The sequence below is a fragment of the Chenopodium album genome, chromosome 16, assembly GCF_948465745.1.
Source record: "Chenopodium album chromosome 16, dcCheAlbu1.1, whole genome shotgun sequence".
NCBI classification, from domain to species: domain Eukaryota; kingdom Viridiplantae; phylum Streptophyta; class Magnoliopsida; order Caryophyllales; family Amaranthaceae; genus Chenopodium; species Chenopodium album.
In genome coordinates this window covers 30130559-30202647 of record NC_137849.1, presented here as the reverse complement: position 1 = coordinate 30202647, position 72089 = coordinate 30130559, and the positions used below count along the sequence as shown (strand labels likewise).

Below are 72089 nucleotides of genomic sequence, written 5' to 3'. Positions count from 1 at the left end.
GCCATTAACCTTTTAGACTTTGGAGAATATATACCTATAGCAGTATACCACTATACAGGAACCTCTCTCTACCTCCCTAAGTTCACATTTTGTAGCCAAAGCCTCCAAATCCCTACATAGCGTTAAAAACAATCAAATCTTTTTACGAAAATTGTCTGTTATACCAGCCAACCAACGATAGAATGTGGCTAACAACTTCTTCTTTGACCTTAGAAAATTTTTGTTCCATTTGTTCCGGGGAAAAAGTAGGGTCCAAAGCTCCTCAATAAAGAGAATTAAGCATTGTTGGAAAACAAATAAGCACACAATGGAAACTAGTAATTAAATGCCGATAGCAAGTTACCTATTTAAATTGCTTCAATAAGAAGTTCTCTTCCATAATCTGTTGCAGGAATCATGTATCATGTATCTTCTGACAAATTTCATCTAGATCTACCCTATTCTTTGAGGCACGCTCTTTCATCTTACTTTATTTGCTCTTCTATCCTGGAAACTTCTGCCAAGAGTACACGACATGCACAAGTACATAGATTTTTAGATGAGATCAACTATTAGTAAACCACCAATTTATTTGTAAGGAATTTCAAGGAAAAAGAAATAGACAGGAGGCACGCAACTCACATATTCAATAAAATTTGCTGACAACATGTTCGGGGTTAGTCAATTATCTCATGCATGTTCTAAAGCAGAAATACTACATGTGACATGTTGAAACTATTGTTGTACTTCAACTGGTGTATCCATTAGATTCCAAAGCTCCGTCAACATGTTAACAAGATCTTGAAGCTGCACAAGGTTAATTATATTAAGTACACAAACTTAACCTATAAGAAATTCACTTAGAAGAAGGTTATATAAAAGACTAAATTTTACACCTTCTGACTCCTCCAGCTTATGCTATCACAAACTCTTGTAATTTCCTTGAAGGCTCAATCTAAGGGAAATAAATTTATTGTTATTTAGTTATCTATGAATTAAAATGGGACTTGAAACCACTCAAAAGATGCTCACACGATAATGCAGCGACCTTAGAACTGGTTCCACCAAAGAAACCTATCACTAATAAGCTGAGAAGCCAATAAATTTATGATGGATGTAGAAATGTAGGAATGATCTCCATTATCTTCTTACCAAGATGAATGTCATAACCAATAAATTAAAATCAGCAAGTACTAACATACAAAGATAAGCTTTATAATTTAAGGAGTTATTTTTTAGGGTAATTAGTGTACCTGCAGTTACTGTTGACTAAATAAATGAAGATATCCTGATTCTGGGCAAGCAACAAGCTCAATCAACTCGACAAGCCTGTCAGGAACCTCAAACAACTCCACTAATGAAACAGACACCTGCAAACATAGTTACAAGTGGAGTTCAGGATCTACTGATTTCAAACAATAGGCACATTTAGCCATTCAAATGCAAATGACAGAAAATTTGAGTGGCTACCAGTACCATAACACACTTACCTGCATGCAGCGTAGAATTAATTCTGGAAGACAACACCTACGACAGACAATGTGTTGACTTTAAAGACCTCCATGGAATGTTCATAGAACAAACTTCCAAAAAAATCCAAACCTTCATAAAGTTGTTAACAAGGACAGAAGGTAAACACAAATGTAAAGTGCAGATGAAGAAGGTTCATGAGTACATACCTTCGAGCTAAACCCTCAGAGTTCCCACCATCACCAATAGTTACATGGACAGCACCACAATGGTCAGATTTACCTCCATACACTCGATTCTGTCAAAATATTGGAAAATACTTAACATACAATTTCTTATATAGACCAACAAGATAAAATAATTTATAAACATTTGTACCGATCGTTCATAAGCATGCATGTGCCCCGCAAGCACCATGTCTACACCAACAGCATAGAGTAATGGTTCCATATATGACATCATCTCATCTCCTTCACCTTGGTGAGCTGTGTTGCTATTGTACCAAGGGACATGGAATAAAGCAATTAGCCAAGGTGTTCTCATGTTGTCTACCTTACCAAGATCATCCTACAAATAAAACATGGGATAAGTGATATCAAACTATAGAAAAGGAAAAAAAAAGTATACCAAATTGGGTTCCCCGGGTAACAATCATTACATTCAATGACTCAATTAACAAAACAAAAAGGCTATAATAGGGTTACCCAACTAATAATCATTACATTCAATGACTCAATTAACAAAACAAAAGGCGACACAAGATGTTTCCCCATGTAAATTACGGAATATATCCAACTTAACAATAGTGAAAGGCCTTGCCTAATACTTCTCTATACAAATGGAAAACACAGTAGACTACAGTTAATGCATCCTCTAGCAAGTAGCAACTATTATTCAGGAAATTAGTGCCTAAGCAAGAACATATTCTATTAGAGAAATACCTTGTACAGTAAAATTGAGAAGTATCTAATTAAGCACAGATCTTTGACACTGAATTTGCTATTAGTAAAGTAATAAGGTCCAGATCACTAAGTGTCACATGTTTTTAAAATCTCTACTTGTAAAATGAAAGACGGGTGAAGCATACCCAATAATGGCACTAAACATATCCTTAAGCATACCCAATAATGGCACTAAAAACCAACATTCTACCTTTGGTTTAGAGAGTGTTCGAAATCTATGGGTGCAAGAATGAATGCAAGTATTATAATTATAAAATACAGTAGGAATTAGGCAGTATATATCAAATAATTAAAATGCAAATGCATTCAGCCAAGAAATTCAACAAAATTAACCAGAACAGAATCAAAATTGGCAGAATAGGCATATAATAATGAGAAATTGACAAAACCCAAAACATTCGTTAAATCGGTTACCTGGGTTATAGCGAAGCAGATGAAAATTAGGCAAAATTAAAAGGAGAAATTAAGCTAAACTAAACAATTAATGAAAAAACCTTTACCTTAGGTTGAGAAAATTTAGAAAATCCAAACAAACAAGCCATATAAATCGCCATAAAACAAACAAACGACCCATTTTTTTTTTAAAAAAAAAAGGAAAATTTGAGGAACAACAAATTTGGAAATTGAAAGCACGAATTATGAATTGAAAAACGTTTAAGTATCTAATTAAGTGCAGAAAATCACCCGATGCGCCGTCAATGAATTCTTCGAAGTATCGGTATGGCGATGCTTGTTCTCTTCAATTCAAAACCGTAAAAGGCCAAAGATTTTCCGATTTCAACCAGAGATTAAAGAAAATTCATGAGAAATTCGAACATTATACTATACATTAGATGAAATTCGAACCAGAGATTAAGGAAAAGCAAGAAAGTTTACCTCTATTAATCGATGAAATTGACAAGTTGAAGAAGAAAATTCCCACAATTTCCTGAACGAATTTAAACTGAGTGATGAATTAATCGGAGATTATTTTAGATTTTGGAATGAAATTGAGTGGAGAACAGATAGATAAATGAGGTGTAGCAAGTTAGCAACTCTATGATCTAACCTAGGCGGTTTAACTCTAGGGACACGTGCGGGTCATGTGACTTTGTCGACGCTTTTTAGTGTCCATAGATTACTTCGACTTGGAAAAGCGTCGACAATAAGCAGAATATAGATCCGTACATTGACGCTAGTACCACAATGTCGAGGTAAAAGCGTCCATGAAATACGAAAATTGTAGTAGTGAACCATGACTGGATATTCAGGGATGAAGGTACAAATCCAACCTAAAAGAGATTGAACCTGCCCTAAATAGGCCTCTACTTTATTCTTCTCATATTTAGTGCGCTTTCTGACTAACATACAATTAATATATTAACCCTAAACCTGTTTAATCTATGTTGGTTGATTATTAATGCACAAATCAAACTATTATTGGCGATCACTTGAATTAAAACATATTAGCCTAAAAAAAATTATTAATTATCTTATTAAGCGTGATTTCAAGTACAAATTTCCTTTAAACCTGCAAGAGAGGGCGTGATCAAGTAATAACACAATATATATCAAGCAACATATAATTAGTGGCACAACAAATCATCATCATAATAATCTCAATAAAGCATAATAATATTAGCAAGACCCTAGGCATGATACTAACAAGATTAATAACAAACCCTAGCATGTCACTAAACATTAAAGATTAAAGCTTTATCCCTAACATGATACAAGAAATAGGAAGCAACCCAATCATGATACTAGAAAGCAATCAACAACATCCTAACATGATACTAGGAATTAAAATAATCTAAGCATGCTTTCTAAAGAAATAGAGCAATGAAACTACTTACTTTGTTGCCTCGTATATCTTTCTATCAAAACAATACACGCGTTAGTAACTTCAAGGAAAATATTAAACCAAACAATTCATTTAAATAATTGGAATAGGGATTTGGGACCAAACCCTCAGAAATTATCAACCTTTCACGTCTAGGGCGAAGGCAACTTCGAGCTTGGCTAGGTGTGTCTAAAACTCGTGAATGTGGTATTGTGTTTGTAAAAAGACTAGGCTAGAAAGAGGGAGAAAGAACAAGTTATTGCTTAAGACAGAGAAGAGAATTAGATTGTTGATGATTGTGAATGAATAAAAACGGGGAAATACGACCCTATTTATAAGGAAAAAGGTCCCAAAACGATCAGAAAAAGATCGAATTTGATTCGAAGTAAAACTACTCCCATCGTGGTGCGATAGGGTCTATTGCGACGTGATGGTGCCATCGCGGCGCGACAGCTCTGTCGCAACGCGACGGCTTTGTCGTTTCGCGATGGTTCACGTGCTAACTCAAAGCCGTACCGTGTCCTTAATCTAATTAAATTAGACTAATTAACGTCCGTACTTATCTTTTAAAATCAGATTTAATCTTTTAAAACACTTGTTTTATTCCAAATAAAATTCTTTACATTTCTAAAAGATATAATTACTAATCCTAATTCCACTAGAATTTAAGATAAACTTCTAGATTATTCTAGAAAATTAAAACCAATCCTATCGACTTTAGGAATATTAATTAATGGGCCCTCCACTTGATCATTGGGCGGCATATAATCATTTCAGGCCCAATTAATTTGAATAATTGAAATAAGGATTTGGGACCAAACCCTCATAAATTATCAACCTTTCACGTCTAGGGAGAAGACAACTTTGAGCTTGGTTATGAGTGTCTAAGACTCGTGAATGCGGTATTGTATTTGAAAAGGCAAGGCTTAGAAAAAGGGAGAAAATATGCTTCAGCTTAAAGAGGGAAAGAATTAGATGATTCTAATGATTGAAAACGGGGAAATAACGCCCCTATTTATAGAGAAAACATTCGGAACGTTTGGAAAATAGTCAAAATTTGACTCGAAGTAAAATAGCCTCTATCGCAATGCGATAAAGGTTTCGCGATGAGATAGAGCTATCGCGATTCGATAGGCCTATCGCGCCGTGATAGACTCCTCGCATCGCGATGGTGCGGCTACGATAAAACAGCTGTACGGAGTCCTTCCCCTAATATGATTGGACGATTAGACTCCGTGTTTATCATTAATTTAAGACCAGTTTATCATTAAAATATTTGTTTTATTCCAAATTAAATTCATTATTTTTTCTAAATAAAATAAAAGTATAATTATCAATCCTAATTCCATGAGAACTTAAAATAACCTTCTAGATTATTCTATAAAATTAAAGTAATTCCCAACTTTAGGAATAACAATTAATGGGCCCTCCACTTGATCATTGGGCCGTATAAAATCATTTTGGGCCCAATTTAGTATTTTGGCCATAACTTCCTCATTATTCATCGGAATTGGGCTTATAATATATCGTTGGAAAGCTCTTTTCGAGCCCCATCCGATTACACTATTATTGGACCCCTATCATGGACCAAACGAAATAGGATACGAAAAGAAATATTTTTGAAAACAGAAAGAAGTATTTTTATTAAAATAAGTGCATCACGAGACTCTTTCACATTTCACCTCACTCGATAATCAATGATGTGAAAGATATTCATCACTGGGTTTTGTTTTAGGGGAGACACAATCAGGTGTCTACAGAAGCCCCCATTTTGACTAAGTTTGGAGAAACATAAGTTTCGAAAACAAAAGTCAAAGTAGCGATAGGGACAGAGAATGATTCAGAACGTTCTGCGATCCTAAATCATTCTTGTAATGCCGATACCTGCAAACTAGCGTTAGTTAAACAGATAAGAGAGTTAGAAACACGTATCTTGCACTATCGAGTACACGTCTCTGGAGTAACCGATTTTACTGCTCCATTTGTGACGACCTTCCTCAAGCCAGGGGATATCGCCGAAGACCGCTCCACTTATAGCTGTCTTCAATTTTTTGTTGTGACAGTCCTCCGCAAGCTAAGGAACACCATCGAAGATTGCTCCGCTTGTAGCGATCTTCTATTGTTTCGTGACCATTTTCTGCAAGCTAGCGAACATAGTCGAAGATAACTTCGCTTGTAGCCATCTCCCGTTTTTTGTGATAATCCTCCACATCCTAGGGAACATTGTTGAAGGTGACTCTACTTGTAGTCATCTTTAGTTTTGTTGATGCTTCGTTTTGTTTGAATGTGTGCTATGTTGATGCTTTGGGGGTGATGACAATCCTCTTTTTCTTTAGGAACAGTTTTCAACACAACTCTTGAATGATGAGCGACAATCCGATTTAGGGAAAGCTGTCAATGGCGCGTAACAACTCATGTTGTCACGATGAAACGACAATCCGTATCTCAGAAAATTTGCCAAAATCCAATTTGGGAAAAGTTGTCAATGCTTCGTAACAATCTGTCATAAGAACTTTGCTACGATCGACAATCCACGCCTTGGAACATAACTCTTGAAAGCAATCCATCTCGGAATTTTGCCAATGCTATGCGACAATCCTTTTAGGAGAATATTGCCACAATTGGCAATCCGCGTCTTAGACCATTTACAAAAAAAAATCGATCAACAATCCACTTCGGGAAAATTTGCCACTACTGAAATGAATGACAATCCACGTTTGAGGAACCTTCGCTGAAATGTTAAGATGAATAGAGACCTACGACAATCCTTTGGGAAATTTTGCAATAGGGAACTTAGTGCATGACAATCCAATCTCGGAAATATTGTCAAGGATTTGATGACAATCCGAACTTTGGAAAAATTTGCCAAACGGAGAAGGAGCATGACAATCCATGCTTGGAAACATTGCCAGTTTGAGATGACAATCCAATCTCGGAAAAATTGTCGAAGATTTAATGAATGTATGGTAATCCGAACTTGGAAAAAACTTGCCAAGTAGAGAAGGAGCACGACAATCCGCGCTTGGAACCATTGTCAAAGGTGACAATCCAATCTTGGTAAAATTGTTGTTGAAGAAGATGCTCGACAATCCACTCTTGGAAACATTGTCGGTTTGAGATGACAATCCAATCTTGGAAAAATTATCGTTTGGAGAAGATGTTCTTAAGCCTTGCAAAAGAGATCAAATTTTTCCAAAGGACCTTGACATTTGATTTGCTTAAGGTTAACTCAAGGTTTGGTGTTACTTGACTCATTGTGTAGGACTTAACATTTTTTCTTGACTCGATGTGTAACTCGACGTACTAAAATTGACTCGATGTGATAACCCGATATTACTCAAAGTCTACATGACTCGTGTGTGCATTGTATTGTGATTGTGCTCGTGCGACTAGAAAATGCAAAAGAACAAAAATTTCTCGTCATTTTTGTGGAGGGTACCGACCTTCTCCCGAAAAAGAAAGATGCGAAAAAGAATCGAAGCGAGTGTTTGAGTGTTTGCAGTGCATGTTGAATGAGCTTAGTCAAATGTATGCGCTAATGTTGTATCTCATGGTGCAAGGATTGCAACATCCTAAGCTATCTCAATTGTTGACTCGATGATGAAAGTATTTAGGTAACTTAGGCACGGAGGCTAATCACTTCATACTTTGTAATGCAATGATGATTATGATGATGAGTGATTTTAATATGACAAGGATGCTTCAGCGTTGTGTTAAGATTTCATGACGAAGGGTTCCTAAAGGAAGGAATATTTTGTCATGTATCTGTGATGTGTGTGAAAGTGACACTAAAGTTAGGCCGCAAAGGCTTAGTGTATGGAAAAATATTTTGAAAAGAGTCAAATGATGGTGACTCTTAAGCTGGGTAAGCTAATGATGTAGGGATTAAGCCCCCAAGTCTAGCTCTAAGTGGATAGGGATGAGCATTGGAGATCCCTTGATATGATTATGCGTGAATATGTATGAGAATGAATGAATGCATGATTATTACGACCACACCCCAATGTGAGGTTGCCTACATATCCGTTAAGAATCAGGCCAAACATAGCTCTAGCCGAACCTCGCACAAATGTGTGTATACCTCAAAGAGGTCATTTAAGGGTTGTAACGTCGTTAGGCTAAAGGTCAAAAAAGAAGGGATAAAGGCTCAAGACCCTAGATAAGCACCCAAGGTGTGCAACCTTGCTTTTGAATCTTTGTATTTGTATGCTTGAGGTTTCCTCACTTTTTAACTCTCTTTTGTTTATATTTTTGCTATCTCTTTTTTGCTTTTGCATTTTTTTATTTTGATGTGTGGGCAATCCCGATTATGCGGTCTATCACTCACTTGGAATTTATATTTCTCAGGCACGGTACCGAGCACTCGATAAGAGACGCAATCTGAGACGTGTTCATATCAATGACATTGGAACCCTTGCCCTTTAGCACACTTTATTGATATTTTAGTCTTTTGAAAATTTTGTAAAATCACTCAAGCTTTTATTTGTAAATTGCATAAGTTTCACACCATCCCATCCCAAGGTTGGGTAGATGTAGGTTAAAAAAATAAAGGTTTATCATTAGACGAGGCTCAAAGTGGTTTCTCAAGAAAGGATTGCATATTTGAAAGGTGATGGTGATATGATGTGGCTACAAGGGGTGCCTCAAATCATTAGTATACCTTGTGCTTAGTCCAGCGTGGATTCTTTTTTATTTTTTTATTTTTTATTTTTTATTTTTTTTATGCGATGTGAAGATCATATGCAAGGAAATAAATACTCGTTTTATTAAAGGAAAAAGAAAAACCTATGGAATAAATCTAAGACAAACAAAGGGTGCCTATGCTAGACTTAATGGGAAAGGGGAATCAAAAAAATAAGAAATCATGAAATCTTGTCATTAAAATCTGCCTTGTGTCTTCTACTTATCATCACTCAGTCTTCTTGCCAGCTAGAGGCAACAGAATCTTGTTTGCATCTATGAGATCTTAAATGAGATTTTGGAATCTGCAACATTCGTCCGTGGTATGACCATTTCCTAGATGATATTTGCAATAAGAGTTGGGATTCCATCTTGAAGATCGCTTTTCTGGCGTTGGATCTTCAGTAGGGCCGATAGGTTTGATTAATCCTCGATCATAGAGAAAATCGAAAGCAACATCATAGGTCATTCCAATGGGTGTGAATTTTCTCTTAGGTTGCTTTTTAGGTCTTTGATTATCCATGGCTAAGACCTCATTAAGATCAAAGGTACTAACATTATTACTAGAGTAGGTGTTTTTGGAAGAAGAAAGATTGTCGTTCTTCTTTCCTTTCCAGCCACTGTTGTTACTATTGTTAGTAGCTTTTTGTTTTGCAAGGTCATCTTTGATGTCAATACCTATGTCATAGACAGCCATGAAAGTATTCAAGTTGTGTTGGTATTTCAAATGTTTTGAATACTTCTCTTGGAGGTTCTTGATGAACATCCTTACAGACTCCTTTTCAGTAGGGACCTTGACCATCTTAGCGGAAGTTTCCCTCCACTTCTTGAAGAAAGAAGTAAATTCTTCGTTTTCTTTTTGTCTCAACATCTCGAGTTCACTATGGTCAATCTCAACTTGAATGTTGCACTTGTATCTATCAATGAAAGCGTTTGTGATAGAGTCCCAAGAAGAGATCTTCTCCTTGTCAAAGGAGAAGAACCATTGTTGACAAACGGTTTCTAGAGATAGCAAAAATAGTGAAGGGAAAACTTTCCTATTGTAGACACCTAATTGTGTCTCCCCAAAAACCAAACCCAGTGATGAATACTTTTCACGTCACTTGATTATCAAACGAAGTGAAAGTGTCGAAAGTCTTGTGATGTGGTCGTTTTAATAAAAATATTTCCTTCTATTTTCGAAAATCTACCCTATTCATGAAAATAGCCAGTCCAATTTAGCTTGGTCCATAACAAAGGTCCAATAATGGTGTAGTTGGATCGGGCTCGCAAAGAGCTTTCCAATGATATGTTGTAAGCCCAATTCCGATGAATAATGAGGAAGTTATGGCCAAAATACTAAATTGGGTCTGAAATAGTTTTATGGCCCAATGATCTAGTGGAGGGCTCATTAATTATTATTCCTAAAATTATTAGGATTAATTCTAATTTTCTAGAATAATCTAGAAGGTTATTTTGAGTTTTAATAGAGTTAGGATTAATAATTATTATCTTTTGAGAATAATGAATTTGATTTGAAATAAAACAAGTGTTTTATTATGATAAATCTGATTTAAAGTTGATAAACATGGAGTTTAATTATTTAATTATATTAAAGAAAGAATTCCGTACAAAAGCGTGTTTTATCTTTTAACTAGCGCCAAACGACAAACCTGTCGCCAAACGACAGACCCTATCGCCATGCGTGATGCTTGTCGTTTCGCGCTGGATCCTGTCGCTGGCAACAGTAGCCAGTTTTATTCATATTCAAATTCTAGCTCTTTTCTATCGTTTCCAAACTATTTTCTTTATAAATAGGGTCGTATTTCTCTATTTTTAACCATCAACAATCAACAAGCTTGATCATCAACAATCATCTAATTTTATTCTCCTCTCTCTCTTAAGCTAGAAGCTTATTCTTTCTCCCTCTTTCTAAGCCTTCCCCTTTTCAAATAAAAATACCGCATTCACGAGTTCTAGACACACCTAGCCAAGTTCGAAGTTTCCTTCGCCCTTGACGTGAAAGGTTGATAATTTATGAGGGTTTGGTCCCAAATCATATTTCAATTCTTTGATTAGATTTATTGTTTAATATTTTCCTTGAAGTTACAAACGTGTGTATTATTTTGATAGAAAGAGATACAAGGCAACCAAGTAAGTTGTTTTAATTGATCTATTTCTATAGAAAGCATGTTTATATTATTTTAATTCCTAGTATCATGTTAGGATGCTTTTATTGGTTTCTAGTATCACGCTTAGGTTGCTTTCTATCACTACTAGAAAAAAATTAATTTGCTGCTATTAATTTGCTGCATTTTATGCATTTCGCTGCAAATTAAAGTGGGTTTTACACATAGGTACTATGAATATTATTAATTAGCAGGAGATTTTCTATTAACACGCTGCAAATCAATTATCCAACATTTACCCCAGCCCCTCTATTCCTTAGCCGTCCAATTCATTCATTACCCTCTTTCTCCCTCTTCCACCTTCATCTTCTCTCACTTACCTCACCGGCTGATTGCTCACCAATCTCACCAGAGATTCTACTTTGTCACTCACTCTCATCGACACTTCTAGTTTCTCACTCACTCACCCCAATACCCACTCATCACCTACTCACCCTTATCAGCGTTCGGGTCTAGGTTCAACCAAAAGTCTCACCGTTCCACCGATCTGACGGCTAACCTATGTGCTCACCACCACTTTCACTTGCCGACTTTCACTCTCAAAGCAAAGGTAATTAATTGTATATTTTATCTCCTTAATTGAGAACGAAATAAGGAGTCGTAATTTTTTGAGGAATTCCCTTTCGAAATGCGATTTGGGTATTACTGCTTGTGATAATTGAGGAGGTGAATGTTGATTTGAGTTTGTGAAGAATTTGATTTCAGCATGTTTGAAATTCTAATGGGTTAACTTATCTTGATGAATACGACTGCTTTAGTGTGCTCAAGTTTCGAAAAGATAATCGATTTTTCCAATTTTTAAATAGATTTTTGAATTTTATGCCATTCATATGTACTCGTATTATGTTTCAATTTAATATTTAGCAATTTTCCTTGTTTGTCAATTCTTTGCCATGCACCCATTTAATTGTGTCCTGCTTTGGCATTTTTGGAGACTGATTGTTCACTTGTAGAAATAATAATATGATACTTTGTTGTGCTGTTTATCTCATTTTTTTCTAGAAACTAAATCAGAAGGTCATAGAGCACTTATTACCTTTGTTATTATGGTTCCTAGTTCAAGTAAGATGAACTGACGAAGCAAACTGTTACTGGAATTTTGTTGTACCTGGATTAATGAAGATATGCGATATTATAGTTGTCACCCCATTTTTTTCATGGTATAAAATTATAACATTATTTTATGCTTCTTTGTAGTGAACAGATTTTCTTTAATTTGAAAGTTATTTGGGTGTGTGTTATTTAATTAGGAAATTTTTGTTGTAGTGATTAAATAGGTTTATTTTGGTGGTGAATTAGTATTTGTTTTGCCAAGATTTTTATGCTTTTATTTTAATTTGGGTTTGGTTTGTTGCAGATAAGCTAAAATGGGTTTGTGTTAGTGGGAGGAGAGATGGAGGACAAAGAATGTGTTTGAGAGAGTGAAATAAGGAGGATTTGAGAGCATTAGACTTGTGGGATGGGAGGGTAAAGGAAAGCTCATTGATGTAATAACATAATGTGCTACTCAAACTTGTTGCATATGATAACTTTAAGGTTTTGTTTTAATTTAACCAAATTTAATTTAGAATTTTGCTAATTATATGCAGGATAAAAGATATAAATTTTGAAGTGATGGTGTCAAACGATGATCTCATAGAAGTTTTTCTTTAGTAGCAGGTGGAATCCTTCACTCAAGGGCAATTGAACATCTATAAAAGGTAGTTGCTACAGTCTTCTATCTCAAAGGTGCTGCTGATGTTGCTTGTGTCGTTGTTGTTTAGGGTAATTTTACCCCGCCATGTGGACCAACCAGAGGGCGACACGTGTCAGCCCTAGGATGGTCCAAAGTGGACCTATCCCTGCTTGACACGTGTCATCCCAGACATTTGGGGGAAATGACGGCCTTCAGGCCCAAATCCCAAGAAAGCCGCAATGCGGCGCAGCCCACCACTGATTAGGGTTATGTGACCTAATCAGGGGCACAATTCCCAAGGACCCTATAAATAGGGAGATTCCCCTCTTTTGGAGGGCACGTTTTTTCATTTTATTACAAACTGTCCCTTTGATAGAGACAACTGAGCTAGAAATCCTAGCAGATCCCCACCTAAATTTCCGCACCTTTTTCTCTCCTTTTAAGTTACTAACTTGATCGTCGGAGGTGGAGCACCTACCAACTGGTGTCTCCGTTTATCTTGCAGGTACAGGCCGCACCGGACCAGTCTTCGAGCTGTAACTCTCCCGAGGGACAAAAACACCCAAGACATTTGGCGCCGTCTGTGGGGAGAGTACCTCAAAGATAGTTGGAGAGTCTGTACCCATTCCTGATCTTACCAACTTACAGGCGGTTATACAGCCGGAAAATCAAGAAAACCCTCAACCGGCACCTCAGCCGGGAGGTTATGGAGTTCCTCAGTTGTTCCCTCGGCCTCAACCTGAGGTTGTCACTGAGGACGAAGCTGATGATGAAGATGATGACGACGTGGAGACCTATACCACAAAGGATGGGTCCTTCATGTCGAAGTACAAGTGTTCCAAAGATAGATTGGAGCGCAATATCGACCAGGCGGGCCCAAGCAGGCGCCTCTCTGGAAGGCCAGAAGGGGAAACCCAGAAGGCTAAAGGTCAAGCCCCAGTCACCCGAGATGAGCTCATGAAATTCATGACCTCTTTCAAAGGTGAAATCAAGGCCATGATCAACAAAAACAAGGCAGGCTCTAGCAAGAGTCCGCCAGCTAAGAAGTCTCCCACTCCTGGGAAGAAAAAGCCCGTCAAGGACAGGCGTCCAACTCCCCATCCCAAAGACAAAGAAAGGGAGAAGGAGAGGATGACCTCCAGACTTGACTGGTCGAAAATTCTACTGCCTACTAGACCTCAGAGGCAGCCTCGGCAAGAACAGCCGGGGACCAGCAAGAAAACAGCCTCCGACGCTTGACACATCATCGAGCGAAGGAGAAACCAGCAGCTGCCTGAGTCAGCCTCTACTTCGAGCTTTCCAGACAACTTCAAATAAACTTCTGTAAGGAACTCACAGTCCTTACTTGAGAGTCGGACAGGCGACAAGACCGTCAATACCGAACCTCAGCTGATGATTGGGTCTGTCCCATATGCGCCTTAGGCGCAGTATGGGCAATATGGCCTACAGTTCATGCAGCCCCCTCCTTTTGGAGGTCAGGCGGCATACCCCCCGTCCAGCCTCTAGACTGGCAGCTCCGGTTGCTCAAACTTGGTGAACAACCCTCTGCGTTTGCCAAGAATATAACTGAGGCGGCTCAGCCGTCCAAGGTTAAGAATGTGTTGGTGGGCACCTATGATGGTACCACCAACCCAGAAGACCACCTGATGGCATACACCAACCTCATGTGCTTACAGGGTTGGGTCGATGCTACCTGGTGTCGATGTTTCCCGGCTACACTGAAGGGCATTGCCCAACAGTTGTTTGGCAACTTTCCAGCCGGCTCAATTGATTGCTTCAAGAAGCTAGCCTTCTTGTTTTCCACCAACTTCTCAATGAACATCCCTGCTAAGAAAACGAGCCTTGATTTGAGCACCGTTAAGCAGGGTGAGAGAGAAGGGCTACGCTCATATGTCAGGCGGTTCAACCTGGTCAAGATACATATCCAGGGACTGTTTGACGAGGTTGCTTTTACAGACTTTTTCAAGGGTCTGAAGGACGGGTCGACTTTTAAGTTCGACCTTGTCAGAAAAGGGGCATTTACGCTACAGGCGGCTCTGAGGGAGGCGGAGAGCTACATCCAAGCTACCGACCTCTGCACGCCTGGTAGTCAGTCAGACTCCAAGAAGTCTGACAAACAAAAAGAAAGCCGGTCTGCTCAGCCGGGTAACAAAAAAGAAGAAAGCAAAAAGAGAAAAGAAGTTTGGGCGGTTAGTGATTCTGACCAGCCGTCCCAGAAGAAAAAGAGAGAGTTTAAACCGTACGTCCCCAAGTACGAGTTTAAAAAAGATTGCAACTCCATCCTCGTGGAGGTAAAGGACCGAATGTCTATTGAGAAGCCGAATCCAATGAAGAGTTCCGTCAAGTCACGGAACAAAAATAAATTCTGCCAGTTCCATGAGGAGGTTGGCCATGACACCAACGACTGCTTCAATCTACAGCGGACGTTGGACCGTCTGGCTGACAAAGGGCTTCTGAAGTCCTACATTTCTAAGTCCCCAGCGGGGGCAAAGAAGAAAAACAAGGGTCAGTCCCCCAAGACTACCCATCAGCCTACTAGTAGCTAGGATACCGACAAGGATCCGGTCTACACTATAGCAGGCGGATTTTCATGTGGTGGCCCTACCATCCGGGGCACCAAGAGCCATCTTCGAAAAATGGACAAGGATGATGATGATGAGCAGGCGTCTGCCAGTTCCACCTTCCCAGATGTCCTCGTAACTGAGAAGGACAGGGGCAGCGTCCGCCGTCCGCATGACGACCCGGTCGTCATTGAATGTAAGGTTGCCAACCAGCTGGTTGGAAGGATCCTTATTGACACCGGCAGCTCGTCGGACATTATCAGCCTCCGGTGCCTGCAGAAGCTGAAATACAATGTCAGCATCATGCATCCAGTCACCCACCCCTTGGTTGGTTTTGGGGGTGGGATGGTCTACCCAGCCGGCAGAATTGACTTGCCCATCCGGCTGGGAGAAAAAGGCCAGGGACGACATATTGTCGTCAGATTCTTGGTCGTGGAGGAGTTGACCGCCTACAATATCATCCTTGGTAGGCCAACCCTCAACGAAGCCAAGGCGGTGATCATCCCGTCTCTCATGCTCATCAAGTATGAGCAGGATGATGGCTCTGTTGGTTCCCTAAACGGGGATCAAAAGACGGCTCGGGAGTGCTACCTCTCAGTCGTTAAAGACACTGTGGCCTCAGACGGCCAAGAGAAGGAACCAATAGACCTTGACGATGTCAAGGATGCCAACCCCGCCCCAGCAGCCATTGGTAAGAAAAGAAAAGCGCCTCTGCTGGTGGAGGTGAAGAAAGAGAAAAAATAGCAATCATTGACCGGGGAACGGTCAGACGAGCTCCGTCCCCAACCGGCTGGTGAAAATATTGATCTCGTTCTGGACGACAGCCGTCCAGAGCGTACTGTGAAGGTTGGGACGGCTGCTTATGCTACTCTGGGTGCAAGCTTGCACCTTCTGCTGAAAGAATTCAAAGACATCTTTGCCTTTGAAGTGGAAGAGATGCCAGGCGTCAGCCCGGATCTCGTTGTCCACAAACTCGCCGTGGATCCCAAAAAGAAGCCCATCCGGCAAAAGAAAAGAAACCATGGTGAGGAAAGAAGTCAGGCGGCAGCTGCCAAAGTCAAAAAGCTTTTAGACGCCAGGTTCATTCAGCCCTGTAATTTCCCCGACTGGGTGGCCAATGTGGTCCTTGTTAAGAAACCGTATGGGACCTGGCGCATGTGTGTTGATTATACAGACCTCAACAAGGCGTGTCCAAAGGACAGTTACCCGCTTCCAAAGATCAACAGTCTGGTCGACTCTACAGCCGGTCACGCCTTGATGAGCTTTATGGATGCCTACTCCGGTTTCCATCAGATACCCCTCTGGAAGAAAGATCAAAAGAAGACGGCCTTCGTCACTGATTTGGGGTTATTCTGTTATACTGTATTGCCGTTTGGCTTGAAGAATGCGCCTGCCACCTTCCAACGGATGATTAATACGGTCTTCATTAATCAAATTGGGAGGAATGTGGAGTCGTACATCGATGACATGATAGTCAAATCCAAGCAACAGACGGATCATCTTGCTGATCTCCGAGAAACGTTCACCACCCTCAGGCGTCATAAGGTCATGTTAAACCCCAAGAAATGCGTCTTTGGTGTTGAGTCTGGGAAGTTTCTCGGATTCCTGATTGATCAAAGGGGGATAGAGGCTAACCCCGAAAAGATACAGGCGGTAATTGACATGAAGTCACCCCGTTCTGTCAAGGAAGTTCAAAGACTAACTGGTTGTCTGGCGGCCTTGGGGAGGTTCCTCAGCCGGTCAGGTGACAAATGCCTTTACTTCTTCCAAGCAATCAGGAAGAAGACCAGGTTTGAATGGGGAGACGATGCTGAGGCGGCATTCTAGAAGCTAAAAGAGCACCTGCACTCTCTGCCTAGGCTGGTCAGTCCTCAGCCTAGGGAGACGTTGTACATGTATTTGGCCGTCTCAGATCATGCTCTTAGTGCCGTTCTCCTTGCTGAGCGAGACGGCGTTCAGCTCCCGGTTTACTTCATTAGCCATGTCCTTAAAAATGCTGAACTCCGGTACCCCGTGGTTGAAAAAATTGGCCTTTCTTTGTACATGGCATTCAAAAAATTGAAGCCTTACTTTCTGGCTCATCCAGTGGTGATTTACACCGACCAGCCACTCAAGCGGCCAATGTCTACCTTGGAGTCATACGGCAGAATGTTGAAATGGGCTATTGAAATGCAAAGTCTCGAAATCACTTACGAACCAAGAAAGGCAGTGAAAGGTCAGGCGTTTGCCGACTTCATTTTGGAAATGACCCATCCGGTGGCTCCGGATAATCTTGATCAGGTTTGGAAAGTGTATGTAGACGGGAGCTCTACAAAGAACGGCTGTGGTGCAGGCGTAATTTACGAGTCTCCTGAGGGGGCAGATATGAGTATGCACTACGGTTCAAATTTCAGGCCTCAAACAATGAGGCGGAATATGAAGCCCTGCTAGCCGGAATCCGCATGTGTAAGGCGGCAGGGGCAACAAAAATTAACGCCTACTCTGATTCACAGTTGGTCGTTAGCCAATATGAGGGAAAATTTTAGGCAACTCATTCGGCTATGATCAAATATCTTCAGGCGGTCAAAGAGGAGGCTGGGTCACTTGAGGAGTTTCATTTGAATCAAGTACCCAGGTCTGATAACAACCAAGCGGATGCACTGTCAAAACTTGCATCTTCCGCCTGCCATGATACGCCTCGGTCAGTCTTTTGGGAAGTACTTGAAAAAAGAAGCATCTATGAAAATCCCATTGGAGTCCTAGACCGAAGCTCTACCTGGATGGATGGCATCCGGGCATATCTCTCAGACGGTACACTTCCTAATTCGCCACAAGAGGCAGCCGTTCTGAAAAAGCGAGCCGCAAGCTTCGAGTTAAGAAATGGAGAGCTCTTCAAGGCGGGGTTTCTTAAGCCTCTTCTGAAGTGTATAACCCCAGAAAAGGGGAAGGAAGTTCTTGAAGACTTGCACTTAGGATTCTGCGCCTCCCATATAGGTAGCAGATCCCTAGCCGTCAGAGCCAGACGACATTACTTTTGGCCCACTCTAGAGGCAGACGCCAAGGAATTGGTGAGGAAATGTGACAAGTGCCAGAAATTTGGCAAACTTATTCACCGTCCGGCTACTGATCTGACGGCCATCCACAGCCCAATCCCGTTTGCAAAATGGGGCATGGACATTTTAGGTCCTTACAAGCCTGCACCAGGCGGAAAGCAATACATCTTGGTGGCTGTGGATTACTTTACCAAGTGGGTAGAGGCTGAGGCGGTAAAGAACATCAAGACATCAAACGTCATTTCTTTCATCTGGAAGAATGTTATCACCCGGTATGGGGTTCCTATGTCCATGGTGTTTGATAATGGTCCTCAGTTTGAGACGCCTCATCTAAAAACTTGGTTGGGAGATCAAGGGATCTCAAGTTGTTTTGCATCAGTCGGCCGCCCCCAAGCAAACGGCCAAGTTGAAGCCTTCAACAAACTGATCTCAGACGGCATTAAGAAGAAAATTGAAAGAGCCGGTGGCTTATGGGCTGAGGAATAAATCCATGTCCTATGGGCCATCCGGACGATGACAAAGGGGGCAACCGGTGAAACCCCATTTCTCATGGTTTACGGTGCTGAAGCCGTCTTGCCCATTGAACACTATGAGCCGACTCTCAGAGTCATGCTTTATGATGAAGAGGCAAATTGGGAGGCAATGCGCCTGGCATTGGACTCACTCCCAGAACGCAGGGGCAATGCCGCCTTGCGTCATGAGATTTACCGTCTGAGAATGACAAGAGCCTACAACAAGAGAGTACACAGACGTCCTTTGAAAGTGGACGACCTAGTGTTACGGAAAATAGAGGCAACCGGTAGGGCCAATGAGCTTGGAAAGCTAACTCCTAATTGGGAAGGCCCCTACCGGATTTATGAAGAAGTAAGAGACGACACCTACCGCCTGGAAACTTCAGACGGCAGGCGCCTGCCTAGAACTTGGAATGTAGACAATTTGAAAAAGTACTACTTCTGAGATTTGTAATTTTTGAAAACAAGAGGTAAATTTTTAAAAAAATTCTTTTTGTTTTCACTTTTGTTTTGTGTCTTATGCCCCGTCTGAATCTCAGACGGGCCACTTGTTTATTTCTCTGAGTTTGACACTTGGAAATTGAATTAACGTCTGATTAACGAGAGGCCAATGGCCAGATTATTAAGCTAAGCACAAAACCGCTTAGTGGCTATACAGCCGGTCTCAAACAAGACCAGAGGCCAATGGCCGGATGGCTGCTTTACCATAAATTCGCCTGTCCCAACATGGACAAAGGCGTCCGGCGACACCCCTCCGGGTGCAATCGTCGCAGAGAGAAGCCAACCTGCTTACTCTACGTACCAATGCAGGCGTCCACAATTGGACGACTGAATCAACCATCCATAGCCGTCTGACCTGAGCAGTCTAAGGAACGACCAAGTTTCGGAACCCGGATGTCCAAAGACATCAATCGGCGACCGACTGCAGTTCTAACTTAGTGTTTTATTGTTTTAAATTGCACACATCCTCGTTTGGGGCAAAAGAGTTGTGCAATGGCTATATGATCTCTACTTAGACAGACAACACCGTCTAGCTAGAGACTGAAACGCCTGTTAATGTACGGCTGTGTACTTGGTTTGGGGCAATCACTACTGTGATTGATTGACTTACAAACGTATCATGCTCTCTGCAGCATCAGACGTTCCCAAGTCAATCAACCAACTCCATTTGAAACCAACCACACAGCCGTCCAGGGGCAAGGACAGCCGCATACTTTTGACAAGTTAGGCAAAATTCGCCGCATGCTTTTGATAAGTTAGGCAAAAATTGAAAAAATTGAAAGTGCAAAAATTGAAGTGCAAACACAAGCGCAAAATGATCAAAACCGACTCAGTCGGTACATTCATTAAAATTCCACCTAACCAAACGGCTGTGGTGGGGCAAATGTTATCCGGACCCCGTTCGGGAAAAGAGAAATTGTTGTTAAACACGGCTCCTCAGTCGGTAAAGATACAAATATACTCGGCACACAGGCCGGAAGAGCAACTAATGGCATACTGCCGCAGAAAAAATAAAAAGAGTTGGCGCACAGCCGCTGAACCTACTGCCCCTCAGGCGGTCCCTCCGAGCCCTTCTCCCCTTCTTCATTCCCGGGAGCTTCAGGCTCAGGCTCGGGATGCTCAGTTTCGGCCCAAGCGAGGAAGGACTCAGGCTCTGGCTCACCCTTCTCTATCAAGTAGATCACCTCGTCAGCATACTTGTGAGCCAGAGCCCAGACGCCATAATCCTTGTCGGGATACAAGGCAGCCCAGGCGATCCTCATCATAGCCTCGTTGTCGGCGGCCATCTCAACAACCAGACGGTTTTGATCCGCCTGCAGAGTTGCTCGGAAGTTATCCTGAGCTTTGGCCGCCTCTTTCTCCAACTTGGCAACCTTGCTCTTCAGGTCAGCATTCTCTAAAGAGGCACCGTGAAGCTTTTCAAGGTCTTCCTGGGCCTTCTTGAGGTCCTCCCTGAGCTTGGGGAGGTCCACCTCCGCCTGTTTCTAAGTCGCCTCGGCATCCTCAGCCCTCTTCTTGGCCGCCTGCAGATCCGCCTCCAGCTCTTAAATCTTAGCCGCCTGTGTCATTTGGGTTGCTTTAGTTTCAAGATCGTCAATTATACACGAGTACAAAGCAACATTATCGGCGTCTGTGGTGGCCTGCTTGGCCCGTCTTACCTCGTCCCGTTTGCGGGTGTAAGGACGCTTGAGCCCGTCTACCCGTAGAAGAGCCTGCAAAAGCAAACAAGGTTAGTAGTGCAGGCGGCGAAAAAACTTGGAGAAAGTTATTGAAAATTGTTCAAGTGTCTTACCTCAGCCAGGAGGGTCAGAATACGTTCAAGATTGAACGTCTCAATCCCCGGGATAGCATCCTTATCCCGTTTGCTGACAACCTCCAGCATGGCCTTGGCATGCTTCTGGACGTCTGGCCAGCGAGGAGATTGATCTGCACCATAATCAGCGTCAGAGTGAGATACTAAAGCAGCGCCTATCTGGTTTCGACCGTCTGAGGATGACGTCTGCTGGGAGTGTGATTTCACTCGCAACGGTCATCCCAGCTCAGGCGGGGATTCAAAAGGGTTCTTACCTGCAGAGCCGGCCAGACGAGAGCCGCTGGCAGGCATGGTGAACCCCCCGGTTGCAGATAGGGGGTTGGCCAAGTCAAGGCCAACAGAGCCGCTCACTCTCTCATTTCTTCCCCCTATCCGCATCTGTCTCCCGCCTGGGGCGTTGGGAGTTGCGGTGGAGGCAGCCTTTTTAGAGGATTTGCTAGGGTTAGAGACGGTGGTCTCCTCCCTATCCCGTTTGAGCTTCTTCTCAAACGTCTTATCCACCTCTCCTCCCTGAGAAAATAAGCAAGTTAATGTTAGCATTTGAAGAAAGTAAACTTTGAAAGTAAACTCGCAAAAAGAGTCAGACGTTTACTTTGGCCTTGAGTTCTCGCGCCTGGGCCTCCACCAAGTCTCGGCGGATCTGTGCAGAGGACCGTCTGGGGGTCTTCTCGTCTGGCAACATGTTCAGAGCTTCTTCTGCAAAAACAAAAAGGGGAATTGATTAGTACATCATCAAAAACGATTCCGACACAAAAGTACTACAGACGGAAATGTATTCAGGCGCATACGTCTGGTGAACATGTGCCCTAGCCCGCAGGCGGCTAGGAAGCATTCATCCCTAAGCCAGGCGCTCTTAGGGATCCAATTCTTGGGGACTTTTATTGTCTCCCCGATTGACAATGTAGCGTCTGCGAGGCCGAAGAAGTCAGCCTCGATTATTTTATCAAAGTCCTCATCCGGGATCCGGGGAAGACAGCATTTCCGACCCAGAAGGTCAGGCTTCTTATTGTATTGGCGGAGCTCAAAGTTCTCCCGCCTGGTGGGAGCCGTCATCAGGTAGAACCTGTGCTTCCAGCCATCAAATTTGGAGACCTTATCTAAGGTCATCATGTACTGAGGAAACGTGGTCAAAGTATACCACGCTCTATACCCGCCTGGACTGTGGCTAAGATAGTGCATCTTAGCAAAAGCTTCCCAGCCGGGGTGAATCCCTTGGAATTCACAGGCGGCAACATACCCCAGAATGTTTGCCCAAGAATTGGGGGTAAGTTGCCAGACTCCGAGGCCATATCCTCTCAAAATTGCCTTCACCGCCTCGTGAAGGGGGAAGCGCAGACCCGCCTTGAACGCCGCCTCGTAACAGCCGAAGTAGTCGTTGGCGTTGCATTCAGTATCTTCCCAAGAGATGGTGCCGTCTGGAGGAGGCACCCTTATTTTCCACCCGTCTCCGATTGGGTGTGCCTTTAGAAAATTCTTAAGGCCTCTTTCCATGAGGTCCCTGTCTTTCATGGAGACGTGGATTTTGAAGGGATCGTCTTTCTTGTTCCACTTCTTTCTCTCTTCTTCCTCGCTATCCTCAAGCGGAGGAAGATCATCGCTGCTTTCTGAAGAGGAGACGGCAAGGCCGCTCCCCGTCTCCTCCCCAGATTGGGAGACAGAAGCTGAGGCGGCCTCTTCACCGCCTTGGTCGCACTCGTCCAAAAACGAGTCTGGAGGAGTTAGGGGGCCACGCGGAGGGGATCTCTCCGAAGCCGTCTGGTGTTCAGAGCCAGACGTCCCTCCCTCAGGCGTTTGGCCGCCTGAGCCTTCATTTCTATAATCAGGGTCTTGTGCCGTCTGCATTGTCCGAGCCATTGTGTCCTGCACAGACGCGCAAATGGTCGGAATCCAAGCATGAGGGTGGTCCCAACACCCTGAGACGGCATTACCAGTCCTAGACTCAGCCGTCCCTGGTGAACGGCTGGATTCTACCCTAGGTTGTGACGTGTGTGTTGGTGATGAATCCATTTATTGCAAGAAATATGTACAAGCGGTAAAATGAAAAAGAGCTGAGAGAGTCAGGGACGGTACCTTTAGATTTGAGATCTGAAGGTAGACGGGTCCGCCTGTGTTGAGGAGGCTGAGTTTTCTTAAACTTGCGCTTGACTCAGACGGATGACTTCTGCTCTCTCTTTCAAGATTCGCTCTAAGTTTTCTCTGAAAATCTTTGTGAAACGTACAAAAATATGAGGGTAAACGGCTATATAAAGAGGGTAAATGAAGGGGTATTCCTGTAATTTACTCAGATGGTGAACAGTAAAATTTTGGCGGTAAAATTACCACCATTCAGAGAGTGACACATGTCACACATGCCACGCGGCGTGCCACGTCACATCTGTGAGGGGCAAATGTTTAGGGTAATTTTACCCCGCCATGTGGACCAACCAGAGGGCGACACGTGTCAGCCCTAGGATGGTCCAAAGTGGACCTATCCCTGCTTGACACGTGTCATCCCAGATATTTGGGGGAAATGACGGCCTTCAGGCCCAAATCCCGAGAAAGCCGCAATGCGGCGCAGCCCACCACTGATTAGGGTTCTGTGACCTAATCAGGGGCACAATTCCCAAGGACCCTATAAATAGGGAGATTCCCCTCTTTTGGAGGGCACGTTTTTTCATTTTATTACAAACTGTCCCTTTGATAGAGACAACTGAGCTAGAAATCCTAGCAGATCCCCACCTAAATTTCCGCACCTTTTTCTCTCCTTTCAAGTTACTAACTTGATCGTCGGAGGCGGAGCACCTACCAACTGGTGTCTCCGTTTGTCTTGCAGGTACAGGCCGCACCGGACCAGTCTTCGAGGTGTAACTCTCCCGAGGGATAAAAACACCCAAAACAGTTGTAGTTGCTGCTGATCGTGTTGTTGCTGCTATTGCTGCTACTTGTGCTGCTGTTGTTGCTGCTACTGCTACTCGTGCTATTGCTGCCTACTTAACGCTATTTATGTTGCTGCCTACTTGACGCCTTAGCTGTTACTGCCCAATCGACACCATTGTTGTTGTTGCCTTCTATACTTTTTTGGTTATTAGATCTCAGAGTTCGTAATATTGTCTGTTGTGGCTGTGCTCTTGCTGTATTATGTTAAGCTTCTGTAATTTCTAATGCTGTCCAATTGTAATTTTTATTTTTATGATGAAAGTGTACTTTTATAGGCTATAATTAATGGAAATATAATTTTTTGACACAATTGCAAATAAGATTTCAGTCTTTTTTTTTTCTTTTCTAGTAGTTGAATATCAGATTGACAGCAGGTTTGATAAATAAAAACCCAGCTATTTTAATTGTAAAAAAATATTTATTAGCAGGGGTTAATGGCATTAACCGCTGCAAATTAATGAATTGATTTGCTGCAATTGTTAACCGCAGCAAATTATTCAATTGATTTGCTGCCCTGGCGTTTGCTGCCCCTCTAAAAACGCAGCAAATAAATCATTTTCAACCGCTGCAAATAAATGTTTTTCTTGTAGTGTATTTCTTCTATCATATTAGTATCATGTTAAGGCTAAAGATCTGATTTTATTGTTTAGTGACATGCTAGGGTTTGTTATTAATCTTGTTAGTATATCATGCCTAGGATCTTGCTAATATTATTAAGCTTTATTGAGATTTTAGTGGTGATTTATATCAATGTTATTATGTTGCTATATATATATATTATTGTTATTGGTTTATCACGCCCTCTCTTGCAAGTTTAAAGGGAATTTGTATTTGTAATCATGCTTAATAAGATAATTAATAATTTGGTTTAGGCTAATATGAATATAATTCAAGTGATCGCCAATAATAGATTTGTTTGTGCATTAATATTCAACCAACATAGATAAACGGGTTTAGGATTAATATATTGATTGTATGTTAGTCAGAAAGCACACATGAATATGAGAAGAATAAAGTAGAGGCCTATTTTTAGGGCAGGTTCAATCTCTTTTAGGTTGGATTTGTACCTTCATCCCCGAATATCCAGTCATGGTTCCAAACCACTATGGAGTTAGCGATCTCATGGATCGTAAAGGGGTGTAACCTTCACCCTATGAATGGTTTACAAGTTCCTAAAACTTGTTGGCGACTCTTTTGCTCTAGCTTCCTTCCCTTTGGACGCCACCATGCTTAAGTGTATGATCACAATGGGGCTCAAGTGTGGGATGCTTGAAATATTCCCTACACCTATCAATTCCCTTAATATTCATTATAGTCTCGAAAGCTCGTAAATGAAAATAAGGGTTGTTAGTTGGCTTGAACTTAGGGATGTCATTGGCATTGAACTTCTACGGAAGAAGTTCCTTGTCCACCGACACCCCTTGTGAGCTAATCCCTTGAAATTTGTAGTCATTGGATATTTTTCTCAAGCTCTCTTCCATTTGCTCAAACTGTTGTTTTTTCGCAGGGATCGTTAACTTGAAGAACGAGGGCCTTCAACATCTCAGTTAGGTTATTCATGTTTTGCTTCAACTCATCAACTTCTTGATAGGAAGCCATTAGTACTAACGTTTTCCGGTGTCTTATGGGTTTGTCGAAGAGTAGTACTTGAACGAAGGTGTTGTCTTTGATTAAGCACCCTTCTCTCCTTGACCAAGTGATGTGGAAAAGGAAGTCATGGATACTTATTGTTAATTGTTTGACTCAAACTCAATTCAACATGCAATAGATGGGAAGAGAACATGGAAGAATGTGGGGAGTGATATGCATGGGGAAAGCATGTAGAGAGTGGAAAGATGATGTAGATGGAGAGATATGGAAAAATTAGGAATATAGTGGACCCTCAACTCAAATGACGGAAAGAACGACTCATGCATGAACCTAAGACATGGTCATGGTGACACATATACAAAGTGTGTGCTTTTGACTAGTGAGTGATAGTGATATGCTTTGACACTTGTGTTAGACCATGAGACTATGTACCTAGACACGATTAAGGACTAAATAAAACTATATCTGTTATCAAACTGATTAATTAGACTCAGTGTGAGAACTCAGGCAAAAAACTGAACCATCGCTAAAGCAACCGAAACTGTTGCAATACGGCAGGGCCATCGCGACGCGATAATGTTATCACGTCGCGATGGAAACTTACGTGTCGCGCCATAGGTCAAACCTTCACGTCGTTATTGAAACGTCATTCTGGGCCTGTTTATAGTGTTTCTACCTTAAAAGGACAAGCCTATGGTCGTACTAAGTCAGGTTTAGTCAATTTATTAGGTTTTAATTAATTAAATAATTAATTAATTAAGCAAATTTCTTTATAGTCATTAATTAGTTTATTTAGACTTATACACAAGTCAAACAAACGGTTAGTGTAAACACATATAGATATGCACAAGCAAGAATGCACAAGTAGTCAAATAGGCACAATATGATGCAATGAGTTTGCAACCTAACCAAGGCTCTAGTTCTCTAAAATTCAAGGATAAGGGTTAGTCAACAGAGGGTCCATGGTTATGAGTCTGGATGCATCGCGCGAAAGCCTTACCTTTGGAAGGGTTGGCACGTATGGATGGGACCCTCCAAGTTAAACTTGTTTTCATGGTTTGGTGAATTCACAAACTCGGATATATCCGTCGTTGCAATGAGCATTCAACCGAGTAGATGGAGCGTGAAATTCCCAGAGGGTTATGGCCATATGTAGAACACATATGGGTTGAGAAAAAAGGGAAAAACTCAAACAGGAAGTAAAATCGAGTAAACAGTACTAGAACTGGTCAAAGCAAGAAGGCAGTGTTCTGGCTCGGTATTGGAAGAACTTGGCACGAGACAACAGAGACCATCGCGAGACGATATCCCTGTCACGCCGCGATATTGCTATCGCACCGCGATAGAGCCATCGCATTACAATGGGCACAGTTTTCTCAACGCCAATTCCTACATACCTCAACATCTCTCTGTTTTCTTAGAATTTTCCAGTTTTCGCAGCGTTTTTTCGATTCTAGTTGTGAAAGATATTTTCCAAATTTCCTACGTGTAAAAATCCTATGTTTTTGACACATTGTGGATGGTCTATCCAATGCGGACCTTTTTATGCTTATGCCAATAATGTCAATCAAAATTACGCACATGAATGCTTAGAACTTTTCGAGTCTCATCCACTCATTCTAAATTATTGCTAAAATAAATTTTAGGAATTAAAATAGAAATCCTCCCCAGCGGAGTCGCCAAAAACTGTAGGGAATATTTCAAGCATCCCACACTTGAGCCCCACTATGATCATACACTTAAGTATGGTGGCGTCCAAAGGGAAGGAAGTTAGAGCAAAAGAATCGCCAACAAGTTTTAGGAACTTGTAAACCATTCACAGGGTGAAGGTTACACCCTTCACGATCCATGAGAGCGCTAACTCCATAGTGGTCTGGAACCATGACTGGATATTCGGGGACGAAGGTACAAATCCAACCTAAAAGAGATTGCACCTGCACTAAATAGGCCTCTACTTTATTCTTCGCATATTCATGTGCACTTTCTGACTAACATACAATCAATATATTAACCCCAAACCTGTTTAATCTATGTTGGTTGATTATTAATGCAAACATAAAACTATTATTGGCGATCACTTGAATTAAAATCATATTAGCCTAAATAAAATTATTAATTATCTTATTAAGCGTAATTTCAAGTACAAATTCCCTTTAAACCTGCAAGAGAGGGCGTGATCAAGCAATAACAACAATATATATCAAGCAACATATAATTATTTGCACAACAAATCATCATCATAATAATCTCAATAAAGCATAATAATATTAGCAAGACCCTAGGCATGATACTAACAAGATTAATAACAAACCCTAGCATGTCACTAAACATCAAAGATTAAAGCTTTATCCCTAACATGATACAAGAAATAGGAAGCAACCTAATCAGAATACTAGAAAGCAATCAACAACATCCTAACATGATACTAGGATAGACTCCTCGTAGCGCGATGGTGCGGCTACGATAAAACAGCTATATGGAGTCCTTCCCCTAATATGATTGGACGACTAGACTCCGTGTTTATCATTAATTTAAGACCAGTTTATCATTAAAATATTTGTTTTATTCTAAATTAAATTCATTATCTTTTCTAAATAAAATAAAAATATAATTATCAATCCTAATTCAATTAGAACTTAAAATAACTTTCTAGATTATTCTAGAAAATTAAAGTAATTCCTAATAACTTTAGGAATGACAATTAATGAGCCCTTCACTTGATTATTGGGTCGTATAAAATCATTTTGGGCCCAATTTTGTATTTTGGCCATAACTTCCTCATTATTCATCGAAATTGGGCTTATAATATATCGTTGGAAAGCTCTTTTCGAGCCCCATCCAACTACACTATTATTGGACCCATATCTTGGACAAAAATAATTTGGATCGGATATTTTTCATAAATAGGATACGAAAAGAAATAGTTTTGAAAACAAAAAGAAGTATTTTTATTAAAACTAGTGCATCACGAGACTCTTTCACATTTCACCTCGTTCGATAATCAATGACGTGAAAGATATTCATCAGCGGGTCTTGTTTTTGGGGTGACACAATTAGGTGTCTACAATGTTGAACCCATTTGATGTTGTTGCTGCTAAAAACTCATCATCCTTAGGAACTTGGTGAGGCTTTGCATTGTCTCATTGAACGAATACATTTTTTGCCAGACTTTCAGGCCACTTAGATTTAATTACTGGTATGACCTTTGTCAGCAACATATCTCTAATCACTTCTCTGTTTACATTATGGACTGCCTTTAATTTGTTTCCAAAGTTCATGCTGCTTTGTTTTTGCTAGATTTCTTTACTTGTTCTTTGACAGTGAATGGGAATATGCCATACTTCGCATCATGGAGTAGTTCCCCATTTATGTCATACAATGGCTTTCCAATCATTGTCATAAACATGGCCTTCAACTTGAATCTTCTTGATTTTATTGCCCTGTATGAATCTTCCTCACTTGGTAGGAGATAAAACCTCCTCTTATTAGAGTTTAGATAGAACCATTTCTCATCTATGTGAATGACATGTTCCATATCAACAAATGTGGGGTCCTCGTTACCTTGCAATTGGATTAATATGTGACAAAACCCATTTGAGTCTGGCTACTTTGTGGTTTGATGACAGTGCTGACTTGGTTGCTGCTTGTGTGTGTTCTTAGCCTTCCCTTTTTCTTCAAATTGTGAAGTGTCACATGAGAGATCTTCAATGCTACTACATAACTCCTTTCTGTTTGCCTTAAATGCAAAGGGACTGACTGCAGGAATTTATCAGAAAATTCCATTGGCTTTGGACTTGTTCTGCCAAACTTCTTTGTCCTGACATCAATCAAATTCCCTTGTGCCATCTGTTTTTTATTTTTATTTTTTATTTTTTTTTATTTTTTTTATGTCTGTGAATATTCTTGTGACAGTGGATTTATGAACATTGAATTGAACTGATAAATGTTTCATGTGCCCCCTTGGTTAGTGTCCCTCATGCATTTTAACCAACATTATTGCATCAACATTTCTCTTTTCTTTTTCATGTTGAGCTGCTTTCTTTGTGGAAATTGAGTCCCTTGTTCAGTTGGTTGTTGTATTTCTAGGGACTCTACCTCAGGTTGTGTGTTTTGCTGGCCATGTTCTCCTTCTTGGTTGTCTTGCATGTTCTCATCGTCAGATTCATAGTCCTTAATGCCTAGATCTTGCATATTTTCTTCATGATCATAGTACAATTCTGCAAGTTGTTCTTCTGTTAGTATTTGATCAAAATCGAAAAAAAGTGCTTCATCAAATTCTGCCATGTGTTGTGTCTGATTTGTTTTTCTTCAGATTCAGCTTGATGATGTAGGGGTGGCTGTTGATTTTTTTTAGAGGAGATGAAGGCTGCCCTTGGTGGATGTGTAGATAATCAAGGTTGCTAGGATATGCAGATTATGATGTGAAGATTGATGATGTGCAGCACTAATTTCAGTTTAGGGGTTTATTTTTGGGTTTTAATGGGCTAATTATGGGTATTTAGTGCTAACTTTTGAATAACAAATTCATCTTTTGAGAAAACTTGATGTTTGTAATTATTGGTGACACATTCAACGGTGTTAGATTATGGAGGCTGGTATTTATATATTTCTTAAATGCTGAATGTAGGCTTTAAATGCCTTTAAAAATTTGAATGTATGATGTTTTTCTTAAAAAAAAAAGTAGGAGAGAAAAAAATATCAACCTAAAAATTCAACCAATTCGATTTTTTGGTGAAATTTTGTTTGGGGGGGGGGGGGGGAATGTGGTCCTTCCTAAAAGCAGCAAAATTCTCCACCAAAAAATGCAGGTGGATGGGCCTACTTTCTCTCTCTAATTTCTTTAATTACTTTCCTTATCTATCTTTAATCTTTGCCCATCAAATTTTGCTTCGTGAACCGTAAAACCTCTCAAAGTTGCACATATATATTAACGGAGGTAGTATATAATGTGAGTTGAGTTTCAAATTTTGGAAATGGGACATTAAAAAAAAAAAAAAAAAAAAAATCCTACTGCTTTTAGAAAGTTCGACACTTAAAAAAAAAAGAGGGAATAACTACTATATACATATATATACCAAATGTGGCTTAGTGGTTTTGTTTGTATTTTTTTTTTGTTTGTATTTTTTTTGTTTGTATTTTTTTTTTTTTTTTTTTTGGAAATATAGTCTGTATTGATTATACTACCTGTTTCATATTTATTGCAATTTTGAGTATTATTTGTGAGAAATAAAATATTCCAAAATTTTAAGAATCATAAAACGAGGTGGTATATACCAAAAGTCTGTGGTTCTATTTACCATTCCTTTAATTTTTATTTAACTTCCTTGCCTTAATTTTTTTTCCTGTTTTTTTAAAACACAATTAATGCTTATTTAACTCCTCCTTTTTTCTATTAAAAAAAAAAAAGAAAAAAGAAAAAAAAAAAAAAAAACCTTCCTTTTTTTCACTATCGTTAATGTATTTTGTTTTTAGTCATAGTAAATCTCTAGTGCCTTTAATTTTTATTTGAAGCACCAATGCCTTTATATTTCGTTTATAATCAGAGTTGGTTTTAAGGAAGCTAGTAGCAACTTAGCAAGGGTATCAAGAGGTATCGATAGGAGGTCTGATGTAAAAGACCTTTCTCATTAGCCTTGGTATCTATTTTTTTATTTTTATTTTTATTTTTTCAAAATTTCAGATAATGCTTCTCAATCAAATATCCCAAAAAAGACTCCATAAGATATCCCACCATTCTCTACATTTTTTGACAAACTCAATGGAATAACACAAGTTTCTAAAAGACATATGCCCACCTTTCATCATATCAAGGCGAAGTGGCAAGAAGTACTAAATTTCCGTGGATGGCTACATAATAACAAAGTGTGCATCAAAGTTTCAATAGATATGAATTTGAGCCCAACATGCCCCGACCCAAACATGACTTGGCGTTTGGACTAGAATATTGGTCCGACCTGAATTGACCCGGCCAGAATTCAGGTCTACTAATGTAGACCTATCCAATTCAGAATTCAGGTCTACTAATTGACCTGATCTAAAACAATCTATTTGAACTTGATTTGACCCGAACTCGACCCGAAGTGTGACATGACCTCTAACCCGACCCGATTATTTGTTGACCAGAAATCGACTTGAAACCCGAAATGTCCCGACCCGACCCCACTCCGATTATTTATTGATCTGACCTGAAATGACCCGACTCGTACCCGACCTGAATGATGCATGTGCAAGGTCTAACTTTAGCCAATTATAGAGATCCACAGTCTGCATACGTCACTGCTGGTGTCAGAGGTGTACTAAATCAAGAAAAAAGCAAGATCACACAATCCACTTGATTTCATTACCTTATTTAGTTTGCTTTGTTGACCCATTGACTAAGCTAAGGTCATGAATGATGTACACCATCATCATATATGTTTCAATTAATGCTCTTAATTACAATAATTAGCCCCATTCTTAGAACGCCATACTCAATTATTTCTTGCTTCTCTCACTATTATGTAGCATTTGGACCCACCAATACACCTACCTCTAAAACTTTGGTCAGTATTTTTTGGCGCCATAATTCTTATAAATATCAGTGATTTTTCCTGATTTAGCATAGGTTTTTGAGTGAAGAACAAGAAATTTTTTTGAAAATTAAAGGAAATTTTGTGTGAAAATGGCTTCAGAGTCTGCAATTATCCCTCTTTTGACTCCTTATCAAATGGGTAACTTCCATCTTTCTCATAGGTGAGCTTAATTTCTTCATTTATTCATTTTGCAATTGTTACAAGTTTTATAATTTTGGAATTCGATTTATGAGACTAATTTTCATTGTTGTATGATTTTGAAGAATTATTAGTTTGGTATTTGTAAGGGTGAAATTAGTAAAATTATTTGATGAAATTAGAAGTATTAATTTTTTTTGCGTAGGAAGAGAGTAGTGAGGACATAATGTGTAAATGTGTAATGGGATGGTTTTGAATCAATTGAAAATTGTTGTTGGTAGTAATAAGATTAATAAAGTCATTTGATGAATGTGGTAAGAATTGATAACCAATACAAATATAACAATAACAAAGCCTTAGTCCTAAAAGGCTAAAATGATTTGGGGTCGGCTAACATGAATTGTCACAAGGAATGTGGTAAGAATTGATAACCAATATGTTGCCAAAATCTTATAGCATTATGCTTGTTAACTCTGAATTACATCAGTAATCATTGAAATGAAAACATTAGGATAGTTGTCTTTGAGCAATTCTATTCAAGATAGTTTGCTATAGTTGCAAGACGGAATCATTAGGGTATGGCCTCTAGTGGCTCAGATATGTGCCAAGTAGAAAGAGGGGAGGTAGTGTACCGCCTATAGTATAGTCGCGTGTATGCTCCTCTAAATAAATGTACATGGCCTGGTCTTTGCTATTTTACTCATCGACGTCATTTTCATAGAGGTTTAGGTGGAATTGACATTTTACTCATTAGTTTCTGTGTCGTCTATGGTTAGAGATCTTATTCTACCATTGGTAAGATGATCTCGTGCCACCACTTTGTTTCGCTAATAAGAATTCGAAAATGTGTAAATTCCTGTTCAATGCTTGGGTGGCAGTCTATGAGACCGTCAGGTGACTGTTGGTCTGTTTTGTTGATCTTGATTGTTTTGACTTTATTAAGATTCTCTAGCTTTGCAACATTTGAGTACTTCAATTCCTCAAGAAATTTGACATTATTTTTTTGTTTGTGTGTTTGTGTGTCGACTTTCATGATATATTGGGTCTTAGCAACAACAAAAGTGGGTTGGCTAATACTTAAGTGTGTTATGTATGATGTAAGATTTGTCATGCTTAAATGTGACAATTAAGTTAATTGTTGAAATTTTTTATTATCAGGGTTGTTTTAGCTCCATTGACCCGACAAAGATCTTATGGAAATGTTCCTCAACCACATGCAATTTTATATTACTCCCAACGGACTTCAAATGGAGGTTTGCTCATTTCTGAAGCAACAGGAGTTTCTGACACTGCTCAAGGGTACGTTTGAGGCAGCTAGCTTAAGCTCCACACTTTTTAGTGACGAGAAACAAGAAATTCTTCTCTAAGCTTCAAACCTCTTTGATTGTGCAGGTACCCAGATACGCCTGGTATATGGACAAAAGAGCAAGTTGAAGCATGGAAACCTATTGTTGATGCTGTGCATGCAAAAGGCGGTATATTTTTCTGTCAAATTTGGCATGTTGGACGAGTTTCTAATGAAGGTCATTAACTTGAATCCTACTCTTTTTTTATTATTTCAACTCTCAACATGCTAAATATAAAACTTTAGGCAATTATTGATCTTTTTCAATAGTGAAGAATTGTTAGCATATAAATGAATAGAGTGGTATTGCAAACAAAGATTTAGAGTGTTTCTGTAATTTTTTACAATTAGGTTGAATTTACAATCACTCTCTCAAGTTAGGTGGGTTCATATATATATATATATAATAATAATAATAATAATAATAATAATAATAATATATATATATAATAATAATAATAATAATAATAATAATAATATATTATTATTATTATTTTATTTTATTTTATTTTATTGTAAATTAGTTTAAAAAAATATTTCTCTTATTTTCATTATCAAAAAGGGACTTACTAACCATGAGTATTAAATATTTATATTCATTTTACTTGTATCTTAGTCTAAATTAATTGAATTTCATATTTAGGCTGTATTGTCATTGATTGGACATTTTATTTCAATTCAATTTTCTTTAAGTTGACTGTTCTCTGGTTGGTTTCTGATTACTTTTACTTGTGCTTCATATTTTTGTTTTATTGTGTATTCAGTATTCACTTAGTTGGCTCCATTTTTACTCCTTTTTCTTGATTTTCCCTAGCTTTTTCTAACTCAAGTTTGCTTTCCAGGTTTCCAGCCAAATGGCCAAGCTCCAATCTCTTGCACAGATAAGGCTTTAACACCAACAGTTCGGGCCAATGGTATAGATGTTGCAGAATTTTCAACCCCAAGGCGATTAACAACAGATGAGATACCTTTAGTTGTGAATGATTTCAGACTTGCTGCTAGGAATGCCATAGAAGCTGGTAAGTTTTTGCTCAACACGAGAATATTTGGTGGGAGATAGTTACTTTGAGTGTGTGCTCTAATCATGACAAGATGGTAGCATTTAATCATCACTTTTACCATCGAATTCTTATTACCATCTTTATTATTATTTATATTTTTATATGTCTATCCTTATTTGAGTGATGACAAAATGCTTACAAAACCAGCCAAATATAACTCAAGCCTTTTTTTATAGCTTTGTGAATTTCCATGATGAGGCCTCCGCAGCCTAACAAGGTGTAAGTCTTGGAAGGGGAACAGGCACAAGGATGAACATACTTAGGATTTCTATTGTGTTTTGATTGAGTTATTATTTAATAAGTATATACACTATTAGTTTGACACAAGGCATTGTTTTCTCACCTAATATTATTTGTCTAGATTAAAACTTATAATACAAATTTCTCTCATTAAAGATGATAAGTTCTTTCCAGTTTCCAATGTCATGTCAATATGGCATACACAAAGAGTCAAAGACTTAGTTGATTGCATGGTTTGAGGTGTGTGTGGGGAAGGAATGTATAACAAGAAAGAAATTTTGTATGTTGGAGTAACTTTCTTTGTTTTCACTCCCATATTTGATAGGAAATTTTGACTTTTACCAACAAAAAAATCAAAAAATTGTTTTTTACCACCAAATCTTTTAAAAGTTTTATTTTACCACAAAAAAAAATTAAAAAATTGTTTTTTACCACCTGTCGTAAAAAACCCAACGGAATTTTTTAAATTCTTCGATTTTCGTGCCAAAGACATGGTATTTAAGGGTTTTAGGGGGCAACTCGGTCCTTTAGATCCAATTTGAGGTCAGAATTGACAAAAAATGATCAGAAATGCTTCCTTTTGCGTGTTTAAAAATACCTCGATTTGCGTGAAACACGCAAAACGAGGCATTTTCGATCATTTTTTATCTTTCAAATGCCCCCCAAACCTATGAAAAACATGTTTTGCGCACGAAAATCAAAGAATTTTCTTTAAACCATTAGATTTAACGGTTTTCTTGACAGTAGGTGGCAAAAAACTATTTTTAGAAATTTTTTGTGGTGGTAAAATCAAACTTATAAAAGTTTTGGTGGTAAAAAACAATTTTTGATTTTTTTGGTGGTAAAAGTAAAAAAAATCCTATTTGATATACATTGATGTTTTGGATGTGAAGTGAGTCAACGTTGTGTGCTTGTAAGAGCATACTATCTGTGTATATGGTTTGTGTAAGCTTGGTCTTATAAGATGTTGACTACTAATTTTGGTCCATGCATTTAGATTTGAGTGCCCCACAACTCTTTACACGATGTCTTTAAAATAGCAATAAACACTTTATAAAAAGGTGGAATAACACCTCTATGTGATTGTCAATGTGCATGGTTGTCAATGAGGTCTTGATCATTTGAAAGACCATCTTTAAGACTTTTACCAAGCCTAATACGAGAAATAAGTTTCATTCTTCTAAAAGGTATGATTGTATGTTTTCTGTATCTCATGATTACCTAATATACCTAAAACTAATCTTTATAGGTTTTGATGGTATTGAAATCCATGGTGCTAATGGATACCTTATTGACCAATTTTTGAAAGACCAAGTAAATGACCGAACAGATAATTATGGTGGATCTATAGAAAACCGTTGTAGATTTGCTCTAGATGTAGTTGAAGCAGTAGTGAAGGAGATTGGTGCAGGCAGGGTTGGGTTTCGAATGTCTCCCTTTGCTGATTATATGGAATCAGGAGACTCAAATCCTGACGCTTTGGGCCTACATATGGCTAAAGCCCTGAACAAGTTTGGAATCCTTTATTGCCATGTAATCGAACCTAGGTTGACTACTGTCGGCGAGATAAAGGAATGTCCACATAGTTTACTGCCCATGAGGAAGGCTTTCAATGGTACTTTCATTGCCGCTGGAGGTTATAAGAAGGATGACGGAAATAAGGCTGTGATGAAGGATTACACTGATCTTGTAGCTTATGGTCGTTTGTTTCTGGCTAATCCAGATTTGCCCAAAAGACTTGAGCTTAATGCACCTCTGAATAAGTATCACAGAGATACGTTTTACATTTCTGATCCTGTTGTTGGATACACGGACTATCCATTCCTTACAGTTGCAATGTAGTCCACACCAAAATTTACAGCTATGTTGTTTCTGGTCAATTTAAGCTTAATTTGGCTCTGAATAAGTATCACAGAGATACATTATACATGTCTGATCGTGTTGTTGGCTACATTGATTATTGATTCATTGAGATGCAATGTAGTCCAGACACCTAAATCTACAATTGTGTTTTTTTTCCCCCACTGAATTTGTGAAAGGTATAATCACTTGTTTGTACGATTGTTAGGTTCAAAGAGAGCCACAAAGTGTATAATATGATGTAGATGGGACTTGTCTGCAAGAACGCAGCATCACGTTGATTATATTCTAATAATATATCCTCCAAGAATATTACAATCAACATACGTATCTTTGATGTATGGATATACGAGTATCATAGTAGTAGAGCTCACTTAATATGTAGTTTTATAATTGTGGTTACTGATACATTATTCCCTATATTTTGTTTGTATTTTTGTTAGTAAAAAGTTTTCGAGTTAAAAGTAAATAAGTTGTATACTGCGTATGTTGTTAATTGATTCTTAAGCCCATTGGTGCGTTGGATATGAATTTTGTGTCCATGCCAACTTGTTAGAGCATACAAACCTATGGATCTGGTTTGTTAATCTGTTTGGCTTTGTTAGATTGTTGTTTTTGTTGTTGGTCCATGCATCTTGATTTGAGATCTTGATTCTACTATATTTTAATTATCACAAAATACAAGTGAGGGTCTTGAGGGATTTAGGATGGCAAAACTATGGTGGAATAGCATTCCTGTGTCAAATGAACATGGTTGCAAGTTTGCAACGACCTTCAATAAAGTGTTTTTACATTTAAAATTTTCACTCTTCTAGAGAGTTGATCTTCAGATTGTTGTGCCTCATGCTTACCTAATTATCGTGTAAAATTTTCTTATTTAGGGTTTGATGGTGTTGAAATCCATGGAGCTCATGGCTACCTCATTGATCAATTTATGAAGGACCAAGTTAATGACCGAACAGATCATTATGGTGGATCTCTACAGAATCGTTGTAGATTTGCTCTAGAAATTGTTGAAGCAGTTGTGAAGGAGATTGGTGCAAATAGAGTTGGGATTCGTATTTCTCCTTTTGCCAATTACATGGAATCAGGTGACTCAAATCCAGAAGCTATAGGCCTTTACATGGCAGAATCTCTCAGCAAGCATGGAATCCTCTATTGCCATGCAGTCGAACCTAGGATGATAACTGTTGGTGAGAAGAAGGAATGTCCTCATAGTTTACTACCTATGAAGAAAGCATTCAATGGTACTTTTATTGTTGCTGGAGGTTATGACAGGGAAGATGGTAACAAGGCTGTGATGAAGGGTTATGCTGATCTTGTAGCTTATGGTCGCTTGTTTCTGGCCAATCCTGATTTGCCTAGAAGATTTGAGCTTAATGCACCTCTGAATAAGTATATCAGAGAAACCTTTTACATCTCTGATCCTGTTGTTGGCTACACAGATTATCCGTTCCTTGAAGATGCCAAGTAGCCCTGATAGCAAAATCTGTAATTATGTCTATTCTTCAACCAATTTGTGGAAATTACAGTACTGCAGTTACTTCTTTGTACCATTTATTTGTTCACAGAGCTACAGAAGGCAATATGATATTGATGAAAACTTGTCTGCAAGTGTGCAGTATCATATTGATCACGTTCCATTTCTATGTCCCATTACAATATAAATATATTACTGCAGCATGGCTATGGCGGTAAAATATACATTTTGTTCATTTCTCGATCATTTATATGAATGCAGCAATACATTATTATTAGTTTCATTCATACTTATACTATAGAGTGTTTGCAGGTTATAAAGCAAATCTTCATGCTGTGTGTTTTCACTATCAGAGGTAGGAATTGAAAATTTAGTTTGAGGTGAGACTATCTCAGACTAACTTATTGTGAAATACTGAAAGCAAGTCAACAGTCTCAAAATCATTTTAGTCAATCCATTTGGTGCTAGACTGTACCTTGAATTTTCTGTCATTTGGAAATATACACAAACTTTCCAATTTTTGGCTTATATTATTAGGATTGGCAAGAGACCTGAGCTTCTGCAGTAATTAATACTTTGAATAGTTAATTTGTAGGATGCAATCGTAATAATAGTGATCAAATTTTGTCTGTAACTATTTTAGCAACTGTTTTACCGTTCTCAGGACAAATTAGTATTTTTGTTAAAATTTCCGTTCTTAAGCATGATCATCCGAACTTGCCATGGGTCTCCAGAATCAGGTACCTCACACAGCGAAGCAAGATACAACTCCTTTTCAACAGTATAGCAGGCAGGATCAGCATAAGGCTGAAAACCAGGAATAGGAAAGTTGTCACCTTCCCCAACCTGTTGTCCGAGGCCTTTACTTTGTGGTGCACTTTGCAACCACTTTCTTTGTTTACAACATCAGCATTTACAACCTCTGGGAAGCAATTAAGGCAAACTTGTTTTATAAGTACCTATGCCTTATGTGCTTCATAGCAATGTATAGCGTTTCATGGCAAAGGACAAATCCTCTCTGAAGCACAGGAGGAAAGATCGATATCATAGGGTGATACCATCTAAACAATTGAAATATATAGATTGAATGTAAAATGTTCAATAAAATATCATGTATCACATGCATATGAGAGTAAGGACTATCGTGCAATTGTGCCCAACCAAAGTTAGCAGCTACATTAATGAAATGCTCACGTCGTAGTAGCACATTATAATCATACACACTCATCCAAACACCGAGAAACCTGAATTGATGCAAGCGTAAAAATCCTTGTGTTAACAAAATTGAAAAACAGAAGAAAATGATCAGTTTTGTACGCAAGAGAGTATGTCCTATTGTCCTGTGTCATGTAAAAGCAGCGTATTACTCAGAGACTACAAGATTAATGAAGTATATATAAACTCTCTTTTCATATCCTACTAAAAATCTGAGCTGACAAATCCCAAATGCAAATAATATAATACAGTAGCTAATAATAACTCTTATCATTTAAGACATAGAACTTGCACATACAAAATTCCAAATGCGAATAATACTGTAGCTAGTGCATTGCATGCCAATGGAAAAATTGCTTAGGTTCGTAGAATTCTCCTTTTTACAACAAAAACTCTCCAGTGAAATTATCATGCTAGCAGCCATAACTTAAGCTTAATTGTCAGGAGAGGAAAATTGCACAATAAACCAGTGGCGGATCTAGAAATTTCAAAATGGGGGTGCAAAATTAGATGTTGATTGATATTATTAATGTTTTCATAATGTGAATGTTTTTACTTGCTAGTTCTTATTATATCTACATACATCCTCGCTCCGTTCCTTTTGTAATAATAATATATTGATACGAATTAAAAAAAAAGCCTCAAATCACTATATTTTCATTTACGTATAAATCACAATTTGTGGTTATAAAAGATTGTATGAATAGTGTCATAAGTTCAAACATATCAATATTTATGTTATATCATATAATTTATGTTATATATATATATATATATATATATATATATATATATATATATATATATATATATATATATATATATATATATATATATATATATATATATATATAACATATATATATATTTCAGAAATACTTGCATGGACCTGGTCCACAATAATATTATTGTGGGCCCGAGGTTTATACACACGCAACTGACATTATATTGAATATAGTGACCCTTATTTTTAACATAATTTAGACAAAGTAGGCTGACGCTTTACTGACCAAGAAACGAGGTTGTCCCCAAGAAAACAACAATAACCCGATGTGGAACGGCGGGTGTCGGGACAACCTCCCCGGTCAGCGTCAGTATAAGTAATCAAGCGAGTAGGAGCAGAAGGATATAAATGTAAACCATGATCAATAGTACCCTGAATATAACGCAGAATGCGTTTTAACGCATCAAAATGCGGCTTCCTGGGATCATGCATGAATAAGCACACCTGTTGTACCGCATAAGCAATATCCGGACGAGTAAACGTAAGATACTGAAGTGCACCTGCAAGACTGCGATACAAAGTAGGATCCCGGAATGGAGAACCCGAATTGGCACTAAGTTTAGACTTAGTGTCGACTGGAGTGGCGGCAGGTTTACAGGAACTCATACCTGCACGCTCCAAAATTTCCTGTGCATACTTCTGCTGAGACAATAACATATAGTTGGGTGTGCGAGTAACTACAATCCCTAAAAAGTAACTCAATGGTCCTAGGTCAGACATAGGAAATTCCATCTGTAAACTAGAAATAATTTCCGTGCGCAACCTGTCAGAAGAAGTGACTAGAATAATATCATCAACATAAAGCAATAAATATGCCAAGTCATTCCCTTGCCGAAAAGTGAAAAGAGAAGTGTCACTCTTAGCAATGACGAACCCCAACTTGATCAAAAAATTCGCAAATCGTTGATACCAAGCCCGGGGGGCTTGTTTCAAACCATATAGAGCCTTGCGAAGACGACATACATAGTCAGGTTTACTCCGATCATAAAAACCAGGAGGTTGATGCATATAAACTGTTTCCTGTAAGTCACAATGCAGAAAAGCATTTTTAACATCTAACTGATGAATGGACCACTTTTTAGCCATGGCTAAACTGAGTACTGTGCGAATAGTTGCCGGTTTAACAACCGGACTGAATGTCTCATCACAATCAACGTCAACTTCCTGCGACCTGCCATCACATACAAGACGAGATTTGTGCCTTTCAAGGTCACCATTAGACTTGTATTTATGCTTAAAAAGCCACATGCAATTTACCACATTCACCCCCATAGGTCTAGGTACCAAATCCCAAGTTCCCGTTTTAATTAAAGCACTATATTCATCAATCATTGCGGCATTCCAATTATGGTCTTGCAAAGCTTGTTTGTGATTTTTTGGTAATGGGGATTTATGCTCAATGGTCAAATGGGCATATTTTGGATTTGGTTTAGAAATGCCATGGCGAGATCTCGTCTGCATTTGAGGTGAGGAAAGAAGGTTGGGTCTAAAAAGCATGGCAGATTGGCGATTTGAAGTGGATGGAGGTGGGCTAGAAGTGTTGTGATGTGAGTGGGCCGAGAAAGGGGAAGTAAGCCCAGAAGAAGGGGGGGTTCGGCCTTGGGCCGCTGGTGATCCAGCGTCGGCTGGACGTGGGCTGCCACTGTCTGGCTGGCCCGCTGGATTTCCAGCGCCCGCTGGGCCTGGGCCACCAGCGTCTGGTTGGGCCGCTGGAAATCCAACGCCTAATGGACGTGGGCTTGTGGCTGGTGATCCGTGAGGTGAGGGGTGAGCTTGAGGATTGGGCCTGGGCTGCTGCTGAAGCATGAAATGGGTTAGGAGAGGAGACCGATCATCAAACCCCAAAAAATCATAGTCCTTAAGTTGAAATTTCTCCAAGTTTTTAAAGGGAAAGGAAGACTCATCGAAGGTGACATGTCGAGATATGATGATTTTCCGGGTTGTAAGATCTAGACATTTATAACCCCGATGGTTGGAAGGGTACCCTAAGAAAACACAAGGAGTGGACCTAGGAGCAAGTTTATGTGGAGCAGTTGCGGAAAGATTAGGAAAACAAAGACAACCAAAAACCCGCAAATGGTCATATGATGGGTTTTTACGAAACAAAGCTTGAGCCGGGGTCATGTGTTTTAGAGATTTAGTTGGCAAAATATTAAGAAGATAAATGGCCGTCTCTAGAGCATGTGACCAATAAGAAGGGGGCAAGGAAGCATGGAATAATAGAGTTCGTTTGACATTATTGATGGTTCTAATCATCCGTTCGGCTTTCCCATTTTGAGATGAAGTGTGTGGGCAAGAAAATCTAAAAACCAGTCCATTGTCAAGGCAAAATTTTTTGAAGGGGTCATTGTCAAATTCGCGACCATGGTCACTTTGAAAGCATTTAACAGGACGTTCAAATTGTGTTTGCACATATTGTCGAAAATGTAAGAAAGATTGGAAGGCTTGAGATTTATAAGCAAGAGGGATAGCCCAAATATAATGTGTGAAATCATCAAGTAGAACCAAATAATATTTATGACCATTAATACTCCGAATTGGAGAGGTCCACAAATCAGCATGAATAATGTCAAAAGCAGAAACAGTATTATTGTTTGAATCATAAAACGGAAGTCTAACATGTTTTCCTATTTGACAAGAATTGCAAAATGAGGGGTCGTGCTCCTTAGTACAAGAAATAAAATTATTGCTCCTAAGAAACTGTAAAGATGAAGGCCCGGGATGTCCTAGACGATCATGCCACGGGTTGACAGCAGTGAGAGATGTGGCTAGACATGTGCTTGGAATATGGGTTGTGACTGGATAGAGCTCCCCGGCACTATTGCATCTCGTTATTACCCTCCCCGTACGAAGATCCTTCACAGAAAAACCATTAGGGTCAAATTCAATAGACACCGAATTATCAGAGGTAAATTTTCGCACAGAAATTAAATTTTTGATAATTTGTGGTGCAAGTAGAACATTATTAAGCCTAAGGTTATTATTTGGAAGGGAAGTATGACCATAACCAGTAATTGGAATGCGATGCCCATTGCCGACTAAAATATGATTATTAGTGCTTAAATTAAAAAGGGGAAGAAGAGTACCGGGATTGTTTGTCATGTGAGATGTTGCACCCGAATCCATGTACCATCCATTTTCCGGAGTTGATAGACTCATTGATGAATACGCACTGCCTAGCTCGGTTGGATTCATCGGTGGGCCATATGAGGTAGGCCCCATAGAGTAGGCCTGTTGAGGTGGCCTACTAAGAATTGGCCTAGGATGGAATTGGCCCGCTGTTGGAAACGGGGCAGGAGGCACGGCCCAAGATTGTTGTTGCTGCCAAGCCTGCTGAGAAGTGGGCCACTGCTGCTGCTGGGCCCATTGGGGCTGCCCAATAGGATTGGGCTGAGAGGAGTGCCATTGTTGCTGCTGTTGTTGTGCGTTTTGTTGTTGCGGGTTGGGTGAAGCTCCACGACCCCCTGCCTTACCACGGCCTTTACCACAGCCCTTGGCGCCGCCGCGACCTTTCCCGGAGGTTCCGCCGCCCTTGCCGACGGTGGATTGCTGCGGCTGCTGCTGTACAAGGTCGGCCTGCTGTCCCGGTTGCTGTTGGGCAACGAAAGAAGAAGCTGGTGGAGCAGAGTCGGAATTCCGACGGGTTTCCTCCAATAAAAGCCGAGACCTTGCTGTGTTGAACGACGGTAGAGGTTCAGATTGTGCTATCATCGTGGCCACTGTATCGAAATCAGTTTTGTTCAATCCCGCAACCAAACGAAGAACCAATTTTTGATCACTAACGGGTTGATCGACGTTGGATAATTGATCATCGATGCTTTTCAATTGTTGACAGAACGCAACAACATTGGCGAAGTTATCAAGATGAAGAGTATTAAATTGATTCTCGAGGTATACCGCCCTTGTACTCTTGTTATCTTGAAAAATATCCTTAATACGGTCCCAAATTTGTTGAGCAGTAGCTTTCCTAGACAACACAGTGTTGAGAAGATCAACAGAAATCGTTCCATAAATCCAGTGTTTAACTATCGCATCTAAACGAGTCCAAAAGGCATCGGAGATGTCAGTGGGTTTCGGAGTTTTGGGATCAATGTGGTCAAGAACGTTGTATGCACAAGCATGGTTCTCAAATAATTCAACCCAAGTGAAATAATGGACGTTAGTGTAGTCTAGTGTAATCGGGATCGCAGTTTTGATATTATTGACCGCGAGGGCCGGGTGAAATTCATTCACTGGTGGTTTTGGCGGTGGAGGAGGGGGGATTTCGCCATCTTGAGACATAGTTGCAAGCTAATGTCAAGAAAACAGTGATGAAGGATGGACGGCAGTAAGAAGTAGCGGAAGCAAGAAGAAAGAAAAAAATATTAAACCTAGGATCGTAACCTAAAGCTGTGATACCAAGTTAGATTTCGGGAAAACTCCTCAAATTGGAGTGTGTACCATTGATCACTTTATATAATGTTACAAGGCGATTCCTAATCACACTAGGAATCTAATAAGATAATTATACAAAAATATATACAAATATATCCGACAAATATTATCTAGAAAATAATATCTATCAATAACCTTATTTTTAACATATTAACCTTTAATAAAAGTTGTATGACGTGTAATACTATTGTGAACTTAAAGTACGACGTTATGACCCTAATTTTAATATAGTGACCTTTATTATTTATATTGACCTTATAAAATATTTCATTAAAAAAATTAACCTCTTATAGCCTATATATTACCAAAATGACTTTTATTTTCAACATAGTGACCTTCATTTTATTATAGTGACTTTTTTTTTATTAATAAAATAACCATAGTTTCTCTAATGTTAGTGGTCCACAATAAATTAGTGTGAAACAGATCCATTTAAGAATTTGTGTATATATATATATAGATTTTTGTAGAAATTTCGAAAGCTATGTTAATTTTAATTCAATAAGAATAATATAAGTTCAACAAGATGAAAATAGCAGGGCCTAAATATTTAGAATGTATTTTTATTGCTTGGTTTTGTCGTTTAGAAGATCATGTTATGAAAATGGGAGAGCAAAATCTATTAGAATACAAATTACATATTATACTTTACCCATGAATTTCATTTTATTTTTGCAAAATGGGGATGCAAGTGCTCCCCTTGGAAGCCAAATGCATCCGCCAGTGCAATAAATCGATGACGTCTTGGCCTAGTGGCAAAGACTGATGACCTGTGTACAATGGTTCGAATCCCCTCGCCTATATGTAAGTTGTCATGACATAGTGGCTCATAAAAAACACTAAGTAGCACAATTAGGCTCTGTTTTATGTCATCATTAGTTTGTTTGCTATCGTTGCCAATTAGAACTTAAACTTATTTGGTATTGAATGAATATTTTGTTAATTGTTATCTACAGAATAATAAAGTACGATGTAACGTTTATCTTTTCAAGACTTGTGACAAGTGAATCATTAATTTGTTACATTACTGTTTTTGTTACAAAGTTACAAGCATTTAAACTTATGTTTTAGAATTATTTTTTAAGTTTGTTTTTGCAACTTGATGCACTAGTAGGGATCTTGTAATTCGTTTGTTGATTGTCAATCTTTCACCAAGTTGTTATAACTTAATGGAGAAAAGTGAAGAGAAAAAGAAATACTCAAAATCACCAAATTATACACGGCATTATAAATTGAAAATACAAAAAAAAAAAAAAAAAAAAAAAAAAAAAAAAAAAAAAAAAAAAAAAAAAAAAAGCCATTTTGATTCATGTAAATTGAAAATACAATGTGTTTGGGTCAAGTAATTTGGGTTAAATTGATTCGGTCATTTCAGGTGTCGAGTTATTTTGCTTTGGGTCATTTCAAGTATAAGGTAATTTTAGAATGCGATTGATTCATCTGATTTTTACTTATCTAAACTTATCTGATCTTATCTGATCTTATCTGAACTTATTAGAACTTATTTTAGTTATAAATTAAAACCCTGATTAATTCTTATCATAACTTATTTGAACTTATTTTTCCTAAACTTATCTTTTCTGAACTTATTTACCCTGAAGTTAGTTATCCTAGAATAAGTAAAAATAAGGTGAACATAACAGCGTCTCAAGGCAAAGGACAAATCGGGTTCAAGTCACATTTTTCGGGTAAAAATCGGGTTGGGTCACTTCGGTATCGAGTCAGGTCAATTTAGATTTTAGGTCAACTCCTAGTCAATTCACATCGGGTACCCGAGGATCAAGATCGGGTCAACTCTACTTCGAGTTGGGTATATTTCGGGATTCAAGTCTTTTTTTCAGGTCATGGGTCAGATCACTCGGGTCAAGTCATTGGATACAAGTCAAGATTGTCAAGTCTAGTCAACGTGCTCTTTGATGCAGGTAAACTTCATCCCAGCACTAAATTAGATCAAGCTCGTCCTCAAACCACAACTAAAGGTAAAGACTCAAATTAATTGACGACGTTGCTAATCTCTATAAAGAATTAAAGAGCAGCAGCCTGCATATGTCACTGCTGCTGTCAGAAGTGTACTACAGATCTAGAGCTCCTCACACAATCCACTTGATTTCATTAACCTTAATTACTTTGTTTTGATGATCTGCTGAGGTCGTGGATGAGGTGTACTAGCATCATACAGAGTAGTATCTCTCAATTAATGAAACTTAATAACAATAATTAACTCCATTTTTAGAGCCACCATTCAATTATTTCTTTTTTCTATCATATTTTTATGTAGCATGTGGCCCCACCATTACACCCACTAATCAACTCACCTCTAAAGATTTGGCGCCATAATCCTTACAAATTTTAGAAATTTTTTATGATTCATCAGATGTTTTTGAGTAAAGAACAACATAGAAAATTAAGAAAAATGGCTTCAGATTCCGCAACCATCCCTCTCCTGACCCCTTATCAAATGGGTAACTTCCAACTTTCTCATAGGTGAGCTTAAATTATTATTATTTATTATTATTTTTTTTTTCAGTTAATCTTTGGATAAACTTTGTTTATTCCCTGACATTCTGGTAAATAAATCAATAACTTTATCCAGTCATAATTACTGTAGAACCCCTTTTTATTGAAAAAGTTGTTGATTTATTTTAAAAAAATGTTATGTGATAAACAAATTTTGTGTATCTTAGAGATTAGCTTGTATTTACCCGCACAGTTTTTCAATACTTATTTTAAGTGAATCTCTCAAATTTTCAATTAGGATTAATGGAAAAAAAAAAAACGAAGGACTAATATTTATCAATGTTTGTCAATACTAGGTTAGGACTAATATTAATCTGAACAATACTAGTTTGATATTGTTCATATACATATGGGTGGAATTAGTAGTATAAATTTGATGTAATGTAGAAGTAGGAGTACTATTTTTTTGCTAATGGAAGAGAATATGGATTAATCGGAATTACTTGAATCTATTTAAGGCAATAATTATTGTTGGTAGTAATCAATCCATCCATCTTGGGTGGACCCGGTCCACAATAAATTTATTGTGGACCCAAAGTCTCATGTGCTCAAACTACCAAATAGAAGACGCTGAAAATCTTCCAGCCCAGCCCACTAACCCTTAAACCCGTAAAACCCCAAACAACTATTAGCTCCTTCCTCAAGCATCGACGCCATTAACGAACAATTCATCATCAGAGCTCGAATTTTTCTCTCTCTCCTTTTAATCAATTCTAGGGTTTATAATTTCTCCATAATCAATTAATTTCTCCAAAAATCATGGCAAATTCTTCTATACATTCAATTGAAATTGATCTAAATCGAAATATACAGGACACTATAGAAAATTTTGATATCAACGTAATCAATTTCGATCTGAACGATGAAGCTCAAATAGAAAGCTACTACGAAAGTAAGAATTATAAAAATTACTGATCATCTATTTGATTTTGATCAAACTGTGCAAATTAATTTATTGATCATTGTTTGATTTGTCAAATATAGAAAACTTGTATCATCATCCCATTCAATTCGGACCTGAACAAGAAGATGAAGCTGTTGAAGATGTAAAACAAGCTATTATTGAAGCTGAGGATGAGACTGGTCAACATGTAATACAAGTTCAAGGTATTAGAATTATGCGATATATATGTAAATTATGCAATTGTTTTTAGAATTTGATAATGTGAATTAAGCGATTATGCAATTGCAATTTCATAATATTGAATAGGATTTATATGTGAATTATTCATGCAACACTTGTTTGGCACTTTAAATGTAAGTTAGACGTTTTATAAAATGACAAGTATAATCACTTTACTTATGATATAGTCACTTTAAATGTAATATAATCAATTTTATAAAATTTCTGCAACATAATAATCTTATATTTGGTATACGGTATAATAATCATTTCAATAAACCATTTATGTGATATAATCCTATCTTATACTCTATAATCTTCTTTTTCACATTACAATCATGTGTAATGCAAGGAAGGGAAGGGGGTTGTGTGATGCATGTAGGCAGGGGAGGGGGTACGGTTGTGAGAGTTTGATTGATTCGTATGTGGTGATTTAGTGTATTATGTACTAAAATGATATGATTCTCTTACTTGCACTACTGCACTGGGCATTATCTTATGGTGCTGTAACATTTTCAATGGCCTCTTGTTTTTGATGAATATTAAAATAGATGGTACTCTTCAGTTCAACTTGAACAAAGGGGGTGTTTGGAGGGGGGAGATATAGAATATATACTTATATTTTAAAAAGCGTTCCTAAAATAGAATATGTTCCACGTGTCATCCTTTTTAAGTTCGACATGTCAGCAATATGCACCACATGTCACTATAAACATGACATGTCACTTTCACATGTATTAGGTTTGCATCTAAAAAATGCTTATAACAAGACTTGAACTCAAGACCAACAAGTTTTAAGTTAAGAGTCTTAGCATCTTAGCCATTCATTATTTGTGTTTTTTTATCCAACAAAATTATAGTTAACTTAGATAAGTTAATTTGTCTCTTATTATACTATTTGTTTCCATTATGTAATGATTGAGTTTGACAACTAAAAAATATTTATAGCAAGACTTAAACTCGAAACCAACAAGTCTTACTATCTAAACAGTCGAATTTGATTAGCAAATTAAACAAGTACAAACTAGCAATCTGGGGCATCGCCCAGGCCACACACTAGTTTAATCATTAATCAGGCGCAACCCACAAATAGCATCATATTGTCAAAAATCAGTTGAGATAGTGCAGACTTAGGCCCTGTTTAGTTCGCCTTATATTTGCTTATCTGATCTGGTCTGGTCTGATCTGATCTGAATGTCAAATTTGACCAAACTTTGACTTTAAATAAACGATAATCTATATGAAAAAAATATAACAAGTGGGGTCTTGTTAGATTCGTGTACTTTATTAATATGTGATTTTCATAATTTTTTTCATCACGAAATTAAAGATATTTAGCGATAAAAAACTGCACATAAAATGATAATATGATCTGAACTTATTTTTTCTGATCTGATCTGATCTGAACTTATTTAATCTGATTTGATCTGATCTGAACTTATTTTTTTTGAAATAAGTAAAATTAAGGTGAACTAAACAAGGCCTTAGTTTGTCCTTATGTGTATGTGATACAATCATTTTTTATGAATCATAATCGGATTATGGTAATTATAATAACCTTTTATGAGCTTATCCATTTTTATGCAGTATTATCATAATAAAATCGTAAGAGTGACATTTTTTTTTTATGTACAATCAGAATCTCATACATCACAAGCAATCAATGAAGACATTGGTGGTTGTTTATTTGGTGAAACTAGCTTAGAGAAACTTTGAAGGAAATATATGAGCTATATTGTCAACATGTTCACATAGAGTCATAGATATAATCTAATTTTTGACGATATAGTCTGATTCATAATAATATAATCTGATTAATCATAATATAATCTGATTTATAATGATATAATCAATTTTATCTTGGCTATTATATTTTCACTTGCAGGCAATACAATTTAGTGTTGAAGAGCCATAAAATAGCAAAAGTAAGAAATTTTCTTGAAGAAAATTTCAAAAAGACAAACATTATTGTTGACAAAATAATCAAGGAAGATGAACAAAGAAGAGCAGCCGAAGAAGCAAAAGCAAATGAAAGGCAAAAGCAACAACACAACAAACAAAAGCAACAACAACTGATGGAAGTCATCAAGCATTGTCATCATTAGGAATGACTATATTGGATCCCGATAGAGCAATTACCAAAGGTAAAGATAACAAGAGAATCAAGGGGCATTATTATTTATACAAAAAGCCAACAAAAAAAGGGAAAAAAAATACATAAAGAATTTGGTTCTACAACTCCAAAAGTTCATTTGTTTTAGTATTTTTGGTTTATTAACTTTTCTATGTCATATACAACATAATCAGTTTTGATTTGGCATAATTAGTTTGTACTTGGCATAATCAATTTTGTATTGGTATAATTAGTTTTGACTTGGTAATCCATTTTGATTGGGTATAATCCATTTTGATTGGGTATAATCATTTTTAATTTCGTATTATCTTATTTAATTTTACTTTGTAAACTCCTCTCTATTTTTTTTGTTTTTCTTATAATCAGATTTCAATTGATGTAGTGACCGAAATAGGAGTCTATATTTCATACAAACTTGACCATAGAACAGATCTTCTCATGCAAAAGTAAATCAACTATATCTGTGAGCCATGTACTTAATTATGTAACCCAAAAGAGGAGGAAGTTGTGTATCTGTTAGCTTTTCATCTCATATACTCATATTTGGTATATTCATAATCATATTTAATATAATCATATATAAGTTGTTAAACACTAGAATAATATCATGCACTTGATTCATTGATTTATATAGATGTCATAACATTGTTAGACATTGTTAGACATTACACGTGTAAATGTCATTACATACCAAAAATATTAATCCATATTATCTACTTTTAGAACTCTACAACTATTTCTACTTCTTAGCTGCTACAATTTTTTGTTTTTTGGCTTAGGGTTTCTTCATATCTTCTTTTCAGGCCTTTTTTCTTCTGTTCTCTTCAATTGTCTGCAAAGTCCTTTACCTTTTATCTACAAAATTTTCAATCATTTTTTTTCAATCTTTTTAAATCCTCGAGGTGATATTCAACAACAACTCCCTCTTCATGATCAACCATTGAGCATTAAATTCCTGGAAAAAAAAGTAACATATAAGTTGTAAAACATGACTATATCACAAGAAATATCATTATATTAGATAAAACATGAGTATAACAAAAAAGGTGTAAAACATGACTATATCACAAGAAATATCATTATACTAAATAAAACATGATTATATCACAAAAATCATGTTAATAATGGTAAAACATTATTATATCACAAGAAATATCATTATATTAGAAAAAACATGACTATAATCATATAATCATATTTATATTGATATAGTCACTTTTATTAGTTAAACCTAAAATTTGACACCGCCTATAAATAATGTTATCACTTTCTAAAATAGCAGTCAATTTTGTCACAACATCATCAGCTATATGGCTAATGGCTACATGGTTGTAGCATGCAGCAAGGAGACTGTAACCTGCGTGTTTACTCATTTTAGAAATAACCAAGAGCATTCTCCTTTTCTCCTTTGCACAGAAAATAGCATTTCAAATGCAACTATACTTTGAGAACTTGGGCTAACTGCTAGAAACTGGCAAGTTACTCAGGCTTTAAGTAAAGCTGGAGCATGTTAACCTGAATCACTACACTCCACATAGATTCTCATGCCAAAATTAGGCAATATCCTGATTTATAATTTACATGAATTATCCTTCTAAATGCTAGAAAGTTAACACTTAATCAAATACTCTAATTAACCATACTATGCTCCTAAAATGAAAGATAGATGTAACAATCACTCCATACATCACTCAATCAAGAGCACCCACTTGGGAACCTCAAGTAGACCATTAGTACCAATTTGACACTTCAGATTAAACCATGGAGTCAGAGACCTCTGTAACCAATGCTTTACCTCAAGGCCACATAATAAGAACACAAGCAAATTAATCAATGCATCACATGAATCATAATCAGTTAAATATGATATAATCACTTTTTATATCTTATAATCATATTTAATTTGATATAGTCACTTTTTATTTTGATTTGATAAATTAACCAATGCATCACATAAATCATAAGAAGTTAATCATTTGATATGATATAATCAGTTTTTATTTTATATAATCGTATTCATTTGCTTGACATTTTTAACCATCTAAAAGATTGTAAGTAGCTTTATAATCAGTTTTTATTTTTTATAATCATCTAAAACATTGTAAGTAGCTTTATAATTTTTTCACGCAAATCAAGCTATAATGAGGAGTAAGAATGCTAAGCTTATAAAATCATCGATCAAAAACTCCAGCAATTGTTTTCTTATTTTGCACGCATAAGCATACATTCTGCAATTTCTAAAGTTTTTCGACTAAAATCAATAGACAAGACAAACAATGAAATCAAAATCCTACACTAAAACTATGAACAATTCAGGAGAGAGAACCAAAACTAAAAAAAAAAAAAATACAGTAGAATTAAGCTAATAAAAACTAAACCCTAAAAATCAAATCAAATACTAAAATAACTCTTGAAAATGAAATTTAAACACTAAAATTGAAAATCTAAAGTTAGGGCTTGTTTGGCATTTTTTTTGTTTTCAGTTTTCTGTTTTTTTTAAAACAAAAAACCAAAAACAGAAAACAAGAAAAAGATGTTTCCACTTTTCTGTTGTCAGTTTTCAAATTTATCATGATTTTGATAAGTTTGTCTAATTTTTGTTTTATTATATGACATATATCATATGAGTTTGAAATCCAAAAAACCAAAAAACAGAAAACCACAGCGATGCCAAACGAACCCCAAAAAGACTTGCATGGACCTTGTACACAATAATATTATTGTAGACCCGAGATTTATATACACGCAACTGACATTATATTAAACATAGTGACCCTTATTTTTAATATAGTAACCTTATTTTTAACATAGTAACCTTTATTAAAACTTGTATAACGTTTAATGTTATTGTGAACTTGAATACGTCGTTATGAGTCTAATTTTAACATAGTGATCTTTTTTATTCATATTGACCAATATATAAAATATTTCATTAAAAAATTAACCTCTTATAGCTTATATAGTACTAAAATGAATTTTATTTCAACATAGTGACCTTATTTTTATTATAGTGACTTTTTTTTTATTAATAAAACAATTATAATTTCTCTAATATTAGTGGTCCACAATAAATTAGTGTGAACCAAGTTCATTTAAGAATTAAATTAAACTGAATCGGACGATTTACACAAAAAATTGAACTTATTAATTGAAAACCTAATTAAATACCTTTGCAAGGCCGTCCAACTAATAATCGTAATCCTCTTCGTTTACTCCTATTTGATGATGAAATTCCATGTCTCACTTTCACCATTGTTGATTTTGATGAATTTCCTTCTCTCGCCTTCACCATTGTTAAAGTGTAATAAAGAGAACATGGAGGAGAGAGAAAAAAAAGAGAGAGAGAAACTAATCAGTCATAAGGAGAGAGGAAATTAGAAGGAAGCTTCCAAAAAAAATTATGTGATAAGTCGCGAGATTTTACTCGGTTTACAGCAATATTAATGTGGACCGGGTTTATTTTAGTCTTTGTAGTAATCATATAGCACTATGCTTATTAACTCTGGATTACATCAGTACTCATTGAAATGAAAACAGATTTTTGAGCAAATCTATTCAACATAGTTCGCTAGAGTTGCAAGATGGAATCATTAGGATCTTAAAATCATTAGAGTGGCTAATATATATGCCAAGTAGAAAGAGGGGAGGTAGTGTGCCGTCTATATTATTAGTCGCGTGTGTGCTCTTCAAAACAAGTATATATACATGGTCTTTGCTATTTACTCATCGATCATTGTATATTTGTATCATTGTATGGTTGGAGATCTTATTCTACCAGTGGTCTTATTCTGTGTCGTCTATGGTTGGAGATCTTATTCTACCAGTGGTATGATCTTATTCTGTGTTATCTGGTTGGAGATCTTATTCTACAAGTATACATGGTCTTTGACATACTCGTTAATTTCTGTGTCGTCTAGATCTTATTGTACCTGTGGTAGTTTGATCTTGTGTCAGCACTTAATTTCTCTAATAAGAATGTGATCAAGGCTTGGGCGGCAGTCTATGAAACTGTCTGATGACTGGTCTATTTTTGTTGATCTTGAGAGATAAAATTTTTTTTTTTGGTGGAATGATCTTGGTTGATATGACTTTATTAAGATAACATTAAAGTACTTTCTTAATGAGTGTGGGTCAACTCTCATCATAGATTTGGTCTCAAATGGGTTGGCTAATACTGAAGTATGTTATGTCATGTATGATGTAAGATTTTTCAGACTTAAATGTGACAATTAAGTTAATCGTTGATATTTTTTATTAACAGGGTTTGTTTTAGCTCCATTGACTCGACAAAGATCGTATGGAAATGTTCCTCAACCACATGCAATTTTATATTACTCCCAAAGGACTTCAAGTGGAGGTTTGCTCATTTCTGAAGCAACTGGCATTTCTGACACAGTTCAAGGGTATGTCCGAGGCAGATAGCTTTGTTCAATAACAAGAAATTCTTCCCTAAGCTTCAAACCTCTTTGATTGTGCAGGTACACAGATACGCCTGGTATATGGACAAAAGAGCAAGTTGAAGCATGGAAACCAATTGTTGATGCTGTGCATGCCAAAGGCGGTACATTTTTCTGTCAAATTTGGCATGTGGGGCGCGTTTCTAATGAAGGTCAATAACCTGAATCCTACTCTTTTTTTATCATCTCAAGTTGCTAAACTTAAAACATTAGGCATATAAATGGATATGGTGGTATTAGAAAGAAAGATTTAAAGGCATTTCCATTAGTTTCAACAGTTAGGTTGAATTTACAATAACTCTCTTATATAAGGTGGTTTTGTTTTAATATTTCACTTATTTTCTTCATCGAAAATTAAAGGGATACTTACTTACTCTTTTAATGACTTATGTAGCTTGGTTTCAATCGAGTATTTATTGAATACTCAAGTTTGCTTGTTTATTGAATACTCTTTTAATATTCTCTTGATTTTTCTTAGCTTTCTAAACCTCAAGTTTGCTTGTTCCAAGGTTACCAGCCAAATGGCCAAGCTCCAATCTCTTGCACAGATAAGCGTTTAACAACAGTTGAAGCTGAAGAATATTCAACCCCAAGACGATTAACAACAGATGAGATACCTTTAGTTGTGAATTATTTCAGACTTGCTGCTAGGATTGCCATAAAAGCTGGTAAGTTTTCGCTTAACCTGAGAATAACTTCGAGTGTGTGTTCAAATCATGCCAAAATGTCAGCATTTAATCATCATCTTAACCATGAAATTCCTTGTTACAATCTTTATTACTTTTATTTGTATCTTTATATGTCTATCTTTCCTTGAGTGATGACAAAATGCTTACAAAACCAGACAAATTTAATTAAGTTTCATTCTTGTAAAAGGTATGTTTGTATGTTTTTTGTGTTTCATGATTACTTAATATAACTAAAACTAATCTTTTTTAGGCTTTGATGGTATTGAAATCCATGGTGCTAATGGATATCTTGTTGACCAATTTATGAAAGACCAAATAAATGACCGAACAGACCATTATGGTGGATCTATAGAAAATCGTTGTAGATTTGCTCTAGAAGTAGTTGAAGCAGTAGTGAAGGAGATTGGTGCAGGCAGGGTTGGGTTTCGAATGTCTCCCTTTGCTGATTACTTGGAATCAGGAGACACAAATCCCGAAGCTTTGGGACTATATATGGCCAAAGCCCTGAACAAGTTTGGAATCCTTTATTGCCATGTAATCGAACCTAGGATGATTACTGATGGCGAGATAAAGGAGTGTCCACATAGTTTACTGCCTATGAGGAAGGCTTTCAATGGTACTTTCATTGCCGCTGGTGGTTATAAGAAGGATGATGGAAATAAGGCCGTGATGAAGGGTTACACTGATCTTGTAGCTTATGGTCATTTGTTTCTAGCTAATCCTCATTTGCCCAAAAGACTTGAACTTGATGCGCCTCTGAATAAGTCTAACAGAGATACGTTTTACATTTCTGATCCTGTTGTTTTATATACTGACTATCCATTCCTTGAAGTTGCAGTGTAGTCCAGACACTGAAATTTACAGCTATGTTATTCCTGGTCAATTTCAGCTTAATTTGGGTTCAAATAAGTATCTCATAGATATATTTTTATATGTCTGATCCTGTTGTTTGTACTATTGTTAGGTTCAAATAGAGCCATAAAGTATATGATATGAAGTAAATGTGATTTTTCTGCAAGAGCGCAGCATCATGTTGATTATATTCTAATGATATATCAACATGTGCATCTTTCATATATAGATATCGACTATAATTGTAGTAAATCTCTCTTATTATTCAGTTTTTTATTGCTGTATTGTGGTACTGATACATTATTTACTATATGTCGTTTGTGTTCATGTTAGTAAAAAGTTTGCGAGTTAAAAGTAAATAAGTTGTGTACTGCGTATGTTGTTAATTGATTAGTATGCCCATTGGTGCATTGGATGTGAGTTTTGTGTCCATGCCAGCTTGTTACTGCATACAAACCATGGATCTAGTTTGTAAATCTGTTTGGCTTTGTAGGATCGTTGCTCTTTTTATTGGTTGGATTTATAGACTTAGTGTGACTGACTTCTATTAACTAGTGTGTTATGAATGGAATTTTAAGAATTTCTTATATTGGAACTCTGCTGATTTCAATATCAGATACAGGGAAAGAATACTTTCGACATCCAATGAGTTAAGAAACTTGTGTTTCTGGATGATGGATAAGCATATATTTTTGGCAAGCCATTTTATTTTTTCAGATGAACTTGATAGTAATTTAGAGGCGTACTAAGCTCAGACTAACTTAGTGTTACCCAACAAACTTTCCCATTTTTGGCTCAATTTATTAGGATTGGCAAAGAGGCCTGAACTTCTGCAGTAATTCATACTTAGAATAATTCGTTTGTAGGATGCAATCATAATAATAGTTTTACAGGAATATTTAAGGATTAGAGTTTCTCTAGCAGCATTTGTGTTTTCTGTCTCAGATAAGCAGCAGCTTAGCTAATGTAAACGAAAGGATATTCAGAGCAATAGGCACAACAATTAGAACAGAAGTTGAAAATTTTAGTAACAAATGAGCTCCAAAATCATTAAAAGACTGCTCTTTTAATAGCTGAACCAACTCTTATTAAGCTGCAAGAACACAACATACACCACTTTGTTTATTTCTGTACATTCCTTACATAACATGTGTAAACCTACAAATAGAAAGGGAAAAAAAAACAACATTACATAGAATTGAGTAGTTGCAAGTGTGCAGATTCATTGAAGATTGAAGAGAATTCTCTGACAATCATTTTTACTTTTCTTCGGGAAGCAGAACATCAAAATCGCTTACAGTCCATTCTGCAGTCTCTCTTTTGTTACTAACATATATTTCAACACCTACGTTGATGGATGACCATATGCGCTTGGCTGGTGCTGTTCCTGGATCCTGCAGTATTACATGCTCGTTAGAGATGGTTAGTAAGTATAAGCTTAAATGCTATACACTTTGACAGCAGGTGAATTTGTTCATATAAAGCATAATCAGGTGGAACGTGGAAGGTCTTGGCATAAAATGGAGCACGAGTTAAAAAACATGAAAAGCGACTTTGAGAAAAGCAGTTAGCAATTTAAGTAGATACCGGCAGCCGTAACCTAAATAATTTATATCAATAATATTAACAAAGAGAGTTTCAAAAGTCGGAAATGAAGCTCTTAAATGTCTTCAAACAGATAAGAACATGCAACAATGGAGAAGTGGATGACTAATCATAAGGGTTATACCGTTGCTAGTGGCTATAAGTGGTTAACCCAGCAACATGGGAAAATTGAGTGGTGTGATTGGTTGTTGAAAAGGTTATATAATCCTAAGAATCACTTCTGGATGATGTGGAGGAGGGTGAGAGTTCGATCAAACTGGGAGTTATAAGCTGCTTGCCCCTTGTGCAATAATGGTGAGGAGACTGTAGATCATTTATCATAGGACTCTCAGTATAGTAGAATGCTCGCTCTGCCCTTCAAAAATGAGTGAAGCATCAGGATATTCCTAAGTCTATTGAGGACTGTAACAGAATGTTGTTGGCTATTAACGGTCGTTTTCAGAGACAAGTTTTGCAGAGCTGTTACGCTGGTTTGCTATATAATATCTGGATTCAGAGAAACAAAGTTGCCTAGGATAAATGCTTGAGGAAGTTTGATGCTGTTATCAGGTCTGTTCTCTGACTTATATCAGAGAATTTCTTTTGTGATGCCTGTTAAAACTAGCAGAACCAATCAGAGGTGGTTTAGAGAGCTTATCTGTAGCTAGGGGTCAGCTGGTTCTACTGGTTATGTGTGTTTTGATTTTTGTATAGATGTTTTGTATAGGGCTGTTATTATTTCCTAAGATGTTTTTGAATTGTTTGATTCATTAATAATAATACTATTACCTTTTTTTTACTACCTCCGTTTCATATTATTTGCAACGATTAGATGTTTTTCCTCTCTATTTTATATCAAATTGTTGCAAATAATATAAAATGAAGGTAGTAAAAAAAAAAAGGTTGCAAGTAAGTACCCTGACTACCTTAACTTTTCCCTAGTAAATGATGGTGTCAGATTTTAAGAAATGAATCCCCCTCCCCCCCCCCCCCCCCCCCCACCCCACCCTTTCTCTCAGAAGAGGTGAACATCACAGAACCAAACAGAGACTTCAGATTATTTTTTAAGATAACTGAGATAAGAAGTGATAACCTGGTAGAACTGTAGAAGTACAACCGATTTGAAAGAGCCCCAACATCAAGCTCCCAGCTTCTTGAATCCCCAATCCAACCATCTCCTTGATTTTCAGGATATCCATGGACAGCCCACTCAGGGTGAGGTAGAAGTTGTAAGATTTCTTGCGACTGTGGATTGCTATATGGATCGCAGATATCAACTGGTTTCTCAGCAAATTTAGCATTTCCTGGGCCGCAATAAAGATGGTATGCTGAATATGGGAATCGAGATGAATCATTCCTGTGGATGACCTCTCCTGTAACACTAAGATGATATGGTGGGCATGAAACAAGGTTATCTGCTCGACACCAGCTAGTAGTTTCAGGGTTAATGATCATTTCAGAATATCTGGTTACATCAGTCAAGACATCACCATCACATGGAAGTCCATTATTTTTCCAGCAACCTCCAATGTCACTGAGATAGAATTGACTGTTAGGGCCACCACCTTGTTTGATGTCAAGCGTCAATTTTGTTTTAAAGTTAGGAGATTCTGGCAGCTTTAAGAAAATAAAATCTATTAGTATTGCAAGCTGACATTTTAGAAGCAAGGAAGGCATAATTAGTGATTAATATACCTTTCTAAGCATTCCTCTACCCACATAATGATAGCCTCCATTGAACCCTCTGGTTGAGTCTGCTCTCAAGTACAACATAAGCCAAGGGTACTTGGAAGATGTTGATAATTTGTTTGAGATAATCCAACTTCCGCTGGTCAAATTCTTTTTCCAGGAAACAGAGAAAAATGATTTGTTGCCCACACGTTCACTGAAATCTGCATCAAGATCATAGGAACCATAAAATCCTCCACTTAGTGATGCTTCATGCTGCTTGCTGAAAACAGTTTTTGATTGATTATGATAAACAAGAGGCTGGTTCATGCATCCTTTCCCAAAGCATGGAAACTTTCTGTCAGTAACTATTTTAGCAACTTTTTTGCCGTTCTCAGGACAAAGTGTAGTATTTTTGTCAAAATTTCCGTTCTTAAGCATGATCATCCAAAATTGCCATGGGTCTCCAGAATCAGGTACTTCACACAGCGAAGCAAGAAACAACTCCTTTTCAACAGCATAGCGGTCAGGATCAGCATAAGGCTGAAAACCAGGAATAGGAAAGTTGTCACCTGCCCTCAACTTGTTGTCCGAGGGCTTTACTTTGTGATGCACTTTGCAAACACTTTCTTTGTTTACGATGTCAGCATTTACAACCTCTGGGAAGCAATGAAGGCAAATATGGTTTTATAAGTACCTAGGCCCTAAAAAATGAAGATGACAAAAACAGACCCATATTCTGATATATACTTTATAACAATGCACAACATTTCATGGCAAAGAATAAATCCTCTGTGAAGCATAAGAGAAAAGATCAATAACCTAGGGTGATACCATCTAAAAAATTAAAAGGTATAGTTCGTCGAATATAAAATGTTCAATAAGATATCATGTATCACATGTATACGAGGCTAAGGGCTATCATGCCCAACCAAAGTTAGCAGCTACATTAATGAAATGTTCACACCGTATTAGCAAGTTACAAGTTATACACACTTGTTCAAACACCGAGAAATCTGAGTTGATGCAAGCATAGAAATTCTTGAGTAAACAAAATGGAAAAATAGAAGAAAATAATCCATACCAAGTTTTATATGCAAGAGATTATGTCCTGAGTCATGTAAAGGCAGCGTATTACTCAGACTATAAGATTAATGGAAGTAGAAAGAAATTCTCTTTTCATATCCTAATGAAAATCTAAGCTGAAAAATGCCTCATCAAACATGGAACACGCGCATACTGTATCCCAAATGCAAATAATACAGTTGCTGATGCATGCCAATGTAGTATTCTCCTTTTGCAAGAAAAAAAAAGAAAAAAAATGTATGCAATCATCAAGTCCTTCTCTTTTTTATCATATCACTAAAAGACAATTCTGCAGTCAATACCAAGGAGCTATCATGCTATCAGAACCTTGAGCTTAACCGTTGTTGAGTTTTTTTTTTTTTTTTTTTAAAAAAATATCAATAATACATGGAGATAAGATAGCATCTGAGAGGGAAATTGCTTTAAAATTCTCTTAAACAGCTAGAAATGCGACTTCTTCACATAATTGATTTTCCCTAAACTTCATAACAACCTTAACTCATGAAACATGCTATATTTTAGGTAGTGTCTCTTTAACATGTTCTTTGTATATTTTGTCATTCAAATGTCACATAAAGTGTTGTCCCTAAGCCAAATCGGTCTCTCCCATTTGAGGTACACCACACAATGGTACGCTGAACAGGTACAAGGACACAATTCACTGCCAAACAATAAATTTTCAGACTGTTGGAAGAAACAGATGGGCTTTGAGATAGGCCTCACGTTCACTCCTTTATCTAATCCAAGTCCAACATATATTTAGCTACAAGGCTCATCTTCAACTCAACATAATGTTGATTTAATAACTATAAGTCAACATTTAATTAGCAGAGTTGTAATGTAATTTCATTGCATAGCTATCTAAATAATGATCCTAAGGCACTACATTTCATTTAATTCACAAAATTATAAACACAATTATGTAATATATCAACGTAGTCTTTTAACACGAATTCATGGGAGAGATTAGTGAATTAGGTAACACTAAGCCAAACTAAATTTTCCCTAAAAATTGCTAAACTAAATTTTATAGAAAATTTTACAGTAGTCGTTTGAAATACAAGTAGCATAATGTTTTAATGATTATATAGATCATAATTGATATATTTTTTCCAAGTAATTAATTATATTACTTTATTAATGCTATTAAATAGTACTCCGTATTATCAACATTTTTTCTGATTTATCAAATTTTTTATTTCATTTATGTAATTTTTATTTTTATTATATTATTTCTCAAAAAATATTTATTTTACGTTGGATTAAAATTTTCAAAATCTATATATACATTGTAGATATTATAAGACTAATTTTGTGGCCATATTATAACGCGAAAAAAATGAACCGATCATATTATATATCATTAAAATAATATGGTAGTCATTTTCAAATGATCGCTCCTTTTAAAGTATTCAAAGTTTGTGTCCCCTTAGAGTTTTTATTAACAATCATATAAGAGCACAATAAACCAATGACGTCTTGGCCTAGTGGCAAAGACAACCTATGTACAATGGTTCGAAACTTCGAACCCCTTCTTATTTACAAATGTACAAATGTACAATGTCATGACATAGTGGCTCATAAAAACACTAAATAGCACAATAAGCGTTCTATACCATACCAAACTACTCATAACAAAGATTTAGTCCAATAACTCAACAATTGCATAATCAATATTCAAAAACTTGTACAAAATGAAATTTAAATTAATAATAGAGGGAATTAAATTAATTAATACCATGAATAATGGGACATTGCAAATCAGCACAATCAGCAAGTCTAGGGCTACCCATATGAGGAGCTTCAAACCCCACTTCATTGCAGAAATTCCAAGCTTCAAAGCCAATTCTGGTATTTGGGTTCTTCATTCCTGGGTCTCCAATGGCTGAAATATAATTTTTTGAGGCATTTGCTGGAATTTTCCATAGATTGAGTAGCAATGGTAACAATAGCAGTAGCTGAAGAGGAGAGAGAAAAGGCATGGTTGATGGGTTAAAGAAATTCTTATTATTTTTAGAAGTTAATACTTGAAGGGAGTAAGAGTAAGTGAGAGAGACTGCACTGTTTACTTTATAAGGCAAGCAAATGATTTTAGGTTCTTTGTCAATTTCAAGTTTGAAAGGGAAGAATGAGTGTTGTAAAATTGTTGATGTTATTTTACAAACTTCTTGTTGGGTGAAAGTGAGACTTCCTTGTCCTTCAAAATAATATATTGCATCCGGAAAGAATATTATACATATTTTAAAGAATATGGGCGAAAAAAAAAATTAACTAGTTGTAGACATCTGATACCTGATTGTGTCTCCCCAAAAACCAAACCCAGTGATGAATATCTTTCACGTCATTTGATTATCGAACAAGGTGAAAATGTGAAAGGTCTTATGATGCGGTCGTTTTAATAAAAATACTTCTCTCTGTTTTCGAACATATTTCTTTTCGTACTCTATTTATGGAAAATATCCAGTCCATTTTAGTTTGGTCCATGATAAGGATCCAATAATAGTGTAGTTGGGTTGGGCTCAAAAAGAGCTTTCCAACGATATATTATAAACCCAATTCCGATGAATAATGTGGAAGTTATGACCAAAATACTAAATTGGGCCTAAAATGGTTTTATACGGCCCAATGATCAAGTAGAGGGCCCATTAATTAATATTCCCAAAATCATTAGGATTAATTTTAATCATTTAGAATAATCTATCTAGAAGGTTATTTTTAATTCTAGTGGAATTAGGATTAATAATTATATCTCTTAGGAAAATAAAGAATTTTATTTGGAATAAAACAAGTGTTTTGAAAGATTAAATCTAATTTTCAAAGGTAAGTACGGACGTTAATTAGTCAAATTTAATTAGATTAAGGACTTTGTACGGCTTTGAGTTAGCGCGTGGACTATCGCGAAAGGACAAAGCCATCGCGTCGCGATGGAGTTGTCTCGCCACGATGGAACCATCGTGTCGTGATGGACACTGTTGCGCCGCGATGGGAGCAGTTTTACTCTGAATTGAATTCGATCTTTTTCTTATCGTTTCAGGACTTTTTTCTCTATAAATAGGGTCGTATTTCCCCGTTTTCAATCATCAACAATAATCTAATTCTAATTCTCTTCTCTCTCTTGAGCAATAGATTATTCTTTCTCCCTCTTTCTAGCCTAGCCTTTTCAAAATACAATACCGCATTCACGAGTTCTACACACACCTAGCCAAGTTTGAAGTTGCCTTCGCCCTACACGTGAAAGGTTGATAATTTTTAAGGCTTTGGTCCCAAATCCCTATTTTAATTATTTAAATTAATTGTTGGATTTAATATTTTCCTTGAAGTTACTAACGTGTGTATTGTTTTGATAGAAAGAGATACGAGGCAACAAAGTAAGTTGTTTTAATTGCTCTATATCTTTAGAAAGCATGCTTAGATTATATTAATTCCTAGTATCATGTGAGGATGTTATTTATTGCTTTCTAGTATCATGTTTAGGTTGCTTCCTATTTTCTTCTATCATGTTAGTATCATGTTGGGCTAAAGCTTTGATCTTTATTGTTTAGTGACATGATATGATTTGTTATTAATCATGTTAGTATCATGCCTAGGATCTTGCTAATATTATTACGCTTTGATGAGAATATTATTATTATTATGACGATGATTGTTGTCAATATATTATTATGTTGCTTGATATCATTGTTATTGCTTGATCACGTCCTGTCTTGCAGGTTTAAAGAGAATTTGTACTTGAAATCACGCTTAATAAGATAATTAATAATTTTATTTATGCTAATATGATTTTAACTCAAGTGATCGCTTATAATAAATTTGTTTGTGCATTAATATTCAACCAACATAGATTAAACAGGTTTAGGGTTAACCTATTGATTGTATGTTAGTCAGAAAGCGCACATGAACATGAGAAGAATAAATTAGAGGCCTATATTTAAGGCAGATTCAATCTCTTTTAGGTTGGATTTGTACCTTCATCCCCGAATATCCAGTCATGGTTCCAGATCACTATGGAGTTAGCGATCTCATGGATCGTGAAGGGGTGTAACCTTCACCCTGTGAACGGTTTACAAGTTCCTAAAACTTGTTGGCGACTCTTTTGCTCTTGCTTCCTTCCCTTTGGACGCCACCATGCTTAAGTGTATGATCACAGTGGGGCTCAAGTGTGGGATGCTTGAAATATTCCCTATAGTGTTTGGCGACTCCACTGGGGAGGATTTCTGTTTTTATTCCTAAAATTTATTTTGGCAATAATTTAGAATGAGTGGATGAGACTCGAAAAGTTCTAAGTATTCATGTGCGTAATTTTGATTGACATTATTGGCATAAGCGTAAAAAGTTCCGCATTGGATAGACCATCCGTAATGCGTCAAAAACATAGGATTTTTTTACACATAGGAAATTTGGGAAATATCTTTCACAACTAGAATCGAAAAAACGCTGCGAAAAACTGGAAAATTCTAAGAGCAAAGAGAGCTGTTGAGGCATGTAGGAACTGGCGCTGAGAAAACAGTGCCCATCGCAGTTCGATGGCTATGTCGCGATGTGATAGCAATATCGTGGCGCGACAGGGCTATCGTCTCGCGATGGTCCCTGTTGTCTCGCTCTTAGTTCTTCCAATACCGAGCTAGAAATCTGCGTTCTTGCTTTGACTGGTTCTAGTACTGTTTGCTCGGTTTTACTTCCTGATTGAGTTTTTCTCACTTTTCTGAACCCATATGTGTTCTACATATGGCCATTACCCTCTGGGAATTCACGCTCCATTTACCCAATCGAACGCTCATTGCAACGAAGGGTACATCCGAGTTTGTGAATTCATCAAACCATGGAAGCAAGTTTAACTTGCGGGGTCCCATCCATACGCGCCAACCCTTCCAAAGGTAAGGCTTTCGCGCGATGCATCCGGACTCACAACCATGGACCCTCTTTTGACTAACTTTATCCTTGAACTTTAGAGAACTAAAGTCATGGTTAGGTTGTAAACTCATTGCATCATATTGTGCTTACTTGATTACTTATGCATCTTTGCTTGCGCATATTTACACTAACCGTTTGTTTGACTTGTTTAAAATTTTAAATAAACTAATTAATGACTATGTAGGACTTTGCTTAATTAATTAATTAATATGAATTATTAAAGTCTAATAAATTGATTAAACCGACTTAGTACGATTTTAGGCTTATCCTTTTAAAGCAGAACACTGGAAACAAGCCCAGACCGACGCATCAATAATGACGCGAAGTTTGGACCTGTGGCGCAACACAACAGTGTCCATCGCGACACGACACCATCATCGTGCCGCGATAGAACCTAGCGTTTCGTGACAGTGTCGTTACTTCAGCGACGGTCCATTTTTCTGCTTGAGTCTTCATGCTGAGTCTAATTAACCTTTTTATTAATGACGAAAGCTGTATTTACTCCTGGTTTGAGTCTAAGCACATAGTCCCATGGTCTAACACAAGGGTCAAAGCATGTCACTTTCACTCACTTTTTTAAACACACACTTTGTAAATATGTTCACCATGACTATGTCTAGAGAGTCTTGTATGCGCGTATTTTCCGTCATTTTTTTAGGGGGGATAGTTGGATATTAATCCTCCAAATTAAAACCATGTTGCTTAAACCCTATTCCCAAAAATATACACCCTATTTTTGCTTTTTTTTTTTTTGCCTTTAAAACCAATAAAGTCAAAGTCAATTTGAGTCAAGTCATTAAGTCAAATATGATTTAATTTACAGCTCTTGGTCAAGAAAGGAGGGGCGACTAATCAAGGACAATGCTTTCGTCCAAGTCTTACACTTTGATAGATCGATTCGACAAAAGAGAAAAGCTAATAAGAAAATGGCAACTCAGGAAGAAGTCAATGAACTCAGGAAGAATCTTGCTAGTTTAACTAAGATGATGAAGACCATTGCTCTTCAAGTCAATGACCCTGGGAAACAACAACAGATGGAACGAATGGAAGAAAGCTTGAGCAAGCTCTCCAATGACTATAAGTTCCAGGGGATTAGCTCACAAGGGGTCTCGGTGGACAAGGAATTTCTTCCACAGAAATTCAATGCCAATGACATCCCAAGATTCAAGCCAACTGACAATCTATACTTCCACTTAAAAGCTTTTGAAACGATAATGAATATCCTCTCACTCTAAATGGTCAATTCATAAGAGAGGGTGAGGACTATCCATGTTACGAATTTCCTAAGCCCTTTGTCAAAGATGGGATAAGACAACCAAGATTCGAGATCTTCTTGGATTGCAATTTCTTAGATGAGATTCCAATCCCTATTCACAAAGAGAAAGCACCCCCATGTTTTGACTCTAATGTCATGGGATTACTCTTTGGCTATGAGAAAAATGAGCCCAAGCGTATCGACGATAATTCTGCGCTTATCCAAACGGCCTTGCAAAGCGAAGACTTTGATCCCACAAAGCTCATTACTTCGACAAAAGGATTAGTTCAAGGATGGCGAAAGACTGTGAAGGTGACTACACCAAGTGGAAGAAAGATCTCCATAATAACAAGACAAGGACCAATGTTCGACGAGTCTGAATCATTTGAGTCTAAGTCTGAGTCTGAGTCTGAATTCAAGTCTTCTGTAGTCGAGTCCTCTAAACCCTCTATAGTAGCACCTCCTTCTCTCCCTTCTACTTCAAAATCTACTCCTAGAATAGTTAGTAATCAAGTCTCAACGGACATTTCTTTATTTGATGTAATGATTTCCGAATTCAATAACATGTCTTCTTTTGCTTACTCCTTGTGTTATTCCCTTACTCAAGATGACGAGCATTGCTTAACTAACAATGAAAGAGATAAAGAAATAATTAAGGCAATGAAAACACTTGAAAACAAAACACCGGTAATTGAAGACACTGAAACGGTTGATATCTCAAAAGATCTAACCATTAAAAGAGAAGTTAAAATTGGTCTAACCCTTAGTAAAGAAGAAAGGACTGATCTAATTAATCTACTAAAAGAATTTATTTAAGTATTTGCTTGTTCATTTAAGATATGCCAGGAATAAATAGAGAAACAGCTCAACACACAATACCCCTAATTCCAGGAATGAAACCTGTAAAACAAAAGTTACGACGAATGAAACCCGACGTAACTCTTAAGATAAAAGATGAAGTTCAAAAACAAATAACTGTAGGTTTTATAAAGGTATCCAAATACCCCGAATGGATCGCAAATGTGGTGCCAGTTCCTAAGAAGGATGGAAGGGTAAGAATGTGTGTCGACTATAGAGATCTAAATAAGGCAAGTCCAAAGGACGACTTCCCTTTACCACACATCGACATTTTAGTAGATAACACAGCAAATCATGCACTTCTCTCGTTTATGGATGGGTACGCAGGGTACAACCAGATTCTCATGGCTGAAGAAGACATGGAAAAGACTACATTTATAACACCTTGGGGAACTTACTGTTACACGGTAATGCCATTCGGGTTGAAAAACGCGGGTGCCACTTACCAAAGAGCAGCGACTGCCTTACTACATGATATGATGCATAAAGAAGTCGAGGTCTATGTGGATGATATGATTGTAAAATCAAAAGACCGTCCAAGACACCAAGTAGCCTTAAGGAAATTCTTTGAAAGGCTAAGGAAATACAACATGAGGCTAAATCCAGCCAAGTGTGCTTTTGGAGTCACCTCAGGGAAACTCTTAAGCTATGTCATCAACTCTAGAGGAATAGAGATAGACCCAACTAAGATCAAATTAATCATGTCAATGCCGCCGCCCAAAATCGAGAAGCAAATTCAAGGATTTATTGGCCGGTTGCAATACATAAGTAGGTTCATATCCAAGCTAACCACAATATGTGAACCAATATTCAAGAAGCTTAAAAAGAACGTGCCAGTAATATGGGAGAACGAGTGTCAAAGAGCCTTTGAAAAGATCAAAGCCTATCTCGCTAACCATCCTGTATTAGCACCGGCACTTCCAGGAATCCCTCTTCGATTGTACCTAAAAGTCACTAAAGAGACAATGGGAGCTATGCTTGCGCAAGAACTAGAAGGTAAAGAGAATTCCATCTACTATTTAAGCAAAAATATGCTCGAGTATGAAGTACGCTACATATCACTAGAGAAATTGTGCTCGCACTAGTGTGGGCCACAACCAAGTTAAGATATTACATGCTCGTTCATACAGTTTATGTAGTATCTCGAATGGACCCACTTAAGTATCTCTTTGAGAAATCTATGCTTAAGGGGCGTATATCAAGATGGTTAGTAAACTTAGCACAACTCGACGTAAGGTTCATGCCTCAAAAAGCTATTAAAGGATCAGTGGTTTCAGATTTCTTAGCAGATTTCCCAATAGAAGATTCGACACCAATACATGAGAACGATTTTCCAGACGAAGATTTGATGGTTACAGAAGATGATACTTGGACATTATACTTCGATGGAGCCTTAAACCAAAAGGGTTGTGGCGTAGGAGTATTATTAGTATCACCTAAAGAAGAACACGTCCCAATCTCCATAAAGTTAGATTTCGACGTTACCAATAATGCTGCGGAATAATATGAAGCATGTGTGGTAGGCCTCGAAACAGCTTTGGCGTTAGGAGTAAAGAAACTTTGAATATGTGGAGATTCTTCCTTAATCATCAATCAGATTTCCAAAAGATGGAAAGTAAGGAGTGAAAGCTTAGCTCCTTATCAAACATACCTAGAAACTCTTACTGATCAACTCGAAAAGGTAGAATACACATATCTACCTAGGGAAGAAAATCAGTTTGCTAATGCCTTGGCAAGGCTAGCCTCAATTGTTAGAATTCCTAAGGAAATTGAGCAAATGCCTTTAACCATAGAGAAAAGGCATAAGCTGCCTTATATCCAAGCCATAGAAGACGATGAAGTAGTTCAAGGAGAGGAAGAAGAGGAGGAAGAACCTTGGTATACTAACATCCTCAACTATGTCACCAAAGGAGAATATCCACTTCACGATGACAAGAGAGCAAAACGAGCACTAAGACTTTTAGCTTCCCAATATGTACTCATAAATGACGAGCTACATAAAAGGGTACCTAAAGGAAGAGCTCTCCTATGCTTAGGCAAAAAGGAAGCTCAAAGAGCAATGAGAATAATCCACGAAGGAGTATGTGGAACTCACATGAATGGAAAAATGCTAGCCCAAAAAGTAATGCGCCAAGGATATTATTTGACTACCATGAATAGGGATTGCCATCAATATGTAAAAAGATGCCCTAAATGCCAAATATGCGCTAACCTACAACACGCCCCCCTCTCTCCTTTACACCTATACATCACCATGGCCGTTCTCAACATGGGGAATAGACATTATTGGAAAATCACTCCTCCTGGGACAGGAGGCCATGAATATATCTAATAGCAATTGATTACTTCACAAATGGGTTGAAGCAGCATCATATGCAAAACTCACCTCAAAACATGTAGCACTCTTTATCGAAAGGAACATTATATGTCGATATGGAGTCCCACATGAAATGATAAGTGACAATGAAACTCACTTTCAAGAGGAATGTGAAGAATTGCTTTAAAAATATGGCATTCAACATCATCAATCTTCTCCATACAGGCCTCAAGCAAATGGTGCGGTAGAGGCAGCTAATAAGAATTAAAAGACTATCATTGAAAAAAGACAGAAACTAAAAGGATTGGCCTGACAAACTCCACTTCGCTCTTTGGGGATATCGCACGTCAATTCGTTCATCCACGGGAAATTCACCATTTTCCTTAGTCTAAGGAATGGATGTCGTACAACCTGTAGAATTGGAAATACCTTCCTTACGCATCGCGTTGGAGAGTAAACTCGATGAAGTTGAATGTAATAGAGCAAGATATGAAGAGCTAATTCTACTCAATGAAAAACGACTAAAAGCTCTACACCATACTCAATGCTACCAAACTCGCATGGCTAGACACTTTAATAAAAAAAAGTCAAGACAAGAAACATCAAAGTAGGAGATTTGGTGTTAAATTCATTAAGGAAAAATGTTATAGACCCAAGAGGCAAATTTAGGCCTAACTGGTCCGGACCATATATCGTAAAAACTATCCTATCAGGAGGTGCCGCAAACTTAACTGATATGAATGATAATGAATTAACAAATATGACGAATCTTGACCAACTTAAGAAATTCTACCCATGATGACTTGAGTAACATACTCAAGAGAGCTACATTTGGCCTGATTCCTAAGGAAATGATACGTAGGCAACCCTTTACAGGATGCGGCCACTTTAAATTTTACAAACCTCGCACTCCTTCATCGACACGTCAACACAGAGTGAATGAAGCACAGTATTTCAGTCCAGCGCGCCGCGACAGGTTTATCGCGCCACGATGAATTTCCAATTTCTGGTGCCAGTTCGTTTTCGTCAATCTGGGCAAATTTCGGTGTATTTTGGGAAAATTTTTGACTTCCGTACTCGAATAATTTTTGAAATTAACTTAAGTCGTTTTCATTGCTTTAATAAATAATTTAATGTAAAAAAGTCAATTTAATTTAAAAAGCTGAAAATTGCATTAATAAAAGTAAAATTACATTATTGGTGGAATTAAAATAAAGGCTCAAAAATAAAATTGACTTGAAAGTAAAAATTAACTAATAAATTGAAAGTGAAAGCAATGCTCTAATCTATCTTCTCTTTTCTGGCCCTTTTCCACTTGTCTGCCTCTTCTTCATCGTCCATGTTCTTTCACCAATAAGGATCCTTTAGAAGATCTGCACACAATCTTAGTATCAATAGTTTCTCCTATAGCCATCACACCATGTTTCTTTTCAACCCATACTTTCTTTTCTGTGGATTTAGCTTTTCTTTTCTCCTTGTCCTTAATAGTACTTTTATTCTTAGGCATGATAGGAGTCTTGAATTCAACTCTTGCACCTAGACTATCTTTAGGAGGAATTTTCTTATCTCCTAGACGATCTTTAACATTATTCTTATACATGTTTCGGACTTTGGTCTTGTCCTTTTGAGATCTATCAAGTAACCATTGCTTCACATCTCTAGACAAAGAAGGAGGAACTTTTTGGGTAACAACTTCCCACAAAGGTCTAGCACACCAATAGTAATAAAATCTTTCTATATCTTGTGAAACGGGAAATTCATAAGGCCGAGGAAGATCCCTGAAAGGAACTACAGCTGACCGAAACTCCAATCCGGTGATGATAGAGAA

General features: G+C 37.4%; 4 protein-coding genes across 5 annotated transcripts; 2 read left to right on the top strand and 2 right to left on the bottom strand.

Annotated features, from left to right (window-relative positions):
* Positions 1 to 32255: 32255 nt before the first annotated feature.
* LOC145586353 (putative 12-oxophytodienoate reductase 11) lies at positions 32256 to 38660 on the top strand. 2 transcript variants are annotated; one of them, XM_081643162.1, is made up of 5 exons: positions 32256 to 32413; positions 33550 to 33690; positions 33784 to 33914; positions 34579 to 34755; positions 37779 to 38660. In XM_081643162.1, exons 1-5 carry the CDS (start codon positions 32343 to 32345, stop codon positions 38369 to 38371), a joined length of 1113 nt encoding a protein of 370 aa, XP_081499288.1. In that variant the 5' UTR covers positions 32256 to 32342; the 3' UTR covers positions 38372 to 38660. The 2 variants fall into 2 exon arrangements, with proteins under 2 accessions (XP_081499288.1, XP_081499287.1); XM_081643161.1 differs by lacking the exon at positions 37779 to 38660 and adding an exon at positions 36287 to 37214.
* A 377-nt stretch (positions 38661 to 39037) lies between these two features.
* Positions 39038 to 44657, bottom strand: LOC145584059 (uncharacterized). Its single transcript, XM_081640997.1, has 5 exons — positions 42687 to 44657; positions 40603 to 41396; positions 39498 to 39621; positions 39337 to 39395; positions 39038 to 39254 (listed from the first exon to the last, which is right to left on the bottom strand). Exons 1-5 carry the CDS (start codon positions 44655 to 44657, stop codon positions 39038 to 39040), a joined length of 3165 nt encoding a protein of 1054 aa, XP_081497123.1.
* Positions 44658 to 47223: 2566 nt separating this feature from the next.
* Positions 47224 to 56625, top strand: LOC145586354 (putative 12-oxophytodienoate reductase 11). Its single transcript, XM_081643163.1, has 5 exons — positions 47224 to 47293; positions 54846 to 54987; positions 55063 to 55193; positions 55551 to 55709; positions 55981 to 56625. The coding sequence occupies exons 1-5, from the start codon at positions 47224 to 47226 to the stop codon at positions 56571 to 56573; spliced, it is 1095 nt and encodes a 364-aa protein (XP_081499289.1). The 3' UTR covers positions 56574 to 56625.
* Positions 56626 to 57721: 1096 nt separating this feature from the next.
* Positions 57722 to 63007, bottom strand: LOC145584058 (uncharacterized). Its single transcript, XM_081640996.1, has 5 exons — positions 62659 to 63007; positions 59862 to 60493; positions 59169 to 59783; positions 57846 to 57976; positions 57722 to 57740 (listed from the first exon to the last, which is right to left on the bottom strand). Exons 1-5 carry the CDS (start codon positions 62900 to 62902, stop codon positions 57722 to 57724), a joined length of 1641 nt encoding a protein of 546 aa, XP_081497122.1. The 5' UTR covers positions 62903 to 63007.
* Between the last annotated feature and the right edge of the window lie 9082 nt (positions 63008 to 72089).

Bases quoted from the DNA above. Each gene is read 5' to 3' on its own strand.
- LOC145586353 (XM_081643162.1), top strand. From the start codon at position 32,343: ATGGCTTCAGAGTCTGCAATTATCCCTCTTTTGACTCCTTATCAAATG. The intron at 33,691-33,783 runs GTACGTTTGAGG...TTGATTGTGCAG, and splicing joins GTTTCTGACACTGCTCAAGG to GTACCCAGATACGCCTGGTA. The intron at 33,915-34,578 runs GTCATTAACTTG...TTTGCTTTCCAG, and splicing joins TGGACGAGTTTCTAATGAAG to GTTTCCAGCCAAATGGCCAA.
- LOC145584059 (XM_081640997.1), bottom strand. From the start codon at position 44,657: ATGTCTCAAGATGGCGAAATCCCCCCTCCTCCACCGCCAAAACCACCA. The intron at 41,397-42,686 runs GTTTTTAGATTT...TGTGACTTACAG, and splicing joins TTTGCCTTGACAATGGACTG to GAAACAGTTTATATGCATCA. The intron at 39,396-39,497 runs GTGATACATGAT...CCTGTGCTTCAG, and splicing joins GTCCTTACTCTCATATGCAT to AGAGGATTTGTCCTTTGCCA.
- LOC145586354 (XM_081643163.1), top strand. From the start codon at position 47,224: ATGGCTTCAGATTCCGCAACCATCCCTCTCCTGACCCCTTATCAAATG. The intron at 54,988-55,062 runs GTATGTCCGAGG...TTGATTGTGCAG, and splicing joins ATTTCTGACACAGTTCAAGG to GTACACAGATACGCCTGGTA. The intron at 55,710-55,980 runs GTAAGTTTTCGC...AATCTTTTTTAG, and splicing joins TAGGATTGCCATAAAAGCTG to GCTTTGATGGTATTGAAATC.
- LOC145584058 (XM_081640996.1), bottom strand. From the start codon at position 62,902: ATGCCTTTTCTCTCTCCTCTTCAGCTACTGCTATTGTTACCATTGCTA. The intron at 59,784-59,861 runs GTATATTAATCA...ATTTTCTTAAAG, and splicing joins GTAGAGGAATGCTTAGAAAG to CTGCCAGAATCTCCTAACTT. The intron at 57,977-59,168 runs GTGGGGGGGGGG...GTAATACTGCAG, and splicing joins CTTCTGAGAGAAAGGGTGGG to GATCCAGGAACAGCACCAGC.